Source organism: Carassius auratus, chromosome 2, assembly GCF_003368295.1.
Source record: "Carassius auratus strain Wakin chromosome 2, ASM336829v1, whole genome shotgun sequence".
In the NCBI taxonomy this organism is placed as follows: Eukaryota; Metazoa; Chordata; class Actinopteri; order Cypriniformes; family Cyprinidae; genus Carassius; species Carassius auratus.
Genome location: NC_039244.1, coordinates 15,262,878 through 15,334,966, shown reverse-complemented (window position 1 = coordinate 15,334,966; position 72,089 = coordinate 15,262,878). Strand labels below are relative to the sequence as shown.

General features: G+C 37.0%; 3 protein-coding genes across 4 annotated transcripts in view; 1 reads left to right on the top strand and 2 right to left on the bottom strand.

Annotated features, from left to right (window-relative positions):
* LOC113117310 (glutamate receptor ionotropic, NMDA 3B-like) overlaps nt 1–32,127 on the bottom strand; it is a 34,566-nt gene extending 2,439 nt beyond the window's left edge. Inside the window, exons 1-8 of the mRNA XM_026285914.1 lie at nt 31,483–32,127; nt 15,567–16,204; nt 9,449–10,541; nt 8,598–8,743; nt 6,746–6,861; nt 3,838–3,989; nt 1,028–1,192; nt 635–705 (exon numbers count right to left, since the gene is read on the bottom strand). Of these exons, the coding sequence (XP_026141699.1) occupies nt 635–705; nt 1,028–1,192; nt 3,838–3,989; nt 6,746–6,861; nt 8,598–8,743; nt 9,449–10,541; nt 15,567–16,204; nt 31,483–31,935 (2,834 nt within the window). The 5' untranslated portion in view covers nt 31,936–32,127. The remainder of the gene's footprint in view (nt 1–634; nt 706–1,027; nt 1,193–3,837; nt 3,990–6,745; nt 6,862–8,597; nt 8,744–9,448; nt 10,542–15,566; nt 16,205–31,482) is intronic.
* A 16,797-nt stretch (nt 32,128–48,924) lies between these two features.
* Nucleotides 48,925–53,062, top strand: LOC113117303 (claudin-11-like). The gene is made up of 3 exons (XM_026285901.1): nt 48,925–49,354; nt 49,800–49,964; nt 50,152–53,062. The coding sequence occupies exons 1-3, from the start codon at nt 49,129–49,131 to the stop codon at nt 50,406–50,408; spliced, it is 648 nt and encodes a 215-aa protein (XP_026141686.1). The 5' UTR covers nt 48,925–49,128; the 3' UTR covers nt 50,409–53,062.
* A 3,081-nt stretch (nt 53,063–56,143) lies between these two features.
* Nucleotides 56,144–71,501, bottom strand: LOC113117294 (probable cationic amino acid transporter). 2 transcript variants are annotated; one of them, XM_026285878.1, is made up of 8 exons: nt 71,039–71,501; nt 64,142–64,649; nt 62,687–62,923; nt 60,312–60,529; nt 60,052–60,198; nt 58,659–58,867; nt 57,023–57,900; nt 56,144–56,654 (listed from the first exon to the last, which is right to left on the bottom strand). In XM_026285878.1, the coding sequence occupies exons 2-8, from the start codon at nt 64,443–64,445 to the stop codon at nt 56,278–56,280; spliced, it is 2,370 nt and encodes a 789-aa protein (XP_026141663.1). In that variant the 5' UTR covers nt 64,446–64,649; nt 71,039–71,501; the 3' UTR covers nt 56,144–56,277. The 2 variants fall into 2 exon arrangements, with proteins under 2 accessions (XP_026141663.1, XP_026141673.1); XM_026285888.1 differs by lacking the exon at nt 71,039–71,501 and adding an exon at nt 70,394–70,683.
* Nucleotides 71,502–72,089: the final 588 nt, after the last annotated feature.

Below are 72,089 nucleotides of genomic sequence, written 5' to 3'. Positions count from 1 at the left end.
TTTTTAAGTAAAGAAATTAAAGTATATTTTTAATATCATTTTACAAAAGCCCCTCTTTAGTTTGTACCCATGTCTTTTAGCTGTGAAATATGTCCAGATATTCATAAAATAAATGTAAAAAAATTTTTTTTGTATTATATAGTAGTATATAGCCTGATCAAATGTAATAATAAAACAACAACAACAACAAAACATATGCAAACATATTCAAACTCCAAAACATATTTTGTCTAAAGTTTCAATAAAAATGTATATTTTCTGACTATTACTTCAGGTCTTTACAGGGTTAAATGGCCACTTAGCACATAAATAAATGAAAATAAATGTATCTTAATGAAATTATTTAAGAATGTATTAAGGGTTAATTGAATGATATGAGAGGCACACGACTAGCACAATTACATATTATTGTAGATTGTTTGCCTGTGACAATGAACAATTATATAGATTAGTGTTCATTATACAGAAATATTTGACCAAAGCATGCCGCTAACTAGCCATCAGAATAGACCCATTCCAGAGAACCAAATAATAAACACAACGACATAAGTCTAAACTTCAATGAGGAGAATTACAACATTCCATTGCACTTTTATGATAGTTTGGTAATTATTACACAATAATCCTAACTTACCATCTGTCACTACTCTCAAACTCTGATTTCCTCTCATCATCACAACCCATATTTAATGCACGGTGGATTTTCTGTAGAAATACAAAAATGACTCAGAACAACAGTCATATGCAGTATAATATACATAATCAAATACAGGATACTCCTACCACATTTAGCCTAATGACTTGTGCTTTCAGCTTCCTAACACTAGAGGGAGCAGATGCACCTGTGTTTATGATGGCAACATGCTTTCTTGAATAAGATTTAAAAGAGATAAGAGTGAAAAAGTAATTCATTTAGTTAATAGTCACTACTTTAGTGTTATCAGCCTTTATACACTGATCTGTTTATGAAGATTATTTAACCATGTTAGTCATTTGGAGGCTGTAGCATTTGGAGGCAGGTGCTCACCTGACTGGTGTGGAGCCAGTATTTGAATCTCTGCTGGTGGCGGAGCTGAGGCAGGATGAATCTGAAGAAAGTGTGTTCTCCCAGGAGGGTGAGTAAAGCACCTGCCACCCCCACACATAACAGCACAAACAGCCCCGAAAAATGCTGGATACCCATCTGCAGAGTCTGCACACACATGAACAACAATAAATAAAAACACACAAGAGAAGATCACAGTGTAATACAGCATAATACTGCATAACTATTTTCAACTCCAAATCAACATATTATGATGATTTCTGAGGCATCATGTGACTTTAAAGCCTGCTAAAAATTCAGCGTTGCATTACAGCAATATATTTAATTTCAAAATATATTCATATACAATACAGTTATTTTAAATTGAGTACTATTTCTCAGTATTAATGCTTTTACTGTATTTAAAAAATACAATTTTTTTCCAATGAGATATATATATATATATATATATATATATATATATATATATATATATATATATATATATATCCATTATTTGTTTATTATTTACTATAGATATACAGATTAGAACAAGCAATGTTTTTGGCTATATGTTGAGGGCAGTTTTCTGATTATATATATATATATATATATATATACAGTATATATAGCAACCTAGAAATTGCCAATACGTCATTTCATATTATAACAGATGTTTCAGAAGTGCTTGTTTCTTACGTCTTCTTATGTGAATCTTAACGTTTAGTTCTCTCCAGGTATCATTGACCTTCCAATGCCTGACCCAACTTTATCTTCCCCTCGGGTGTTAGAAGCCCCATCATACACAAAGGAATCCATCATTCCTTGCTATTGCTTTGATCTGGAGGGAGAATGTGTCCTGCTGGCTTGAACTAATCACAATTTTATAAAGTATTGCTGTTATAATTGAAATGAAAGTCATCCTGACTTGAAGTAAAGGGGAAAATATTCCACTTCCTGTCTCTTATATTTGTCTCAATATAAGAGACTCATTGATCATCTAACATTGCAGACAATGGGACTACAGTCCCATGTTCAATCCATCAAAGTCCTGCTACCACTTCTGTGAGTGTGTTTATTCTTAACACATAACAGGATTGGCTGCAGTCCTGCATCATGATGTCAGATTTCAAGATAGCGTTATAGAAGGGGATAGTGGTTAAATGCACTTGCATGCATGCATGCTACTGGCCAGAAGAAATGCTCACTTGTGCAATAGTACAAGTGATTCAACATAGGAGGGCATTGGAATAAACACAAGAAGTGCCAGATACACAAGATTTCCATCATCATTCAAAATAGTAAAAGCTAGGAATAGAGGATAATGAGAGTAAGTATTTTTTTTTTTTTTATATACGTTGATGTAGTTAGATGTTATTTGTTTAGATTAGGATTTATTCATTTTGGTTAATGTTTATTTATATAAACATCAATTCATGTTTAACATTTCAATAATTTTCATGAATTTATTATTTGTGTTGAACACATATGAATTATTATGTATTTGAACACACACGAATTAACAAAGAACAAGAGTCTATTCATAAATGATCATTAATCTAGGTGGACCAACTTTATATTAAGTATCTTACATATTACTAACATACACACTTGTATTAAAAATACCTGCATGTGAATACATTTATAAATAATTTACTTAATTACATTTGTAATGATGCTAATTGTTAGTCTAATGACCCTCGTGAAACAGAAATACACTTTAGCATACTTTACTCATAAAGGAAATAATGGAAACAATTTATAATAAGGTTTTATTTGCTAACATTAGCTAACTATATATATATATATATATATATATATATATATATATATATATATATATATATATATATATATATATGTATATATTAAACACAAAAAGGTTCAAAACTACTCTTTTAGACAAACATGTATTTGTCTTTGGCTTTATACACTGCATAAAATCCAAAGAAGTGCTTTAGCTGTGAACAACAAAGTAATATTAAGGAACAAATTCTGGCATTTGTTTATTCATAATTTATTTATTCATTTATTTTGAGAGCACGCCAAATGCAGCACTTAATGTTGGATCTCTGCTATTCCCCATCACTTTCAACCCTGCATCTTTGTATCTGGCAACAAACCAAGATGCCGTTTGAAGAATTCTGACAAATTTAATTAAGACTGAATTACACTAAGGAGATAAAATGCTTTTGCATTCGAAGCGCCTGCTATAAACGGCTCTAGAATAAACATTCAAAGGGGACGAGTGACTGTGAGGACCTCACGGTCGATCCTGTCTGCTTGTTTGGAGAATTTATTGCACAGCATAGTAGTGGTTTTACAGTGTGGTGTCTGTGCTGACAGGACAGCTTGGCTCTGGAGCAAGAGAGAGGAAGAACGTGAGATGAGTTCCAGCTGGCACACAGGCCGAAAACAAATGTCATTTCTTGTGCTCATGAAGTACCCCACTCATAACCACAGCTAGGTAATGAAGCCAGACTGTCCGAGACAATGTCTTACAGGAGCGCTACAACTCCTGGGAGGTTACTGACTGAGGCTTCATTGATGGAGTGCACTGGCGGCTGCTACTCAGCCTCAGGTGTGCGGGGCGTTACGGCTGACATGAAACCCTCAGGAATGAAAATGGATTGTGGTTGGCCGACGTCGCTCTGAAAGAATGGCTTTTAAACTGCAGGAGACAGTAATTCCATACAAAAGGATTTTTCAGGGGGAAAAGTGCTCAAAGAGGAACAGAAGCCGCTCACTCGCCTGTGAACAAAAACACACACGCACACATATTCTGAAACGCTCTTTCTTTTTTGATGGCTCACCTCTGTCACAGCAAAAACCCTCTTTCCACAGGGAACTACTTTATACCACTTGTCGTGCAGTATGTCCATGTAACCTTCAGACTTGTAACGGCTGACATATTCAGACACGTTGCGAGTGAGAGGGGAGTTCTGGGGCAGCCCGATCCCATAACCTGAAAGCACAAACAATAACAAAACAACAACTTTACACATACAGCTCAGCTAGACCACTGCACACTGTGGGGTTTTGTAAAAAAAAAAAAAAAAAAAACACATTCTAGTGTGAACTGATTCTTCTATTGTTGATATGTCAGAGAACCTTGAGAAGGAACAAACATGTTATTTAGTATGTTAATCAGCACCTGAAAATAAGTGTACTTCTTTAAAGCTTAAAAGATTATTAAAACATGATGATTTCAATTTTCTATAAAGATAATCTTTTAATTTGACATTATTAAGAAATGTACTAAAAGGTTCAACCAACAATTTTAAACGACTGAGGAGTTACCCCCAGGACATCCAAGATGTACATAACTTTGTTTCTTCCTGAGAACAGACTTATTAAAGAAATATACAGTAGCAGTACATCACTTGCTCACCAATGGATCATCTGCAGTGAATGGGTGCCGTCAGAATGAGAGTCCAAATAGCTGATAAAAACAACATCACGATAATCTACAAGTAATCCATGTGACTCCAGTCCATCAATTAACATATTGTGAAATAACATGCTTGTTTGAAATTAATTCATCAAGACACTTTTAACTTCAATCTGGTGCTTTTGGCTAAAATGAGTCTTCTATCCATAATATCGATTTTTGCCACTGAAAAGGTAATCTTGTATGAATCAGGAGAGAAATGTGCACAGATAAAGCACTGTTTTCAAGTGAAAACAGTCCAGAACCATTCTAAACAAATATTTTGGTGGATTTTGATGTTAAAGGACAACATTTGATGTCTGGAGGAACACTGGAGGAAGATTCATTTTAACTGGAGGAGTATTAATATTATGGATTGTTGACTTGTGTTCTGTTCAGAAGCAACAGTTTTAAATTAAAACACCCAAATCATGGATTAGTTTATTACAAACATGCATCGATTTACGTCACAAGGCATTAATTGATGGACTGGAGTTGCAAGGACTATTTGTGATCAGCTGTTTATACTATTATTCTGACGGCACCCATTTACCGCAGAGGATCCATTGGTGAGTGATGTAATGCTAAATCTCTCTAAACCTGCTCTGATAAAGAAACTCATATACTTGGGTGGCCTGTATATTGGATGGAGTGAATTTTCAGCAAATTTGTATTTTGGGGTGCACCATTCCATTATTTGCCAGTACAGTTTTTTTTTTCTAAATGTACTTTAAAGATTTGAAGTGCATTTACATGCATATTTAGCAAAATTAAGTGCACTTTTAAAAAAAAAAACTAATGCATTAAATAATATTAACAAACTGAACTTTACTGTAACCCATTAACTTCAGTACTGCTAATATTAAAAAGTAACAATACGCTGACATAAATGTTTGATCATGTTCTTTTAGACAAACATTTATCTGTCTTTGACTAGAATATCAAAACAGCTTTACACATACAGCTGAGCTGGTTCAATGAATGCTGTGGGATTTTGTTAAAGAGACTATCCACATTCTATTTTGAATTGATACCTCTGTTTTTTGATTTGTCAGAGAGCCTTGAGAAGGAACAATCATGAATCTTTGGCACCCTGTGCCAGTTCTCTGTGGACAGAGCATCTGTCATTACGGCGTCTCTGCAGCCAGGCAGCCAGAGAGATACGAGTGTAACTCTGACATGCACAAATTTCATCAAAGCTCTCCCCTCACCAGCAAACCCACACATCACTCCAGGCAAGCAATCCCTCCCCTCCTTTCAGCACGTGGCACAACATCCCTTGCATCCTGATAAACTTCTGTCCTCCCCTACTGAGTTGTGCCACCATATTTTACTCAGTCCTCTACAACCAATAAATGTGTGCTGTTGAACTCTTTGAAGACGATTCCACCGACGAGCTGCTGGAATATTCTTAATGTAGTGGATCCAGGCAGTCATAAAGTGTGCTGTGTAAACGAATACAATAAGGGATTTTCCAGCAGTGTTAAAAGGACACGGTCCTCTCTGAATAGATGGTTTCTACTGAAGGGTGTTCTTTCAATTTGAGCAAAGCCTGTGAATTGAACTGATGCTTGTGAGGAAAGTCAAAAGTACCAGAATTCAGTACCAAGTCATGAGTAACAAGTTCCCCCAAAATTGGGAAAAATAATAATAATAAAAAAAAGATACCAGTTCCGTAGTAATTCAGTAGTTGATCCCAGTGAAATTTCACAATTCACATGACCAATTCCGTAGCAAAAACTAATATTCTACTGAACACACTTTTTATTTTGACAACCTTAGATGCACGTTTTTCACCTGCATGGTTTGATTATGCACCTAGCCATTCACAGGTTTTATAGACCCTGACAGGGCTGTCCATTTCAGGCCATCAGACATGATAGCGATGGTTTAGCCTTGATCATCTATCTAATAAAAAGCTGTCTCAAAGGCATAAGGGAAGCTTTTGGCAGATAGCAGGGAAAACTCCTATGCATGCAGCAGGAGATAACATCCGGATGAGAGGTGCTGACATGCCTGAGTGACTGCCATGAAACCCATCTACACCCCGTAATAGCTTTCTCATTTGAAATGACATATGTCAAACTTGACTTGCTTCGATTTGGAGGGTAATTACAACAGCCTTAAGGTGAATTCATGGATGGATCTTAATGTGTGGGTGAATTCTAATAGTGTATCTGTAGAAAGTGTTAGAAAAATCCTGTGCCCTTTCAAAGAACAACTTTGGCATGGCCAGAGGTGATAGACTCCTGAAAGACAGCTATATGTCTCGGTGGCACAGGGGTCCTTACCTTCAATAGCAAACGGTTTTCCTACAGTCAGGAGTTTGCAGTCTGCATCTATGGACACCTCGTAATCCAGCAAAGCTTTATCCATGATAAAGGCATCCAGCTGAGGGGGATCTATCCTTCAACATACAGAAGAAGATTGTCAGAGATAAACAAAACAGAAACCACCTGCCAAACTTATGCTAATTTTTATACTGACTTTAAATTACTTTAAAAGTTGATTACAATAAGCCTGAACCAAACCCAAACCCTGTAGCTATAAACTGCTTAAATCTATATTTAGTCAGATTTACTGAATAGAAAGGTTAGTTTGCTCTAGTATTTTGTCTCTTACATTGCAAAGATTGTTTCCATAAAGAGGTTTATAGTCTAAGCTATCAATAAGGACTGCTTTTGGCTAATAACAGTGGCTAATAATAATGTTCAGTGAAGACAATTACAAGAATTCTGCATGTGTTACATCATCCCAAAAAAAAAAAAAAAAAAAAATCAGTAACAAAACGTGGTAAAAAATATTGAACATTTTTCTGCAAACGGGAACTCAAGTTTGGTGAACTGTGACCTGTGATTTATTATTTATAAAAAAAATAAAAGCCATAGAGCGTGACATCATATCCTGTTTGTTGTTTATCTCTGAAGAAATTGAATTCTCAATGTCTAGTGTGAGGCTGACCTCCATTTTACCTTAAGTGTGACAGAAAATAAAGTGAAGGAAAATTGTTGCAGGATTAAACTAAGACTCTTATGCAACTTATTTTGCCGGGGGTGGGGGGGACTGTCCGGATGCGTGTCCTACAAAATCTCACCCCCAGGGATGGCTCCTATCTATGGCTGTAATCACAACTCTAAAAATGCTGACCATGCAAGGTGTCTCCTGTGAATAGAACAGAAGGATTTCTGACATGGAAGAAAACCGCTGTCAATCATCAAAGACAGGAAGTCCAAAGCAAAACACGCACTATGTGGGAGCCTGAATCTGAGGATGAATCGCTGTGTGTGTGTGCTTGCACAAGCCTGTGAGCGAAAGCTTGCCGGGGAGTTATCTGTTGTCTCAGAAGAAAACCTTTGGCCTCATTCAGCAAGTTTAGAAGGCTTGACTTGAGAGTGACTGCCTCTCTTCTCAGCTTGGAGTCTGCAGCAGTCCCTGTTCTTTCAGGGATGAATGGAAATCGAGACAGAAAGCCTGGAGAGCAGACACTTGTTGTTGTCGACTCCGTTTGTTTGAATCGAGTGAGCTGGATGGTGCGCATAATTCCTCATGAAAGAGGAATAATATTGACTGCATCATACAAAACAGATCCACAGTGGTGTCAACAGCTCTTAAGGGTGAAAACTGATTTTTGGCCTCTTATTGTGACCCTGTTTATTGTTGTAGTATGTGCTTGCAGCCTTTGGGCTGCTTGTTGTCTGTGTCTTCAGCAGCACTCTGCAATTACTGAGCTCTAGTTCTCTTCAGGCTTATTTCAAGATGCCTATCTCCTGTTAAAGCTTAATTTGTTTTCTTCATGTCATGCTCATGCTCGAATTGAGGGGGCATGTCATCCCCTTTGTTGAAAAATAAATGACAAAAAGCATCCCCTCAGTAAAACCACAATCCCCCATTCCATCTCCTATTAGATGAACAATGTTTTATAATATGCTAATTATGTAAAATATATGCAAATGAAATATAAACAAGTGCTTTTCATTCAAAATAAAAAAACAGTTTGATCATTTCATTAGATTAACCTACTGTATTTCTCTCTCCGTGTGTTTTTCTTTTTTTTTTTACCGTTATCTTTCCACTGGACTTTCCACCACTTGTATGTTCAAGAGCCTGTTATCTTTTGTTTCTCTCTTGGGTCTAAACACTTACTTGAGTGTAGAGACTCCATCCGGAGTGGTGGGCTTGTTGAAGCGCTTCATGTACTCGTGCATCTCGGGAAAGCTCTTTTTCACATAGTCCTCAGCACTGCTCTCTCGAACTGTGCCGAAGCGAAACCCCAGAGACGAGTGATGGAGCTTGAAAAGAGCAATGAAACATGAACCGATTGTGTGAGAAAAGTTTAAAAACATAATCCCAGCACTTAAAAAATGAAAAAAAAAAAGTTCAGAAAAGTTCCATGGTACTACCATAGTTTTCTAAACCATTCTGTTCTTATGCACTTTCTATTCATCAAAGAATCCTGAAAAAAAAATTACATTTAAAAAGGAAAGTTATTTTAAATTATATTTTACAATATTACAGTTTTTACAGTATTTTCAAAAAAATGTATAATTTTACCTGCAAATCTACAGTAATGTGAAATGTTTTAGGCACTTGTGTAAAAATGCTGTAAAGTGCTGTAAATGCTGCTTCTATTGACTAAATCAAATAAACATTTTGTGTGGCCACCCTTTGTTTTTTTAACAGCTTTTGTCCTTGGTACACTTGCACATAGTTTTTTTAGGTAGCTTTGCAGGAAGGCTTCTAGGAGACATTTCACAGTTCTTCTGGATTTAGTTTGTCTCCGTTTATTTTATTTACTAAATTTTTCATGTCATCCCAGACGGAATGAATGATGGTGAAATTAGATCTTTGTTGTCATACTCCATATATATACAACAATCTCACTTGATAATTAATGGCAAAATATATGCTTGGAAATGTAAACTGATATTTCCTACTGCCACTCTACAGCAAAAGATAAAAATGTCAGTAATTCAGGATGAAATGCAGTGTTTTACCTTGACATCATGAATCCCTGACACCTCCTCAAAGGTCTTCTCCCCCACCATGACAGCTGCTAGATTGGCTGTGTAACTGGACAGAACCAGCAGGCAAAATATGGCCCAAAGGTTCATGAGGAAGCGGCCGGTCCAGCACTTCGGAGTTTTACTGGAAACGGTCCGGCCGAACAGGATGGCATAGCAGAGGTTCAGTGCAGATGAATAAGAAAAGACCCTGATGCGGTTACGTCCATGTGGAGTCATGCCAAACGGACTGTTCCACTCGTAAAGGGTGATGAAAAGAGCAGTGATATGTAGTGCCACAAAGATGCCCACCCACATGGACCAGTGAAGCGGCCACATGAAGGCACCGATGGGTGCAGCCGTGTCCTTGCTGCGCACCAGGATCCCAAGACTGGTGGAGAAGAAGGGGCTGGTAAAGTCTATCACTCGGCTTCGAGCAGAGTTGATGCTAAAGCTGGTGACGGCCATATCCGCCTTGCCACTGAGCAGGTCGCCCACCAACCCAGTCCATCTACCTCCTTTCCATGCCCCGTACTTTCCATCGCCTACGATGTAAAGGTCATACTGGAAGTGCATGTCCTCAGCTAACTTCTCCAGCAGGTCGATGCAGTATCCATAGCAGCATTTCCGCATGTCATTTGGCAATGAACTGCTGTTGGTTTGCTCCAGCTCTCTGAACAGCTGGTTGAGGACTTCTGAGCTGTTGGTTTGAGGGTCAAGGCACAGTTGACCTGCCGGACATTGGCCCTCCTCGTCCACCTCCCGTGTGAACACAAACGGGTGCTCGACCAAGGTCACGACCCGCAATCTGCTACCTGCAACTGGGAGTCCTGCTTGCCAGCGGCCGCCGGGCCTGATCTCTGGGCCGTCCTCCCAGTGGTGTTGGTTCATGCCTGGCCACAAGCCCTGTTCTTCCATTTCCAGATGGCTCGACTGCCAGCTTGCCACGGTCACCCAACTTGGCTGGCCCAGAGGGTCTCGCTGTAGACTCCATATATGGAAGCGCTGGGAGGTAAGGACCCTGGAGAGGGAGCGCTGCACTCGCACCGGGCCTGTCAGCCCCGTGAAAGAAGTGTTCGACAAAAACCTGAGCACAGCAACGACATGGCCATTATGAGGGGAATATATATGCATCCAGCAAAAGCAAAGACAGTGATGAGATGACAGAGCAAAAAATTCTGCTGAATCTCTAGCGAAACGGAATCCTACACCTGAGCCAAGGGAGATAACTAATGAAAACAAGTGAAAGGAATAAAAGCAGTATACAAAAGTGATACTAGACAGGAAATAGAGCAAGGAGTAAAAAATGAAAAGCAATTTTAGTTATTTAAGTTTATATAGTTATTGATTATTGATGGTTTATTTTAAATGGTTTATATGGATTAAGAACAGTAATTCCAGTGATGCTGACTGCGTTAGTATCATATCAAATATGACAAAGCTAGTTTTACCTTTGATAATTAACCCTATAAAGCCTACTCTTTCATATTTGAAATACACATTTCTAAGGCCTTTAAATTGTCAACATGTTTAAAATTGTATGAAAAACTTTATATATGCAATCTATTACTGCACATGCCTTCTGCACTCTGACTGATAGTTCATACTTTTCTAGTAAGGCCTTTTATCATAAATCTAAAGGTTGCGGTATTTTTATTTTTTTATTATTAAATATAATAACCACATTTATAGTTAGTAATATTTCAAGATAAACATTTACTAGACTGAAACAACTTATGTTTACTTGATTATCCATACATCATTTATTGTTATTATTTTTTAATAATGTTAAAATGTGAGAATCAAGCAGCAGGCTTTTGAGGAGCGTTTATTTGGATATCTCTCAATCATCATTGTATTGGGCTCTCATTATATTGGTAGGTGGTTTTCCCCACCACAATACAAATAGCAGAGCTTTGATCTTAAAACTAAGAATTTACAAAAATAAATAAATAAATTACATTTATCAAAACAAGATCAGCAAAGAGTTAAAAATTCCAGCCTTGTGTGAAAATGTTATTTGCTCTGTCAATCGCAGAGCAGCAGAAGCAGCACATGTTTGTTCAATAAACACAGAAAACAGCCTCTGATTCACAATACGTGCTTACAAATGCAGACGTCAGGTGCAGTTTACCATTTTGGTGTAACTGATGTTTTAAATCCCTCACTGTATGAGTGACAGAATATGTAGAACGCTAAATCCATGAAGCAACAATATGGTCATCAATAAAGAAGGATCTTGCTTCATTCTTGCTTAAAAAAATAAAAAAAGATATAAGTCCCCTTGCATATTAAATGAAAATTACACCTCTATACGATCTTGTCTCACTGTCATAGAAAGAAGTGCCACCATTGTCACTTAGTGCCCTCAGAAATAAAAATTTAGTGCACGGTGTGTCTGCCAAGATTTAAATAATAATTTCTTATTCAAGAGCGCCAGCTATGTGTATATTCACAGCAGGAGAAAAGAATAAGAACAGAAGGAAATATAGATCACACTGAAGTTCAAGGCTTTCTTCAAAGGCATATGGACAGAAGAGAAGGATTGTGACCCAAGTAACCTGAATCACACTAAATCCCTTGAACCAATATATGACCTTTGACAGCCCTAGTGTTTAACTGATGAGCTGCCACCATATCAGTTCTGTGAACATCCATCAGAGAGTAGTAAACAAACTAAACAAATAAATAAACAGAGCATGGTTTATAGGTTAATAACCCTCTATGCTACTCTGGATATTATACTCTTATGCTGTTCTGCATAGAACTAATAACTGTGATTTCTTACACAGCCTAGCCACACTGCTTTTATGGCAGAATATATGTCATGAATTAGTTCAATGATCGATTTTTGTCAATAAATCAGTTTGGGATGTAAAGTAGTCAAAGGGCTGCTGGGCAATGTCTGGGTCACAGAGGGAAGGTGAAAATCCCAAGTGAAAGAGGGCTTGTGATGTGTGGCTAAATGAGGCCGTAAATGATACGCACTCTGTGTGACCATAACCGCACACTTCCATTAAAACAGAGCAGAACAGAGAAAATGAAAGCAGAAAAAATTGATTGCCTGGATCATTCATTCCTCCTGATAGCCCTGAGTTTGACCCGTTGAGAACACTTGATCTGGTGTGAAGGCAGAAGTTAAAAGACAGGAGATAATGTGTTAGCAATTGCAACAAAGCTGATTTCCCTACTGAGATTTCTTTCTGTTTGACTATTATTAAATGTTCAGAAAGCATTAGCACAGCAGAGGAACAACAATCAGTGTGTGTTGTGTTGTTTTCAGACACTCACATGGAATGTGTTTAGACCTATTACTCAAGTGCTTCTCATTTCTCAGAGCAAATACATTTGTTAATATGGGGTAGGGGGGGGGGGGGGGGGTGTCTCACGCTCTGTGGTGAATATTAAAGATTATATCACTGCTCTCAATCCAGTGGAAAATCTCAGGGGTCCACTGTCACACTTTTTTTTTTTCTAGTTTACTTATCTGAGCAAGACTCATATAACAGTGGCACTTTAATCTTACATCTGAAAGTGCTTTGCTCTTTTTTTACCACTAAAAAAAAAAAAAAATTATAGTTTGTGGAAGTAAGCAGATAGGTAAGGCTTCTTCCAGCCCTCAGTGATAAGAGTTCTCCAATAGTTTGCAGAGGGACTCCAAGAAAACTTTTTGTTTTCCAGTCATATACATACACCATCATTTTTTTGAGGTGGACCATCAAAACTCTAATTCTTAGTACTAACTTTCAAACATCAATATATATCCAAATAAATGTAATAATAATAATAATAATAATAATAATAATAATAATAATAATAATAATAATAATTCCTTCTGTATTTTTATCCTGAATGAGAAATTGTAAATATTTAGTCCCTCAGGATCTACACAACTATCTCTGTATTCTGTGATACTAATAGACCAGCCTCTCAGCCTCTTTCACAAACACAATGCATCAAGCTGAGAGGCAGTGGACAGCAGGTGCTGTGAGCTCTTGACAATGACCCCGGACACTGGCATTGAAGATGAAGAAAGAGCCTGGCGACCTGAATGCAGAAAGGTTTCAGTCCTGTTTATGGAGGTCAGTCAGTGAAGAGGACGCAGAAGTGACACAAATGGCTTCCACATTAATTCGAATGCATCGTGTAACGGATAACTTGACAGTTCATGTAAATACACACAAGGATATGGTGATGATTAAGGTGGTATAAATGTATGGAAATCACCCCTGAGTCAGTTAATTGCATTTTAAAGTCTCCGCTGGCACCATCAGGAAGATAACTTTAAGATATGAGGGCATACTGTGGCCGAGACAAAATATTCCTATAACTTAGCCGGAATACTAATATAGCCATTAGAGTGTCCTTGGAGAGTATTTACTACCTTATAATTCCCTTAATGTAAAGCATGCTTAATATTTCTGCAAACACTAATGACTAAAAGTGAATTTAAAGCTTGAAATGACTGCACTACGTGATCATATAACAAAATTCTTGATTACAAGATAAGATAACATAACATTTTTTAAATATTGACAGTGTTGGTAAAGTTAATTTAAAACTGTAGCTGAATAAGCAACAAGATACGAATAATCTACAGCAGTTAAGCTACAATAAATCAACACTTAATAAATAGTTAATAAGAATACAACTAAAAAAAAAACACTGAAAATCATTTGAATAATTTACTGTTTGAATAATTTACTGTTTAAAAAAATCAAATTATATACTTTATGTCAAAATCGATAAAGTGAAAGTGAAAGAAGAATCTTTAGAAGATTGTATGAAATTAAAAACCTTTGTACTGGGTTTCACATGACAGTTATAAATAAAAAAAAGAACTCTTTATTAAATGCAAACCATTAGCAGTGACATTTTGCAGCAAAAAATGTCTGCATTATATGTCTGCTCACTGCATCCTTAAATTGATGTATCATGACAGTGCTTTAATTTTGGCTGTGTACACAATAGTGTGACCTATGATATTTGACTCTTTGAGACACATACATTTTACATTTCCAGATGCCCTGTATTTAATTGTGTTTGAAGGCCAGGGATCCATAAGCCACACGTCACATGCAAATTCCACATTAATCAGCAATGTGAAAGATGGTAAATGGAGTGAAAAATGTGTGCTTTAATTTTCAATATGAATAGGCTGCACACATTATGGCATTTGACTCTCTAAGACATTTAAATAAATAAGACCATGCATAGATGTTTCTTTCGCTAATGTCCTATTGTGATACAGTCTCCAGCTTTATTGTAAATAACTGGGCTTGAATACAGTGGATTCACACAAGCCACAAGCTTGTCAAATTTCACACTAATCAGAAATATGAAACATGATAAATGGGTGTTACCTGTGCAATATGTGTGCTTTCATTTTCAGTCTGCATTGACTGCACATATTTCTGTAAACTATGACATTAGGCTCTTAAAGTGGCATAAACTTTAATAAATAAACCATACATTGATATTTTATTTGCTAATGTCCTATTCTGATACAATCGTCAGCTTTATTGTGAATTACTGGGCTAGAATGCAATGGGTTCTCATAAGCCACACGCTTGTCAAAAAATATCACACTAATCAGAAATATGAAACATGATAAATGGGGGGTACCTGTGCAGTATGTGTGCTTTCATTTTAAGTCTGCGTAGACTGCACATATTTCGGTAAACTATGACATTTGACTCTTAAAGTGGCATAAACTTTAATGAACAAACCATGCATAGTTATTTTCTTCGCTAATGTCCTATTCTGCCACAGTCTCTGGCTTTATTGTGAATAACTGGGCTTGAAGGTCATGGGATCATATAACCCGCACATGTGTCACATGAAAATTGCACACTAATCAGAAACGTGAACCAAGGTACCTTGACGGGTATCTGTTCACAATGTAGCTTATTAGTTATAATGTGACATAAACAAAATTGATGTAGCATTGATAAATGCTACATCACTGTTGTTTATGTCTCATTATAACTAAAATGGCTTGTTACTTGAAATTGTACTCTGTTTGTAAATTGCGGCACTGTTATAAAATGTAGTTAAATAATAGCATTGTAATAAGCTACTTAGCTTTAAACTGTCATACTTGTAAGCTTACCTGGCAAGGTATTGTCCAGAGGAGGGCAACTCATGTTTATTGGGCTTGTCGAAGCAGTTCACCATGTTCTGAATCAGAGCCAGGTCTGGTCTCACCATGGTCGCAGCATATACAGCCCTGCCAATGAGCTGCAGGGTATCTCTAATGTAGAAGTTCAGAGGCTTGCGATTCACTTCCCCATAAGCCAGAAGACCCGGGGGAGAGCCAATGGAGTGTAGAGAATCCAGACTAAGTGGATATCCCATGATCCAGTGCATGTGTGGCAACGTAATGCTCAACTGGTGGGCGCTGTGCAGCACTCTGGCTGTACATTCAGGGTCGGAGCCGAAAAGCACCACAGAAGACGCCGGAGCAGAAGGAGTCCTGCTGAGGAGTTGTGAGAGGAGCTTCATCACCTTGTCCTCACTCAAGTTTTCCTCCAGTCTGGACAGGTTGAGGGTCTCCCATAGGTGCCAGTGGGCTCCATTCAAGCCCAGATGGCCCCGCTGTTTAAGCTCTTCCAGCATTCCCGTTTTCCCACCTCCCGGACAAAGAATGGCCGCTCCGCCCTGCCAGCCTCCCTTTAGCAACACTGCCAACAGCAGCTCCGAGAGTCCTGAAGGGGGCGTACGTGTCATCATCTGTAAATGGAAGCGGTTCTGAAAGCAAAAAACATATACAGTTAGGTCTAGGACTGCACGATTAAACGGAATACAACCAAAACCGGGACATGGCTATTATCAAATCGAAAAAAGTGAAATTGAATTAAATAAACATATGCAGGCGGTGTTCCAGTCTAAAGCACAGCACTCTGTTTTGTTACACACGAGCGGCTCATGATCCAGTGTTTTCAGTGTTTCAGAGCTGCTCGGTTCACGGGAAATGCTGCTCCACATGAACTCAGAGTTTCGGTAGAATACAATGTGCACTCATGGATGCAACATGCGCCAACCATCTTTCTACACTTGCAATGAGAAGTGCTTATAAACCAGCTGTTTTTAACAAAAGAGAAGCTTTAAGGCAGGTTTGCTAAATTCCTGGCGTGCTTCTCAACACACTTATAAATTCTCACATCTGTTGTAATCATTTTAATTTGTGTTTTACCTTTGCAGTTCAAATAAACCATACATGTCATATATTTCAAACCGGCCATATTGCTTTATTAATATTTATTATGAATGTCTTAAATAACAAACTTTAACAACATAAGGGAAGATGCTTTTAGCACAGCTGGATGGTTTGAAGTGACACTAAAGGGAGTGAAGATATATCATTTCACTTGATTCAATTCCTCCAACCTCACATCTTTTCCTTGTGTCCTTCCCTCACATCCTGAAGGGGTGGAGCTAAGACCACAGCCCTTCAGAGTTTAACTTCAACCCTATAAACACCCCTCATGCAGTTAATCAGGCTTATTTGAAAACTACATGTGTGTGTTGGAGCAGGATTGGAACTAAATTCTGCAGGGCTGTGGCCATCCAGGAAATTAGTTTTGCACCCCTTCTTTAGAGTCTTCTTAATCAATGGTTTGTAAATAAATTTAAGAGCCATAAATATTTTAAATCGTAAGTTAACTGTAATAAAGTTGGACTGTAAAATATTTTTTATTATAATATTTGTAATACTCATTTTATTTTATAGAGGAATCTTACAATAGTAATATTTCTCATTTTGTTTAATATATTCATTTAGTAATTTTAATAAGAAATAAACAACAACAACATTATTATTGTTATTGTGAATAAAACATTTTGGCCAAAAAATGCAGCCCTACAAACAAGCCCAGAGCATTCTGAACTGCAAATACAATTATTTAAAGTAAAAAATAAATAAATAACAAAAGTGCACCAAACCTGTAGCTTAGACACACATGCACTTTACACTGCAAATCACAATCTACAAGTCTTTACATTGACTCGTCAAAATAAAAAAAACAAACCCTTACGATAAAATACAGATATCTTCTGCAAATGCATATTGTATTCCCTAATGACTATACGTTTGAATAAGTAAGTGGGAAGTCTTGGGAGAGTGTCTCCCGTGACTTACATCTTCCAAAGCTGCCTTACAGGCAAATAGAGGAATATATTACTCGCTCTGAACTTTTGATGACCTCATACTCAAGAACACTGAACACAACTCTTGTTTTGATGCAATCTCGGAAACATTTGAATCACTTGAATAAAAACCCGACACTAAAACAGTGAGGAAGAGCCGTCAGCTCTCATCTGAAATAGCTCCTGGCCATCTTTACACAGACACTGCTGTTTTTGATGTGGACTGACAGAGAGGCGTGCATGAATGCGCTGTGAGAGTGAAAAATCGGATGCTTGGGTGTTCTGAGGGGGATAGCGACTGTTTGAACCTATAGTGGGGTGCTGCGAGTGAACAGCACGGGGCTGCTGCACTGAAGAGGAGTCCCCATGCAAAGTTAAAACCTGTGTGACTAGAATAACATTACCACCAGTGGCTCTGACACGCGTCCCTGTGACTTTCACTGATACTTAAAGCACATGAATTAGCACACACACTGACGACTCCATGCGGTGCCACTGCCAAACCGGATACATTTAAAAGATGAAGATTAAAACACGCCATTCATTTGGTCTCTAAGTTCTGCTCTGCTGAAATAAAAGAATAAGGCTTCAAAAAAATAGAAATGGACCAAGGGGGTCCCAGGGATGTGCTGTGTACATATGGGAGCTGAGATAAGAAGAGAGAACGGGGCAGGCTTATCTTTTATTTACCAGTAAATCCAGGTGATGCCAGGTGAATAGCAAACAACCAAACAAACAAACACCTTCTGTGTGAAGGCAAACTTTCGGCCTTGAGGCCTCTCATTGCTCAATCGATCTGAAAACAGCTGCTCCTCCAAACAATACCGGCACCCAGTAGGACTTTACCCTTCTCACGTCTAAATGGATCCACAAGCTGACAGCATCTGGGCAACATGAGCTGTTTGATTTGTTCGCTCCATCTTGGAAGTTTAGCGGGAAATGTCTATTTCCATTTCCAACTTTTCCCACACCTTGCGGGCAATTATCACAATCTGTCTTAACACCAGGGGGAAATAAATGGTTTTTTTTACCCGACATCTCATAAATGGTCCAAATGCTGTAGAGTTACACTTCATTAATATCTAACACAGCAACATGCAGGTTTTGCAGACTAATACAAACAGTAGTTTGGCCATCAAATTATCGTGCAGGTGTGGAGAACGGACGTGCTGAATCTCAACACTCAAAAAGCGACAGCAGCTGATCCATAAACAACCCATTATTGAGCAGAGAAATTGGAAATTACTATTACTAATTACTATTGGAATATTTACTAAATTGGATTATTGCTAAATAATCTTTCTGAAACAGATGGCTAAATTCTAGCAAAACCCAAAGATTTGTGCTCTGATAGTTGAAGAGTTTGAGGTACGTAACTTTGAAATTATGGTCTGTTTTATACCTTCAGCAATTCGTTTTCTTATTATGAAATGTACTATTTCATCAGAATTAAAGGCTAATTTCGAATGGCTATTAATGGTAAAAGATGTTTTAAAGAACCAGATGGTCTATGACAACTACTGTAGCAATAGGGGCTAACGGGGCTATGCTAGCCAGCCAAATCTCGAGCCCTTGGGTCTTGTTTTCAGAAAAAGCCTGAGGGAGCTTAACACAATGAAACAGAACTCAGGTGTCAAGACGTGTTTCTAAAAGCAAAACTATTTTTAACTTGACATGCCACATCAAAAACACAACATTTGTGGTGCAAAACATGATGCAACCGCCTAAAATTTCTCTCTGCATATACACAGACAAACATTTAACAAACAGCAGGGACTTGCACAGCCCAATGTTAAATGGTACTTACAAGGTCAGATATTCAACAACAAAAAAATAGTCTAAATATCTCTAACCTTTAATTCCACAAAAACATCACAGTCAACACAAAAACAGCGACCTTGAGAGTCTGCTAGATAATGGAACATTGGTCAAATCATGCAATCTGAAGCCTGATAGTAATTGACATTGACATTTATAGGTGGCCAGGTTAACAGAAGCAGTGTTTTGATGCAGTGCTTTAATAAAGATGCATTTAAAGACCAATGCTAAAATCTGCACTAAGAAAAAGTCAAATAAAATGAAATCTAAACCTTGTTGACCTCAATAATTCAACTTTTGGCAATTCTTCATCTTTTTAGTTCCACAATGTTGTGTCAAAGTGCTTTTATGATGTAAAGAAAACTGCTTATCTAGATGTAAAATTCTGCCTTACAGTGTTTTGAGGAAAGAAATATGATGGCAGAGAGAAATGTGAGGGAAAGATACATCAATACTGCTTCTCCTCTGTTAAGAGTGACAGTTACTTAATTAAGAAAGACCAATGTGGGAACCGGTAGAGATTTGCCAACGTGAATGATTTTGAAATACTTACACAGGCTTGCAAAAAACAAATGTTTAATTACAAATGAAAATGAGGCTCTCTTTAGGCCTCTGATTGACATTTGAAGAGGATCATGTGGGATGAAGAAGTGATTTATGCAATATATTATTATACATATAAATAGTTTTGGGTATTATGACCTGAGGAGTGATTTATGCTCATGTATCTACAATATTTATGCAAATTAGTATATCAAAAAAAGTATTTAGCATAATTAGCAGCTTATATATTTGATGTCAAGAGTAGCTATCATGCTTCATAAATTGTTCATGTGGCTTGAAAGCGATGCTTAACTACTTGCACAGTCTGCCATACTGAGTGGCGTCCCCACTGTGTTTAGTTAGACACATCATTAGGCATAAGAGTGTCTTTGCAAATGTGTGACATCCCAAGTATCAAACTGCACCCCCGAAGCTCACTCCAGCATCAGATATGCAGAGAGACGGCAGCTCTTCATAATCACTGCATTATCATCAAAGTGCATCATGTCTTGTTTTACACTTCTGATCTGCTGTGATAATTAAAAACATGAAAGAAAAGAAAATGACCCATCAAAATATGATGCAATATCCAAGTCACCATGCATGATGTTTGGCCCTTACCCATGATTATGTATAACTCTCTTATATTCATTCTAAATATTCATTAAAAAAAAGTAAGCAAAAAGTACCTTGATGACCTTATACTAAAGTCTGCATCTGACGGCACTTTACTGTCCCATAAGGCCACAGGAGAGGATTTGTAAACAGCAGTGAGGCGACACAACTGATACTGTAAGTCACATAACAATAACATCAAGATAAATGTACTACATTTGGATTACCATACATACTACACACATTTATCTAGAACACACATTTTTAACATTCTTGAAGGAAGTACTTATTACAAAGTGCCTACTTTGAAGGAATGCAATTTCACATGAAGACTTACTTAAGTGGTGAAGCACAAAGCATCAATACAATGTCTCCCTTCGCTGGGCATTAATTTGAGAATATCCATTCGGCTCTACTAAGAAAATGTCTTATTTTATATATTATAATAGGATTATTAAATAATATTATGCGAAATTATATAACGTATTGTATTTTGTTTTTAGATTTTGTAAATCTGTTATTAGAAGACAAAAAAAATGATTCAGAATTATTAAAATTTTATGGTAAAGAAATATGAATTATTATTTATTTATTTATATGTGGGCTGTAATAATTTTGCATTGTAAGGTTAATCAATTGCTTTATGGATTTGGTATGATTAGGGATAATCATTTACACTGAGATCAGATTGCAACCAAATGCTATGTGTCAAAAGCTGTGACTAAAACTGCACTTATTTATTTTTTTATTTTTTTATGAACTGTGCATACAGTATGTGGTACAGGAATCAAAACTTTATGGTGTGATGATGAAAAGGAAACTAAAGCCAAGAAACCCAAAGCTCAGCTCTTTTAGCAGCTGCGAGTGTGAGCATTTTGCCCCAAACTGTGATTGGTTTCCTGTCCAAGGGCAGAAAGTGTTTCCGTGTCGTGTTTTGTTTTTTACTGCTGCTGGTAAAAAACTTTTGTGTGTGTGTGTGTGTTTGTGTGTGTGTGAATATCACTAAATCTCTGTCCTGTGTGCACTGCTGCGCCCAGTTTGCATCTGAAGTATAATGGCATTTCTGTGTTATTAAATGTTAGCTGCCTAGACTATGACCTGTTATTAGTCTTGATAACATTTCCAAATCTTGTTTGCTCCACAGTGACCCTAATATGACACTGTGAAAATGTCCCATTCCGTGAGTGAAAGGAAAGCCCATAAATTTCTCCATAGCATAGAAAACAGCACTGTAATGAGGCTTTGAAATCAAAATGTTTTTTTTTTTTTTTTTTTTTACACTTTATAATAGGAGCGATCACTCACATTAGGCCTGGTGAATAGTGCACTCCCACTGGGCGATAAAGTAATATTTGAAAATGAAAGCCATTTGGGGAAATGTGAGTTTATGAATGAGGTGATTTACCAAATGATCCTGTCCAAATTCACCAGAACAGAATCTTAAAAATCTAGCAGCGCACGCCAGAGAAATGAGTCCTCTGTGAAGGAGCTAAAGTTGTCAAAGAGCAAAACATTACGTTCAACCAGTTCTTTGGACATTAGTTTGATGTATTACTCAAGAAATAGATTACTATCATAAAGCTTCATGTATTACTTTTTCTTTAAATGGAAAGTGCTAGAAAGGCTGACAAAATATGAGTGGCTTCCTGCTTGGGAATTAGATACGCTATTTCAGATATTCCAAAAGTGAACTTTGAAATGCCTTAAAAATAAACTTTTGCAGGGGCTTTTCGTGCAAAGAAAAGTTAAAGTTAATTGCAAAGACAGTCCTTGAGGAGTTGTTATTTACAGCTGTGCTTAAGGCCATAATGTTGACAAAGAAGGATTGTGCTCTCATTATCTCTCAAAGGTCTTGGGTCATCCTCACAAGGTTTGGTTACAGGCTTTAAAGTTGTATTTAGTCTGCCTCCATGCACCAAACAGTAAAGACAATATAAAAATAACCAACTCAACTGCCCTGCACCCATCTTCCATTGTTTGGCCAAACAGGTAGCCCCGCCCCAACCTCTTCTCATTGGCTGAATCAGAAACTGACACGTTGGGTACACATTTTTGAACTACTTTTGTTGTGTCTGCAAATTGAATTGGGGTAGGAAATATTTTATCCCCACTTACAAAATATATTTGACATTTTTAGTTCTTATCTTAATTATGTAATGACACTAAAAGCTAACATTCAATATAACAGAACACTGGCAAAAAGGAATTTTATATCATAAAGATACCTTTGGGAAAGTTATCTAAATAATTATCTAAAGACAAAATAAAAGTATAATGAAAATCGAATTATATGTTCCTGCTGCTTATCCGAAAAGTGCCTACTTAATTGACTTTTGTTGAGTCAGCCTGATAAGAAAAGGTTAACGTTAACTTTTCTGTTTAATTGTAACAAGTTTGAATGCTAATAGTGTTCTGATGGCCAGAGGAGATCTTTTCAGCAGATATAAAACGGACACAGATTATCTGCCATCCCATGGACCAAAAGAAGTTCCTCAGATACAGTAAATCTACACATAAAGCATTTTTTTCAAACCAACATGCTCTGAATCCTGAATTCTCACACTCTATGGAACAGTGTTCAAAAATCCTTTAAACTGTGATGTACATAAATGTACAGAGCCGTGTTAAAATTTCAGATCGCTAAGACGTTCATTAGCATTGCTTCCATGAGTCGTGCGCTGCATCTCGCTCAATTAGCAAGCAAAGCACTAGGCAGTGAGAGCTGCCATCCACAGTCATCCTGAAGTGCACTGAAATCCTCTCTCTGTAGCCTGGCATATGCAGCCCGCTCGGCCCAGCCTCATTGAGACGCTTCATATGCAAAGCTGCTCTCAGAATGTTGACTGATAGCATTTGAAATGTGCAAAGGACATCACAAGTAAAGAGTAATCTTTTCAGGCTTTATGCAAAAATATCTTCACTGAAACACGTTATCTGATTCAAAGCCAGGCCGGCGGTAGGCCTGCTCCATGGTGGGCTTCAGAAAAGATCCTAATATATGATGCATGACGCGTAATGTGTTCCAGGATTAATGACATGAATAATTATCCATTAATAATTGATAAAATTTTAATTAACTTGAGGATAAATGTATGATTTAATTAACCCTTTTAATCCTGAAATGTTGCTACAGTTCATGGTACAGTATAATAAACTGTGATATAAAAGATATAAACTGACTTTATTATTGCTAATGGTTGCAAAGCCAATTATGATGATGGCCTGTGATAAAATGAGAGGAATTAACAAAATATTGTTCCTTCTATGAGTGACTTTCAATTTAAAACCACAGCTTTAGGACAGCTGCTTTTAAGCTCATGTTCCAATTCCTCAGTTTTGGAGAAGAGCCGTAGCACCTCTCTCTGTCATCACTGAATTTCCTTAATCCAAAGACTATTGGTGTGTGCTTTGCAGATAATGATGATTTCATGCTTGGATCAGTCATCGACAGGCCTAAATCCTCACAGGAGGCCGGGATGCCAAAAAACTGTCTGTTGGTGGGTTGAAATTTATCAGGCTGAAGCGAAATGAAGGCCTCTGGTTGATGGCTTTGGGAAGAGTATATAACTCTGGAACAGGACATATGAATGTAAAGATGATCTAAAATTCTGCAGAAAAGGATTCGATGGATAGATTGCTCTGAGGCCGAAGGCAATGAATTCTGGATAAGGTGTATCATTTGGGACTGAAGGCAGATAGCAGCAGAGCTAGAGTTATCTTTATAAGTCTTCTGGACAGAAGTATGTTCATTCCATGTGACTCTCTTAAAGTTCAATGGGCTTTCCATCTTTTTTATACCTAGAACCCACAGATATGATTTTTTACTTCCAAATTTAAAAGCTGCTATTTATTCAAATTGGGGCTGTTGATTTAAAGTGTAATTTGTGTGATTCATTCCGGGGAAAATAATGTGTTAAAGTTAATGCCAGGTGTGTTCGTCATCTTGTTTCACACTGAATGCCGTTGCTGACGAACACGATGCAGGACGATGACTGACTGTCTGATGTAGCATATCGAAATACATTTATGTTGTAGCAGATCTGACCCGAATAAAAAAAATAAAGGGTCGATCGGGACTGTGTTTGAAACATGAGCCAAATTCCTCAGGAAGGCAACCGGAGGTCATAAATCAGTTCTAGTGCCACAAGTCAGAAGCAAGATGACCAACCAACCAACTCTTTCACAGAACAGCTTTCAACTTTAACACCATTAGAACAATTATTGACAATTTCAATTCGAAGAGATTATGAAATTTGAAAACTGTAGACGGTAATGTTTTCTCTTGGTTCTAAATAAATGCGACTTATAGTCCAGTGCGATTTATATGTCTTTTTTTCCTCATCATGACGTATTTTTGGACTGATGCAACTTAAACTCAGGTGCGACTTATAGTCCGAAAAATGCGGTATACATTGATACTCCATCTATTTATATGTAAGTGTGAACTTGTGAAATCCTCATAAACTCATGATGAGTGCGTGATTCATTATTAATGATGGCCAATGTTCTAGTGTTTCATAATGCCAGTGGTTTTAAAGGTGAAACTGTAAATAAATGTGGGCAGTTGACGTCTGCTCCCTTTAGTTCTCTGTGTTGTCTATATGGTGGAAAAATAATGTTGGGAATGTCAAGGCAGTGCAGGTCATGTTTTCAGATTCCCTTGAAATGGCAAACGGTAAACGGAAAAAAAAGATGAAAGTTAACAAGAATTCTGATAACCAAGCAATGTGCATTTAGGGCGCTGGACAACCTTGCAAGAAGGTTCAGAGAGGCACAAAAGGTAATTCAGCACAATGCCTGCAATCATCAGCAACATGGAGCCAACAGTAAGTGAGTCTGGCAGAGCTGAATAAACACTTCCATGTGGCTGTCGCTGCGTATCCCCAGTTAACACTGAGATTATCTATGGAGACAAGCTCCATATTGCACTGTAACTGCAAAAACATTAAAAGCTTGAGGTTGACCGAGCTTCAGACACATTACAAGACTAGGAAATTATTATTTTTTTGTTATCTAAAAGAGGGCAGATATTAATGAATCTGTAGGTGAAAATGATGCTGCTTCAGAACAAAACTGTTAATTTCTCCTTTCTCAACTAGCATTTAAAAACAATGCAAAAATCATGCAACTACTCATAACTAAAAGTGCTGTTGAAAGAATATTCCCAGTGCAATACATGTTAAACTCAATCACTAGCACTTGTACTATAATGTTGATTAACAATTAGGTTGCCTTAAAAATAATTGTATCAAAAACTAAAATCTGGGTTACAGAGAGGAATTTACATATCCATAAATTACTGTGGCATTAAATTACAGAAAACTAACCGCTGTGTTTCTAATACCACGGCTGAGGAAGTGACAGCAAATTGACATATTTCTCTCGTATGATCAACATAGTCAGTCTCTCTATATCTATTACTCTTTTGTAAGATCATAGAGATTATGGATTTTTTTCTTTTGCTATTGCAGCACATGGGAATTGCAAAACATTATTTTTGTTGTATAGTTTCCATTCACCTACAATGATGATTTCCACATTTGAGAACCCCAGAATTGTGAAAAAGGTCCATTGTAGCCAAAAGATTTAACCAATATGTGTGTTATCACGAATTTGGTTTTAGAAAAAGATTTGTTTTTGTCACTTAACTGGTTTTAAGTAAAGTCTTAACAGCATAGATAGACATTATAAAATATGTAAATATGCAAATATTGTACATTTATTTTACAAAAGGATTGTAAGGATAGTAAAGCCTCAAAAAAACATGGATGACATCATGCCACAAATGTTGTCAAATGAACTTAACTTGTTCTGTATACCCTTAATATTCCTTTTAGTGCAGGAGTGTATTTTTATGAATCGATGCGAGTTAAATAAGGAAATTGAAAATCCCTCACTTACAGCTTAACTGAGGCAGAGGCATTTTTGTGTGGATGGGAGGGAGTCTTTTCTCTGATCAGAAGTGCATGCGCAGTTATTAATAAGCATGATAGCAGAGCTGCGTTTGTGTGCCTCATGCATGATGGAAACGGTTGTCACATCTTCTTGTTATCCAGCCCAAGTCTTTTTTTTCTATCCCTTCAAAAAAAGTGGAAGATAATTGAAACATACTCAAGAGAGAGTTGGGTGAAAGAGATAAGACAAAACTAATGGAAATAAAATGTAGAGGGAGAAGAGATGGAAAATGACTTACAGAGAGACTTTGACACACAGAAGGGAACTTTGCATCAAAAGTACCCATAGTGCTAAACTGTAATACCCGCTTATGCAAATCCCTCCCCCATTCAGAATAGATGCCGTTATCAGGTTCCCATGCCAAAACGAATGGACGCTGCTGTTTCTCTCTGTGTGTGCTTTCTCCATCAAAGAAATCCGAGAGGCTGTAAGATTGCAGATTGAGATACAGACCTAAGCCAGAGCCAAGCTGAGTGGATCCTTCAAAGGAAACATTTATTTTAAATGTCAGTTAGATGATCTAACTGATAAAAATCAACAGACTGTTCATTATTTTGCTATGAGCTGTGAAATGCACTATGACAAGCACAATAAACAGCTAACTAATATTCATTCTATGACAAAACAAGAATTAGCCACTCTGGAGAGGCATCGTTGGCATGAGTGCAGCTTGGTCAGCGCTGTGCTCCCCATAATGCTGCCAACAGCCAAAATAAAGACAATGAATCATTTCTGTCATGAGATGTGAACGCCAGTGAGATTCCTTCAGCGAGGCACTGTATTCAGAAGCAGAGTGAAAACTCGATCACCTTATATTGAGAGATCAGGCACCATTTCAAAGCACACCTCAGGCAGAAAGAGGGTTGAATTTTCAAAGACACACATGTTAGAGCGGAAATAAGGTATAAGGTCGGGGAAGAGTCATAAGTACCTCAGGGCGCAGTCGTACCACTTATTGGAAATAGACTTTTAGATTCAATTAAACTCTCATATCCTTGCAAAAGCATCAAAATAGAGAACATTTTGTGTGTTTTTTATTTTTTTGAAACATACACCAGCACAGAGACTCCAAAAAACATCCCTCAGCTTACTTGCTCAATTAGTTTTGATGGGTCAGAGCATTCTCGGCTTATAGTATATGGGCATTAACCCAAAATCCAGACAGTATTAAACCACATACGCGGCTGTGTATTAAATCGTATGAATGTGCTGGGGTGCTGTAATGTTAAGCCTGGCAACACTGAGCCATCTCGGCCCCGTAAGCACAGCTTGCAGCATTCTTCCTCACCTGGCTGATGCACCACGCTCTTCCCGCATCCTTACTGTCACAGACCTCAGCGGCCCATCTGTGCTTATCTCAACCCTGCACATGTGGGAGATTACAGACCATCTCCGCCAGGTATTTCTCACGTCATTTACACCCTCGGCCTCCATAATGGAGCGATCCAGGCTGCAGACAACCACAGCAGCAATGCTCCAATGATCAGCATTGTGCCGGCTGGGAATAGGTGAGGACTTGCATGCATGTGTGCATGGCATTGTATCAACAGGAGTGTAGACCACCTCTATGACTAATAAGTGCTTGCTCACCAGCTGCTTTTAGAAATATTTATTTTCTGCAGTACACAGAAATGGGTAATGTGTGGTTTACTTCAGCTATGCATTTTACACACTACACTGCATATGTAAAGAACAGTCATATGTAAAGAACAGTCAAGAAGGTTTTGTGCTAATTTTCCGTAAAATTCAATTTCAATACAATATGATGGCACTCCATTTTACAGTGTGAGTTCTGATAATGTATCTACTGTTGCATATACTGTATATCTTTGACTTAGGGTCCATTTACACTATTATTCTACTGCAATGTTTTTCCTATGTAAAGTTAAAAGAAGTTCAACTGAAAAAAATACACTTACACTTTTTGCATACACTTTTTAAATGCAAAAATACATTCTGAGACTTTCACCATTTGTTTCCCTTAATTTGTATGTGTTTGGGCTTTCCAGACAGGCTCTGTTGATGGTGAAGATTTTTTCAGCAAATCTTGCTGCAGGTTGCGATGGTGTGTCAGTAGGTGGCAACAAGTGACTGCCTTTATGAGTGATTCAGTGAATCATTGAATCACCATTAGATACACACTTTAAAATCATGCCAGAAAAAAATAAGGTATCCGTTTGTTTTTGCCTAGTGTTTTATGAATACAGTGAATTTGGACATAGGCTACTACTCTTTTCACACACTGTTTTTCACCTCCTATATACTAGTGAGGTATGCAAATTTGGATGCACTCACTGTCTTTATCAGTAAATCATTGAATTGTTCAGTCAAGTAATTAGTTTACAACACTGATTCATTCAGTAGTAGAGCTGCTTTACATATGAAACTGAATTCATTTTATAACTGATTAATTTAACAACATTAACACTGATATTTCCCTGTTTATTAATATTAACCCCTTTGAAACAATCTGTATTGTATAAAGCACTTTATGCACTATATATGTTGCTCCGAGGCGCACAACAGTAGATTTTGCTGTGGCTTCGTTTGAAACAATTTGCATTATCAGAGTGAAACACACAACTTAACCACTGCTCACTGGTTTAAATTTTCCAAAGTTTACACCTTTCCATGATTATGGCAAGACTGCAACTGTAAACGGTCTCCCTATAACAAAATGAGGGGGCATCTACAAGATAACGGTAGCTTTTCACAAATGAATGTCTTCAATTTGTGTACATTTGATCATTCTCTGTCCATTCTAAATGTTACAAACTGGAGTTTAACTGAAAATAAACATTTGGAGAGTCTCTACAGCCCTCCTGAATTAAGGATTCATTAAGCTTAATAACCTTCCAGTGGTTGTCCACTGGTGAGCTAACAATGGGGGATAATTGAGAAAGGCCTTTGGATTAGAATGTGATTTCATTCAAAGGGACAAAATGAGTTTCGCATGTGCTAATCTTCCTTTTGTGGTTGGGAATATTTGCTACGGAAGGGAGACAAGTTAATGAGCAGTCAAGCATAGATGAGCAGAAGAATTTCCCTGAACGAAACAGGCCCGGCATATTTGGTCAGCAAACAAAATTAAGGCGCACTAAAAATATGGTAATCTACCCTGTGTTTGATTGGCTCTGGGGCAAATTATAGTCATGGAAAAGAAAAAAAATATTTCATCGGAATCACTCAAATTGCAATTTCAGGCAAGTGCTCGGCAAAAGACACCAGTGGATGGCTATTTCATCTGTGCAGAGAGCCAAAAGGAGACGTTATTCACCAAGGATAGAGAATATTGCTTTTGAAAAGCATTCAGACAGCATAATATCCTGGGGTTGTGTCCTATAATATATGAACATCCTTGTCTTGCTGCCCAGAGAAATTTATAGCATTAAATATATCTTTTAATTTGTTTAAGTAATTTGGAAAGTTAACGACTCCACTGTGATGGCATGAGCCAAGACTCGCTCTGTCAGGAAAAAGATGGGCACTAATGATTTCACACTTCCTGAGGGCTGTCAAAACGAAGCAATCACAAACATTTTGCTAATAATTTTTATTAATCACAGAAATGTCCTTGGTTATGTTTTCGCCCTGGCTAAGAATAACACTATTTATGGAGCAGATTTAACAAGCAACCAGGCCATAAATGTATAAGACACAAAAGCCTTTGACTGACATGTTATAAGATGTAGGATAAATCACGCTGTTATGAATGAGCATCTTAAAAGATGGGTCTCTCTGCTGACCTGCTGCTCACGGCTCTTTATGTAAAATCAGGGGTGCCTTTGTTCCTTTGTGTCCATATGCTGGCAGAGTTTGACGGGAGGAAAATCTTTTGAGGTTTCCCTGCCAGGAGAAACTGCTGCAACTGGCTACACTGCTGGAGACAGAAACAACTGGTGCGACTGGCATCCTCTCTGTTTGCTGCTTCGAATACTAACGAGACCCAGAGCGCTCCAAACCTGAGCCCTAAACAGTGTTAGGATTGTTCCACTGGAATACATCAGGACCTATGTGTCCGGCCCCCGGGCAGAACACCCGAAATACTTGCCACAGCCCTAGGTCTCTCTATATGTTCCACTCAATATATAAAATGCTTGGGAACAGATGGAACCATTTGAATATTATTAGGTTTCTGCCAACCAGCCTCCCGAGGAGGCATCAGAAATTGCAAAACTGTGTAGAATCTAGCTAATAATTTCATGTCTGGCCTATAGTTTTATAAATGACAGAACTGGTATCATCTGGTGTCTGTCAGCAGGTTCTCTTGTTCTCTTGCATCTTCAGTTACTTCCACAAACACTGCACAAAATGACACAATATACACATTTGCCACAGCTATCAGAGTGACTAACACTCATACTGTTTTATATTTTAGAGCTGTTGAGTGTTGACCTTTGTTTTATGCATTTTATGTATTTTTTCATATTCTGTTTGCTTTTTATGTTCACCATTTTAAATCAGAATGTTTAAAAAGGAAATAGGCATTAGAGTTGACTGTGAAAGTAGACATAAAAATAATCAATTAGTTTACATTTGAAAAAATTAGAATGCATGCACAAAACTAGTCCATGTTTTAGATTGGTGGTGGCTACATCACTCCATGTACATGACATTAATTTACAGTTTTAAGGGGAAATTGTAGGTTTCTAACCACTTTATATGTTTAAGACTAATTTGGGAACATTGTATTAAAGTGGGGGAAAAAACTGTAACAAAACACGTCCCGGTTTTCACTCGCTTTATGTTGATTATGCCTCAATAACAAGAGCGACAGATGTAGCGGCCAGTACACGTATAAACGATGTAACAAGTAATAAAAACAACCAGTATAAGGAAAATGTACATCGAGAAACAAGAAACAAGACCGACGCTGGTACAGTTTGACCATATCTTCCTTAAATTGTAAGGAGCGCTTTAAAAGTAAATAAAACGAGTTTGCTTCTCACCTGTGTCTTAAGAGGTTCGCCCTCTTCAATGATGCTGATGAAAGGTATTTCCAAAAACGAGGACATGAACTCCACTTGTATGAGCTCCTCGTGGCTCTGAGGGAACGCAAGCACAGCCGAGACTCCCTGAACAACGATATCCTGACACACGCACCTGAACATGGACTCCGGGTCTCCATTGAGCGGCTCTCGGGACAATACTTCCAAGCTCAGGTTGTACGGCAAGAAGTTGTTCCCACTTTGCCGGAGGTGAACCAGGGCGCGGTTGAGGGCGCCTTGTATCCTGGATTGCTGGCGGGTCGGCAGAAGCGCACCCAAGCGCACTGTGTGTCCAATGCGTGCCAGGATGTGACAGGGCTGGGGATGCAGATGACAAGGGTAAATAAACATCTGGAGAGCGACCTGGAGCCCGACGTGAAGGTATGCCAAGAATCTGGAGAGCACTAAATTCATCCTGCTCCTTTCGCAACTGGATTGAGGTTCCGTCACAAGATGGCATCGCTCTGTTCTTGTCCAGTTGTTCTTGTCCTTAATGGTTTTACGCGCACACGGATGCAGCCTCAGTTACAATGCAAGTAGTGCAACCATTCCGTCTTCTCCAAGTGTTGAAGGCGAGGAGGTGCCGTGCGCGCAACTGAGGGAGGAGAGAAGGTGCTGTGCCGCTTGAGTTCTCCTCAGCATCACCGAGCTCGGAGGGAGGACAGTTGTGGCCACACCAGGTTTGCTAGAAGAATTAAGCTTTCGCAAAGGTCACTTATGAAACATTATTAAATGGTTTCAAAGCCTTACTTATATTAAATAGTAAAGGGGCGCTCATTCATTTTTGTTTATTAAAAAGTTTTAAACATAATTAAATGAACAGAATTTTAGGAAGAAATATCATTAAAATGAGATTAAAACTCCAGGGCACTTTTCCAGAGAAAAATATTTTATTAAGTGGATCTCATCCCACTGCCATGTTGACATCGCATGACCAGTTGTGTTATGCAGTTTAACAAGTTACTGCTATAATAATAATAATAATAATAATAATAATAATAATTTACTTTATATTCCACTTTGTCCATAATTTTCACAATAAGTACAATGGTTATAGCTAGAGCAAAGTACCATCTGTATATCAGCATGAACTTCCAACAACATTCAAAAATATTCAGATTGAATCCAAGAATGTCCAATATATTGATGTTAAAACAACAGATTCTTCTTAGTAAAGTACTTTCCTCCGTCCAGATGTCAGTATAGTAAAGCAAAAGCTCCCAGATTGTAGCTTTAGGTTGAGATATGTGCAAAATCCTCTATGCACAAACACACACACACACGCACACACACACACACACACACACACATATCAGTTAATGATTTCAGTTAAGTCTTAAAAAGAGATGAAGAGGTGTATGAGGAAGAAAATGCCTTCTGAATTCAGACGGTTTGGCATACAGTAGTTCAAGGACAATACCCTATTCATAAGTTATTTAATTAAATTCCATGGGAACATGGATGCTCTGTTCAGTAGAATTAATTTACAGTGGCCTTTGTTTGCTATAGAACAGTAATCCAAATATATTAACTTGTCACTCTGTTTGAGCTCAAGACTGAAACGCAGTGTAATAGATTACAATCCTTTTGATTTAACCAGACCATTAGTTTATTTTAATTAATTTTATTTTCATTTTAGCATCCCCTTTACAGAGCATTTGAATTTGGTACTGGCACCATAGGCATTTTTCACCACTGGGTTGTTAATATGTTGCAATAAATGAGGTTTTATTAACAAAGTTCGTGAGGAGCACGTTCAGATAATTAACACAAGTGGATAGCACTCAGCAATCAACGGTAAGAGGTATATATACAGCAGTATCACCTCAATTCATTGTATTTAGTAATTAAACAGAAGATGTATATCTGCTATGAAATTACACAATGCTTCAATAACAGGATTGGAGTCTGAAGAAAATGATGCACATATGCTTTCAGCTGAGGAGGGAATGTAGAACTGTAGAAATATGAAAAATGTGACATTTCCTGACAAAAAACATATTAGTACCGCAATGCATGAAACTGTTTTTAAGCAATTACTTGTGCATTTCGAAAAACTTCGCACCCTCACATACATTTGCTGGTAATAATAGCTTGGATGTCAAAGATTAATTGAGGATTAGAGACTACTGACTGAGTATAAAGCATATGAACCATTTCAAAACTTCAGGCAGCATGTTCTTTTCGCAGCAGTACTTTTGACAGTTTATACTGTACAGTATATGCTACAGACATCTCATAAAAATGACAGTTGACTCTATACAGCCCATACTGCAGTATGCAGTTTATTTCAGAAACAAATCTATCATTTAATCTCTTTTCCGGTTCTTAACCACACCTCAGTCATTTTGCCTGAGCAACGTCAACCAAAAACCATTTGTGTTTCCGCTTAATGGTCGTGTACTATGATGTCTGTCTGATGTCTGACACTAACATGTAACCATTGATGCTTGCTTGATTGTTTTTTCAGCTCCACCGCATGCAAACCCACATTTCGGAATATTTCAGAGATGCACGTGATTTTAAGGGTAAATCAAACTTTTAACAAGACACCTACGGAATTGTCCTGTCCTGACACATGGCTCTCTCCACACGGTTTTCAGCATTGTCTTTTACTCACCTTCAAGCTGACTCAAGCGGTCTGAATAAATATTTATATATGTCCTTTTGATTTTCTTCCAGATGGTTCGTATCACTGGACCCTCCCAGTGGTCAATTGTAGTCAGTTTGATTTAATATATAAATGAATGGATTACAATTTAATCAGAAAACCAATTAAAACAAACGTTTATCTTGGAGGGATTACACCCACATTATTTAACACATGTGAGCACCCATATAGATAATCCTCCTTAGTCTCTCCCTATGACTTCACTTGTTATTGTGACATACGCATACATTAGACATTCCTGCATTTATGCTTTTTGAGATGCAACGGTTGAGTCAATGAATTATGACATTGAATTTAGAGAGGTACCTCAGAAAAAAGCCTCTGAGCAGAAGCTCTGCAATTACGGCATAGATAAATGTAGCATCAGTGCTGTTTCTGTCTAACCGCATGTCGCAGCTCTCCATAATCTGCCATAGTGCTCTAGAAGGACTTGTACAGGAGAGCGATGCTTTTAAATATCATCGTGCGACATCTACATTCTCAGCACATCCCACATGACTAATTTCAGCACAGTCTTTTTAGTCCACCATACAGTTCAACAGCACACTGAATGGCTTGAACCATCAGTACATGCTGCTTGAGAGGAAGGGAGCTAATTCTGGATAATTCTATTAAAATCTGAAGTGCCATATAATTGTATATCATAAGAGAATTCGCTGGAGGCAAAGCCGTTGATTTTCCTTACTGTGCTAAAAAGATGACTTTCTTGTCTTTCTATTCAAACCCATGACTTTGTGAAAACGTGAACATTGTAAACCTTCTCCCTCCACTGACTTGTGTTCGAGATGAAGAGTAATTCGGAGTTCAAATTAGAGTCAGGATGCATGAATAATGAGCGCAGGCCAGTTCACAGTGGGAGGGTATCTCTATGAAACCTCATTTCGTTTTGGCCAACACTCCATAACCCCTCTCTGTTTTATCAGACTGAGCAAACATGGTTCTGATAAAAACTAATGAGTTTCATGTGGTTAATTAACATCATATTATTAAGGTGTAAAAGTATTGTGACCGCACATTTGCTAGCCCCCTAAAAAGTTGAAAGAGTTTGTGAAAAACTTAACATACCATTTAGTAGTGCACTTTTTGAAAATACTGAATATAATATGAACAGAGAAGCACTGCAGATCTAATTTAGTTTGAAATGTAAAATGTCTCATCCCTGGCCTTTTTATTCCAAAACACAAGCTGTTCTTTGCGTTAAAATTTAATGAGTGCCAAGATTTTATATTTCAGGAAATGTTTCCCTACATGCACTATGTAAATACATACATCTCAGCCTGCTGCTGAGCTAGGTTTATTTTTACCACAGTTCAGACATACTGTACTTATCAGATCAACACAAAAGAACCCTCACTGCTTTTGTATATTTATGTATGTGTGTGTAGGCTATGTCCATGTCACAGTTTATAGCCACCATCATTTGAAATAACCTGCTCACTTCACCTCTTTTTTCACTGTAAGGGTGCTGAATCTAGGAATTTTTCTGAACCTTCTCAGTTTTATCATCCTTGTTCCCTCTAATAGGGCATTCCTCAATGATCTCATCAAACTGAGAAGCAGAGTACATGTAGCTTTTGAGATGATTAGCCTGTCAAGCATTTCATTAACCCGACCTAAGTGATTAAAAGGGGCAGATCCATTGATCCCCTTTGTGGTTCATGCATTATTACTTGGAGACCGTCTTCATGCAACAACATCAGCTTCCCCTGCCTTTCAAATGATGATTTGCAGTGGTGACCTTTCCAAATTTGGAGGTGTTGAGAATGGCCAGAGCATTCATGCAGAAGACTGGCACGAGACGATAGACACGAGTGTCTAGTCATGCCTGCTGCTCTTCTTACCTGACCTTTCCTACCCCCATCTCACGTCCTTGGCTCTTGTGAGATCACAGAGAGGTGAGGTGCTTCCTTCTAATAAATTGCTCAGAGGGAAAAAAGAATCTGCTCCGTGCTGCATTATACAGCCTTATGCAAGTATAAACTAAAAGCAGAACAATACTATGCTTTGACAGAGCTTGACATAACCCTTTTCATAGAGTACTGAAAAGGTAATGAGTGGTATAAGAGGACTGAAAGTGCCCATAATAACGGATGCTGTCTGCTTTAATGATTTTCAGGTGCGTTCAGTGTCTAGCTTTCACAGAGAGGCTGGAGTCTTGCTGGCAATATAAAGAAAACCTGAGAGCTATAGATTTTGTGACAAGCATCAGTCTTCCAGTCCTGAATAATAGTGGAACTGGAAAGGTTCAGTTCTTTGGAGATATTTTCAAATGTTTACCTTATGTATGCTCTCTTACTGATGCTAAGAACCTACTGAATCGCAGGAGAAAGTGTTGATTCTTTCCATACATGACTGTAAAAAAAAAAAAAAAAAAAAAAACTTAACATGTTAAAACAGAAAACATAAATACTTGTGCTCTGTCAATATCTTTATAAATAAATGTCAATTATTTATTGTCATTTTTAAATATGTAAATGTCAGGGTTATTACAGTAGACTGAATCTGAATCCATTAAAAAAAAAATTTCTTTACTTGAAATAAAATAATCTTGATCTGAAATAAAATAAATTATTTAAAAATCTTATTTGATATCATCTAATTGGAAATGAATTATTAAACATAAAAATAAAATTAAAAAGTATTCAAAACTATATAGGTATGCATTTTTCTAAAAAAACACAAACTGAGGAGACAAGTTGCTCAAGTTTAGGAATAGGAATGTTGTCCCATTCTTGTCTAATACAGGCTTCTAGCTGCTCAACTGTCTTAGATCTCCTTTGTCGCATCTTCCTCTTTATGATGCGCCAAATGTTTTCTATGGGTGAAAGATCTGGACTACAGGCCGGCCATTTCAGTACTCAGATCCTTCTTTCATTCAGCCATGATGTTGTAATTGATGGAGTATGTGTTGGAAAATGCAAGGACTTCCCTGAAAGAGACGATGTCTGGATGGGAGCATATGTTGTTCTAGAACTTGGAAATACCTTTCAGCATTGATGGTGCCTTTCCAGATATGTAAGCTGCCCATGCCACATGCACTCATGCAACCCCACACCATCAGAGATGCAGGCTTCTGAACTGAACGCTGATAAAAACAAGTCCCAGTCTTCCAAAAAGAACTTCAAATTTTGATCCGTCTGACCACAAAACAGTTTTCCACTTTGCCACAGTCCATTTTAAAAGAGCCTTGGCCCAGAGAATACGCCTGTGCTTCTGGATCATGTTTAGATATGGCTTCTTTTTTGACTTATAGAGTTTTAGCCGGCAGCGGCGAATGGAACGGTGGATTGTGTTCACTGACAATGTTTTCTGGAAGTATTCCTGAGCCCATGTTGTGATTTCCATTACAGTAGCATTCCTGTATGTGATGCAGTGCTCTCTAAGGGCCCGAAGATCACAGATTGTAAATTGGTCCTCCAGCTGTTCCTTATATGTACATTTAACCCTCTTATTGCTACCTGTCCCAACTTTTTTGGAATGTGTAGCTCTCATGAAATCCAAAATGAGCCAATAATTGGCATGACATTTCAAAATGTCTTATTTTCAACATTTGATATGTTATCTATACTCTTTTGTGAATAAAATATACGTTTATGAGATTTGTAAAATGTTCCATTCTTTTTTTACTCACAATTTGTACAGTGTCCCAACTTATTTGGAATCGGGTTTGTAATTTGAAATGATGGGCCTGTGTTTAAATATATTTAATATATTATATTCAAATGGATACCTATCTTTTTAATTAATACTAATTATTATTAAATTATTATCATAATTATAATTATTATTGTAAACTATCCCATTTGAAATGGTTCCTGTGAAACTGAATGGACTACTTCACAATATTTATTTTACAAAATACGAATCAAACATTGCCATCTCATCCATTTAGGTCAACAAATGTTATAAACTTGGACTGCTACAGCTGATTACATTTTTTCATTAATGATGTTTAAACACCAGATACATCACAAGGCTGGTATATCTGCCTCCGTAATGCCCCATTTTGATTTTTTCTCCCCCACCCCAACCATTATTTCTGTTTCATAATTTCATGCACTTGGAACAAAAATTACAAATACTGGAGCTGTCCCAAGAATCCATGCTGCTTTGTTAATGAAAGTACAAATATGTAAAAAATAGTTAAGGTAAAGTATTTCACGATTCAGGACAATAATTAAATGAGTATAATGCGGTCACTGAGCCAAGCTGAATGAATGAATACAACCTGAACCTCAAAAATCTTCCAAATGAAAAGATTCACCAAATTACCAAAATAGTTTTAATAATGGATTCTGTTCCAAAAAAGGAAGCAACTGTGCATTTTGCAGAAACTACTTTTATGACGGCACTAGACTGGAAATAGGGCTCATAAAGATTGTGTTTTATAATAGTTATTTTTTAACACATAAACATCTTAAGCGCTAATCACTCCTCTATAGAGAGCATTTGGCTGTTTAAACTCTGCTCCCCAGTGCCTAAGTTCAAGTAGCACAATAATCAACTCCTTCGAAAGTCAAAAGTTTTTGCATACCTCAATGGTCCAAGGTGTTCCATTTGTCCTTTAAATCCTAAAATATCATCACTCGCTGTACTGGATCACTAAATCTTGCCTATTCATCCAAAGGGGAAACTCAAACGACTTGAACCAGGATGGTGAATCACTTCTCCATCAGTCATAGCCAAGCTTAACTGATGGCATGGGATCAGACACATCATGAACCTGGCAAAAAAAAAAAAAAAAATCGGGTCTCTGTGATCTTGCAGAGTAAAGTCATTCTGACCTTTCAGCAGCAAGATCAACAGAACGGAAATGTGTTAGAAGGATGGAATCTGGACTTACACCTTGTATTAAAGGAACAGCTCACAGATAAATCATTTTGTCATCGTGTTTTCACCCTCATATTGTTCCAAACCTGGCTTTCAGCATTCATAAAGAATGCAAGAACCCCCCAGTTCATTGTACAGTAATTGCATGGAAAGAGCAACCACAATGTTCTTCAAAATCCTTTAATCTTCGTATGTGCTACACTGAAGGGTCCCACTTTATATAAGGTGGCCTTAACTACTATGTACTTACATAAAAAATAAGTACAATGTACTTATTGTGTTCATATAGTATTGTAAAACACGGTAGCATTTTATTTTACAGTCCTGTTCCTCATGTACATACTATGTACTTATTATAGTAATTACAATAACTATGTAATAACTAGGCACTAACCCTGAACCTACCCCTAAACCTAACCCTACCCCACGTAGTAACCTTGTATTACCAGAACTTTCTTAGATAAATACACTGTAAGTACACTGTAAGTACATGTTAGTACACGTACTGTAAAATAAAGTGCAACCTAAAACAGCTGCTATTGAGGTGGGATAGGGGTAAGGTTAGGGAGAGGGTTGGAGGTATGGGTAAGTTTAAGGGTGGGTTAAGGTGTAAAGTATGGGTCAACATTGTAATCATAAATGTAATTACAGAAATTAAATACAGATGTAATTACATGTAGTTTTTTTTAAATATAAGTAGAATGTAAAAACATGTATGTACACAATAAGTACATTGTACTAAATTATTAATTAAAATGTAAGTACATAGTAGTTAAGGCCACTTTATATAAAGTGGGTCCCACTGAAGAAAGTCAAATATATTAGTTTTATCAAAAATGCACTACTGTTCACAAATTTGGGTTGATAATTTTTTACAAATGTTTTTCAAAGAAGTCTTATATGCTCACCAAGACTACATTTGTTTGATCAAAAATACAGTAAAAACGGTAGTACTGTGAAATATAACTCTTTTATATTTTAATATATTTTAAAATGTTATTTATTCCTGTGTCGGCAAAGCTGATATTTTTTAATGGCCATTACTCCAGATTTCAGTGTCGTATGTTTCTACAGAAATCATTTTAATATATTGATTTGGTGTTTGAGTAATACAGTATTTCTTCTTCATAGCCCTTGTACCTTCTGGTCATTCAGTTTTCTACTTAAAAGAAATAAAGAGAAATGAGAAATGGTTCGATTTTTATTTTATTTTATAGTTTTAAGTAATAACCCCCCCCCCCCCCCCAAAAGATAAAAAGATTGATTTTTAATATTGCTCATGGGTAAAAAGAAATACATTATGCTTTAATATTTTGTCCCCATCTTCGGTCCCCCTGGGTTGAAATTGGGTCCTGGGGCACCTAGATTGGATTGGAAGGACACTTTTGGTCATATGAGTAAAATGTTACATTTATGTTGACAGTGTCAGTCTCTGCACCCCATTGATGAGTTCTGTCTCTTCATGGTCCATCTTTCAGTCGGTCTTCCACAGGGGGATCTGCAAATAATTTTTCCCCCCATTTCAGCTCCAACAGGTGAACATACTCGATGGACCCAACTAACTAAAGTGCTTGTTATTGGTTCGTGGTTATCCACTGTAAAAAAAAAAGAGTGAAGTTTCTTTTGTTTTCATGATATTCATGGGATGTCTTTTCAATGTGTGGCAAAGACACTGTAAAGACTTCTTTTGGATGTACCTTTGCTCGGTGGGATCAGTTACTGGAAGCCACGTCAGTATAGAGGACACTTTAAGTGTGTGTATAGAGACGCTAAAATGCCAGAAATTTAATTTAGCATTATATACTATTAATCATCAGTGTCAGAACCTTTAAAGAAGAAACAGCATTTTCTGTATTTAATTTCTAGATAAAAAAAAAATAAAAAAAAAACAATGTACAAAAAGTACATGGACCAACGGACCAAACAAATTAAAATCATTTTAAGATTCGAAATTAAAAAAAAAAAGTACAGGAATGTACTTCTTTTTTTTTTTTAAGAAGGAATGACAGAACGTTAAACTTTAAGTAAAGTATTCTTGTATTTAAAGACTGTACTGTAGAGGTACAATACTGTGAGTCAAGAAGGACAGTAGAGGAAATTTGTTGGAACAGAATTCACGCGCAGTATCAAGTGCATAGGTTACAAGCATGCACACACTTCCAAAGATAAGCATCTTAAAGTACATGAATAGATTTTCAACGTTCCCTTTGATGTCACTGTATCTTTGGGGTAAACATGGTTTGCATGCCTCAGCAGGATTGTTTCAGTAAGGATTCTTAACATGCAGCAGATTTTTTCCAAGCATCTTATTTGTTATGCTTGATATTGCCCACACCACAGTCTCCCAATCCTTTGGTGATTAGGCAGTTGATATCGGCTGCTCAACGACTTTCTGCATTTGTTTGGGACCTTAGCGGTGCCGATTTATGCTTCTGACAGAGGTGAGGGATGGATGAAGAGATCTACAATAGCAATTCTTCAGCAGAGTGCTGCAACAAGGGATTGCACTGCCAAGGACGGTCAAATGCTCAATAACAATACCAAGGCCTTGATTTATAATGTCAAACTTACAATGTAAATCCAGAGGCTTGGTAACCTTTTTAATGGGTTTGGCTCATTAATGTCTTTATAAAGATGATTCACTTCATAGAAAATGAATCTCAGGAGATAAATAGAAATACTTTACAGTCCCAGAGGAGAAATTCATTGAAACTTTTTCGAGCAAGGTTAATTCCATCCTACAATGTACTTAAGCAATCAATACACATAGCAACCCTACTAACATTTATGACAAAATCTTACTGACCAAAAAATATTGAGAAATATAAATACTGACACAATTATGTTCTGTATAAGTCTGTTTATTTGTCATTGTGTCTTATTTTCCCTTTGCTCATTAGTTGCTGTTTTCTGATTAGCGAGAACCTGTTTCAGTTCCTATTACGGTAATTATATAGTCTGTGTATTTAAGCCCAGTTTCTTCTGTCCATGGTTCGGTCTCTTTTATGGTAATGTGTTGTTTTATTTCCCGTGTTTATTAAAACTCCTTGTGAACCTTCTTCTTTGTGTGCTTTATTTGGATTGTATTACAACACAAATGTTACAAACATATGACACAAAAGGATATATATATATATATATATATATATATATATATATATATATATATATATATATATATATATATATATATATATATATATATATATATATATATATATATATACACACACACACACACACACACACATACTATATGTTTGCTGCTCAATAAACATTTCTAATCATTATCAATGATAAAAAAGAACAGCATTTATTCAAAATATGATTTTGTAACAAAGTCAATTTTGATCAATTTAATGTATCCTGGATAAATTAATGTTTATACATAGTATTTTTAATACCTTAATACTTTTTTAAATGGTTATATTAATTCTCATTAAATTAAAACTCATTCCTGTAGTCTCACTAAAACTGACACAGAAAACAAATATTTCTAATTTGTTTTATATTTCCAGAATGTGTATATTGACCCAAGTTTGAATATTATGTTTTTCACAATGTATAGTTATCTCAGTACATTCTTAATAAACTCTAGGAGTTAGAAGATAGAATATTCTATTTCAAAGTGCATTCTGAATAGATTTTCATTTCAAGAACATTGTGTCCTTTTGTGTACTTATTACAGTATACAGTACATTTGCATTACAAGTGAAACAATTGTTATCAGTAGAGAAAAATACACATGTTGTGGAGTTTTCAGGCAACACAAGTTAATTAATAATACAGAACAGCAGCGGAAGGAGGCAGACAGAGTAATTTGAGTTTAATCCCTAATGTGAGGAAATGACATTCAAGAGTTATTCTTACCTCAGTATTTCCATCCGCCTTCAACAGGAAGCTCAGAACTTACTGATATCAAGTTTTTCTTTTCTAGATGGCTGGCGTTATAATGAGCATATATTGATAGATCCCATTTAAACAGTAATATTACTAAAATAATAAATCTGTTAACAACCCTTCGGTTACAGGAACCAAGAGGAACTCTTTAAGAGCAACACAGATGTCAGAGCGGTTTGATATTCTTGAGGAAAGATGTAACTTTTTTTTTTTCTTTGATCCGAGAATAACTTTATGTGTTGACAAGCGGGTAATGGTTTTAGGTTTGACTATGACAAAATTAAATCACATCATGCTTTCATATTGTGCCAGAGGCTTTGGTTTTTGCCTTTTTACCAAAGCAAGGATTACTGTCTCAGTTGTTGACAGTAAAATATTTCAACCAGACTTACTGTATTGTCAACTATGGATATAAACCTGATACTAGGAAGCTATCGCTAAGAACCTGATGCTATTGTTTTGCGCCTGTCAGAGTGAACAGAGAACTCAACCTGCGCTGTAAATGCCTATAGGATCTTCTCAGATTACTGTGTCACAGCAAAAGATGAGAGAACAATGAATTGCAAATAAAAGATTTTCCTATAAATAAAAAAAAGATGTGCCAATTTGCTTATCCACTCCCTGCTGGCAGAGATGTATAAACAGACATGTGGATGTTAAGCAGAAGAGGATATAGGCCTGGGAATAACTGTGTAGTTATCCATGGCATATCCACAGCGGTTTGTTGTCTCGTGCGCTGAGTGGAACAAATCACTGTGTAATATTATGCAGTGGAGGATGGCAGCGGTAAATCTGAGGCTTTGAGAGAATGATGATCACACAAATGAGTGCACACAGACTCAACAGAGGAGCTGCGTCCTGGGGTTCTGTCTCTAAACGCCCACTGTGCCCCCCATTAGCAATGAATTATAGTCAGTGTTCATTAGGGTACAGATACCTCTCTGTGGGTTGGTGGGAGCCAGTAGTCTTGCACACTGATCATGATGTGTTTGGGAAATGCTACCTCCAGCCCTCTGCGAGCTGTAAATGTGACTCTGGTAAAAATCAATTGTCTGAATTATTTCTTACTAATCCTGAGCAGGTTTCCAAGTAAAGGAAACAAGAAGATGATCTAGTTATTGTGTGCCTGATGAAGACCTGACTGGTCGACCTGACTTGCACTGTTTGGTATAAACATTTTTGGAGCTGTAATATTATTTATTAATTTGTTTATTATTAGTTTCAATGTCTAACATTTTTACCCCTTTGTCTACAAACAACTGTACAAGTCCTACAAGCTACTTAACCTAACTTGTTTACCTAGCGATACACAAATATGAATACACTGTGTTTACAGATCACAGCCATTTATTCATATCTCTGCACAGCTCTCAACTCTTAAATAAAGACAAACTATTAGTAGTAGTAGTAGTAGTAGTAGTATTTTACTTAAATACAGTCATTTAAATACGCTTGGAATGTAGTGAAGTAAAAGTTTCCCAAAATTAAAATATTGTAAATAATGTATTTTTCGGACTATAAGTCGCACCTAAATAGAAGTCGCATCAGTCCAAAAATACATCATGATGAGGAAAAAAACATATAGAAGTCTCACTGGACTATAAATCGCATTTATTTAGACCCAAGAACCAAGAGAAAACATTACCGTCTAAAACCGCGAGAGGGCGCTCTACGCTCCTCAGGGAGAGGCTACAGGAGCACTGAGCAGCATAGAGCGCCCTCTGGCGGGTGTAGACTGTAATGTTTTCTCTTGGTTCATTTCTCTTCGTTCATGTCAAATTAATTTTGATAAGTCGCACCTGACTATAAGTCGCAGGACCAGCCAAACTATGAAAAAAAGTGCAACTTATAGTCCGGAAACTCCAGTACAGATAAGTTGTAAAAAAAAAAAAATATGTCCATCACTATTGCTTATCCTTTAAAATATATATAGCAAACTCACATTTTGTGTAAAAGAGTCAGATAACCTGCAGCTAAAGGGAAGAGAGGTCAGACGGGATAAGCAAATGCTAGTGTCCCATCACGAGAGAATATATTTGAATATAATGAGAGACAGTGCATGAAATTAGACATTTATTTATAGGAGGACTCCTAGTGTCTAAATGTCATTTCATTTGAATATAGCCTAAACTAATGTGCTCTACCCATAATATAAGATGAACTGCAGTAGTGTAAAATAGATCGAAGTTATGTGCGATGCTGATTGTTTAATAAATCTCCTCAATGACTTGTTATGCTGCTTTTGATATTGACACTTTAAAGCAGACATTTCCTAGTGCACTCAAAATCAGGCTTAGATACTGCTGATGAAGATGGTGAAGTCTATCATTGAACACTGCATCAGCGGTAAAATCCACATCAGTGTCAAGTCAATAACAGCAGTTTTGATGGTCCCAAAATCAATCACTGCAGTGCCAGTGAAGACTGGTGTCTGTATCTGCCTGAGGAATATTCACAAACTGTTACTGATGTCTCTCATCTGCTCACGACAGTGCTGCACATATATAAGGATTGATATGAATGATGTAATTCAGTGATAGAGATAAAAGGCTCAATGATTCGATCACATGTCTCCTCCTCAGGTGATATAAAGATGTTCAGGTCCACCCAGCAAGGTGCTTACACGGCACAACTCAGTTATGCAATACATTTTGATCATCTTGCACTGTCAGACCAATGTCAGGGCATATACCATTAGCTTAATTTTCATATTCCATTGCTGCCATGTTCCTGAAGCAAATGATGAATTGCCTGAGATCTTACTGAGGTGATTTCTATACACCCCCTTGAGGATCAACTGAATGACAGATATAGAGGAACAAGGGTGTTTCTGACAGCTTATTACATTTACAAGCAGGGGTCTAATAAGGTAAACAATAGAAGACCTGCATATTCAGTGTACAGCCATGAATGTAGGGAACACCAGATGTTATCCACTTAACTCATTCCTGATTAGATTTTTGAGCTTGTTTTGGAATCTTGAGACACTGATATGCTAGGGGATAAATGTAAATAGTTTGTCTTTTTTTATCCTATTGCTTATTTTACAGTATATTTGCTTGGTCAGTGTGGTTTTGGGCTTTGATTCTTTTGCTGTTGTAGACTTTTATGACCTTTGACATAACTGAAATAATTTGGAACTGTAATGCAGTCAAGACCTATGGAAATGCCTTAATGTTTCAACCAATCAGAATCAAGCACTCAGCCCTGTAATATATACACTGTATATATAGTTATATAAGTTATTTAGTTAACTTTTCATTCATAATTAACTAGCCAACCTAGTAAATTTCAATCAGATGAACAGAAATAAAGGATAGTTGTTTCCAGGTATTATCCTTGATGTTTGAAGTCAAACGAGTCCCCCTAGTGGATGAACGAAGGAGTCTCATTTCTCACTTTTATACAGATATATAATTTGATGTTGGATTTTTTTATGTGGACTTTGTAATTGATTAGCAATTCGTGTAACATATAAAGAAGAAGCCAAAGGAGAATGTACTGCACGTCAACAAATGTCACATATGAAAGATGCATATGCAGATGCATCCAAGTCAGCTCTTTCTGTTCTTTTTTTTTGTAGTAGTCTTGGAAAACAGGTCTTACCAAGTCATCTGGATAACTTGCCCTCAAACATCTCAAAAAGCTGCATTCAGGTATACAGCACTTCAAGGATAAATCCCCCCTATTTTTTTGACCATCTATACCAGATCACAGAGAAAACTCATCCAATTCCCAATTGAATGCTGATATCTCTAGATCCAATTCCCTCCTGTTTTTTCATCTGCAATCTCAGACATGATCGCTGCATGACTCTCTGATATATCAGCCTGTGTGATTAACTGAAGACTCAGCTCTGATTCCCTCTAGCAAGGATGTCCTCTATAGCATTCAGAGGTCATACAGTCAATGCATACATGCAACAACCTTTGTTTAATTATAGTAGCATCGATGGTTTTGCATGTACAATTTTACCATTACCTTTTTTTTTTTTTTGGACAGCCTATCATTTGTGTTACCCCACAAATACCATGGTTAAACTATGGTTAGTGTAATTTGTGATTACCATGCAGGTTTAACTATTGTAGCCATGTTTATTATTATTTTATTCTCTACACTGTAAAAAATGTCGAGTATGATGTACTTGAAAAAAGCTTGCTAAGTTTTTTTCACTCAGAAAATTTTAGTAAATTTACAAACATTTGCTAAGTAAAAGCCTACACATAATTATTAGTAGGTTTAATTAGACATTTTTTAAGTTAAGTTTACTTGAAAATTCCCAGTTAATTTTGTTGACTCTTTGTTTGTAAATTTTACATTGTGTAGCCTAATGCTTATAACTGAAAAATGTACAAATGTATTTTTCTTTGGCAAATTTTGCACTCATATATTTTAAGTTAAACTTACCCGTTGAATTTAATAAAATCTGTAAGTTCATGCAGTTTACTTTAACAAGGTAACACCGTCCTATTAAAGCATTTGGTTCAAATGAATAGCCCAATTAACTCAGAGACCTCAATACTTGGTACACCACACACAATGACGGTGACAATCAGTGAATAGTGTTTGAGTATCAATGGGTCATTTTGAATAGAAAATAAACTCCAGGTGTCACAAAACAGTATGTTACTAAAACAAACAACAACTAACAACTAAAATAAACAACTAACAACAAAAACAACCATAAAACAGTGTACATTTTTAATTATTCATGCCCCATTGCTTGATGGGAAATATGGGATCATAACTTTGGTATTTACTTAAAGAATCCTTGTAAACATAACAAACAGTTCCAAGTAAAATATACTTATGAGTTTTAACTTTCATTTCTACCTAGGCAGTTCCATTTGAATTTACTTCTGTATTTAAGTAAAATAAATAAAAATGAAACCTCAAGTAGCTTATTGAATTAAACGTCACATTTTGAAGTAAAAAGAAAAAATAGTATTTGTTTGTAAAATTTACTTAACTGATGCTATCTTTATTTACAAGTTCAAAAAATATTTTTTTACAGTGTAGTTTCAGACAATACTATTTTTAATTGATATTTTTTCAATTATATTATAACCAGAGACAATGATATTTTGTTAAAAACATCTTAATGATTCATTTGTTTCTTACAAACACGCAGCTTTTATCTTTACAAGATGTTAATTCATGGACTGGAGCTGAGTGGATTACTTGTGATGTTTTTTTCAGCCGTTTAAACTCTCATTCTGACGGCACCAATTCACTGCAGAGGATCCATCAGTGATCCATTAGAGTTGCAATGATACATTTCTGCAAACCTTTTTGGGTGAACTATTCCTTTAAGTCACTAACATTAATTACCAAGTTCAAACTTAAAGCCTCTTTGATCTTTTAAATTTTAATAATTCAATATAGCCTACATTTTAGATACTCATCCACCTTTCAAAGTAGCTACTGTATATTTTAGATGCATAACCTATTGTAAAGTGTACCAGAAAAACAGTAAAAACAAAAGGAAAAGAGCATAACTTTTATGAGATATATTTAATATTGGATAAAAATTGATTATGACTTTAAATATAATATAATATAACATCGGATAAGATTTTCTCAAGTATTAGTTAATGCGATTTTTGCAATTTATCACTGTCACTCTGGATAGAGAAGGTCTGCTAAAACATTTTGGATTTGTTCTCAAATAAATAAATGTTCCGCACATCTGAGAAATCAGCCGCCAGAGGGCAACATACATCACAAATCCAGCAATGCCATGAAGGCTTAGGTGCACTGTTACCAAATCCACTTGAGCAAATATAACTCTAGTTGCAGTTCTTGATGTATTGAGGAATAATTTGTAAAGAGTTATTCGTCAGTTTTATAAATTCGATACTCGTCCCATAGTATAACATCACAGACTATGAACATGCAAAGAGAATTGAGGAGAGTGAAAAACATGAGATAAGTAGTAACGTTGGGAAGTGTGTGATTGGCTGACAGTTCTTTTGTCTGTGTAGTTCCACTATAAAAGCTCCTCTAACGGTACTCTCTTGTTGTACTAGCTTGGAATACTGCGCGACATAAGGATCTACAAAACCATCTTTATTTTTACGCAATGGATTAACATATCTGGATATTACCATCTATAAATTCCGCCAAGTAGCCTGCATTATCTGATTATCTACTTCAAAGAGAACTTTTTCAACTTATTGGACACATTTTTGCGCACATTGTACACCATGGCAAATACTTGTTTGCAGTTCACGGGTTTTGCAATGAGCTTTCTTGGTTGGATCGGCCTCATCATCGCCACTGCCACTAATGAATGGGTAGTCACTTGTAAATACAACATGAACACCTGTAAGAAGATGGATGAACTGGAGGCCAAAGGTTTATGGGCAGACTGTGTGATCTCAACTGCGCTGTATCACTGCATCACACTCACGCAGATTCTCGAGCTACCAGGTACGTGTGAAATAGCTAATAGTTTTTATTTCACATAATAAAATAAAAGTATAAAATATTTTTTTTTTTTTTGGAATGAAGATGAAAACCGTTACTAAAATAATGCATTTTCATTATTTAATACATAAGCATAAAGATAAAATGACATACGAGAGTTTATTTAATCAAATATAAATATGAAATAAAATTTGAACATGCCAATACATATAAAATGTATTTTTAAATAATTCATATAGTATGTTATATAAAACAATAAAGCATTTTTACAAAGTACATAAGCATTGTTTTATATATGCAAAATAACTTTTTTTTTTACCATTATTTGTGTGTGTATATATAGGCTATATATACTATCACTTATCTAAATAGTTTAATCTGTTGAACTGAATTGTATTATTACTATATAATAAAAACGAGAGTAAAATGACTCTATTCTTTGTTGAAGCGTACATCCAGACGTCTCGAGCGCTAATGGTCACAGCATCGATCCTCGGATTGCCTGCTGTCGTGCTCGTGCTCATGTCCATGTCCTGTATTAACCTCGGAAGTGAACCAGAAAGCGCTAAGAACAAGCGATCAGTGCTCGGAGGAACCATAATACTGCTGACTGGTAAGCCTGTATTTATATTTGTTAAGCTCATATTACATTTAGAAAAATGACACTAACATGTCCTTATGCCACCTGGTATTCTGTAAACTGAAGATGAATATATCTCTCTCACTTACATTAAGGGTATGATGCAACATATAACAAAAAAGGCTATAATTTAATGTTAAGCGTGTCTTTTCCTTCTCAGCTTCTTGCGGCATCATCTCCACAGTGTGGTTTCCCATCGGGGCCCATCACGAGAGGGGCTTGATGTCCTTTGGCTTCTCCCTGTATTCGGGTTGGGTGGGCACTGCACTTTGTTTGCTGGGAGGCTGTATGATCACCTGCTGTTCAGGGGACACCCCTGCTACATACACTGACAACAATCGGTTCTACTACTCCAAACAGGGCCCCGTTCATTCTGGCCCCGCCTCCACTAACCACGCCAAAAGTGCTCATGTGTGAGCTTCGGGATTACTGCTCAGATCTGATTTCTACTCTATTTTTACTCTCTCTTTCTCTCTTTCTTTCCACTTGTTTCAACAATGTTTCTATCTACAGTGGTGACTCTTTGGATAGTTATCTAGCAGCTGAACTCTGACCTTTTGACACGGCAGCGGGGTTTGTCACCCAGATGTTACATATACTGTAGGACAGTCGCTGGTGACCTCCGATGAAGGATTCAGTGTTTAAAAGGGCTTCTACTGATTCTTCTCAGTACAATGTGCCATTTCAAGGCCTATTTTTGTAGTGAGAAATGAATTTGTGCATTTTTATATGAATACTAACAGTATTGCCATTGTTGTTTTTATTCTAAATCTTTCAGTTAATTTCAGTCTGTTTGTGCAGCTGTATTTTCATTTTGTTTAATTTCAGTCCATTTCATAGCCACCCAAACAAAACTACACAGTAATTACTTAGTAATATTATTTATTGTAATACTTTATATGAAGTTTTTTTTGTTTTGTTATGTTTGTTGTAATAAACAATGTTGTCCATGTGAAATAGTTTTTATATTATAGGCAATATGTCATTTTTTTATATAAAAAACCCTCTGTCCTCTCTGCAAACTGAAGTGAACTTCTCTCAGCAGGACTGTATACTGATGAGAACGTGGTGTTTGCTGTCAGATGGCCAGGCAGGTGTAGTGCATCATCATTAAACCTCTTAATCATTCTCACTTAAAGCACTTGAGACACACATACAATTTAGGCATCTGAGACATCTATGTGTATCGATTTCTTTTACTCCAGTGAGAAATTTGTCCCATTACGACCAATGGGAATCTCAATGGCTGGCAGACAGCACTGATTAAGGTTAACGGTCACATTCAGCCATAAAGGCAGATTTATGCTCCGGGTGCGACGAGGCTCCGTCTTTGTTCTCTAGCCGGGATCCATGCGCTGAATGCTTCTTGTTTCACATGGAGTTTCAGTGGACATAGAGTCAAAAATAGCTGAATACTGAGGATATAAACAACATGTGAATGTTTCTGTACATCGTGTGAAAAAGAAAACATTAATTTTAACCCCTACAGTATGATTTATCCTGTGTAGCGTGATGTTTAGATCTCATTGTGCAATGATATTGCTTTTTTGTAGATCTTATACCTTCAGTCTTTGGTTAGAGGTAGTTTGGGGTGAAGTAAATTCGATGAACAATTGCATTGGAATCTACAGTATTTTTCTTTTCCAGATATGGCTGCAAATAACAGCATACAAGCAGGAGAGATAGTCAAAGCTGAGGTTGACCTGAACTAGAAGGAATCAGGAAGATGAAAAGTTTTTGTTAATACAGCCTTCATTCCTGTATGTTCATAGCTTGTAGCACTTTTCTTTAAAGGGTCATGAAACACAAACACACATTGTTGAGATGTTAACAAATATTGTATGTTGGAGATAATACCTGTATAAAGGATATTTTTTCTGAAGGGTAAACTTGATCGTTTAGGAATTTTTGGTCCATTTTAGTTTTCTGGTGTCATGAACAAATTAGTCCATTGGCATGAAAAGTCATTTTAATGTAAGCTTACATGTCTTAATTATTATTTTAATTATGTTAATATGACTCTAATTACATTAAAAAAAAATTGAGTTTAAAAAACATATAGTTATTCCTCGTTCTTTAACTGCTCAGCATACTAGATTAGCATACCACTAGCCTGTTAGCTTGCTAGCTTATTAAATCTATCATCTTTAATCGTTTAAGATCATGCAAATAATTAAATGCAAAACAATACAATTTTATATGTTTCATAGATTTAATTTAAAATATATTTAATAAAATCACCTGCTTTACCATACAACAGGCTAGTGCTAATGTGCTAACTGATAACATGTGAGGTACAATTACAAAAGACTGTTTCCAAGTGTGAAACCAGGGGGAACCCCGACTATTCATGGCACCAATATTTGAAATCAATATTGAGTCAGAATCAACAGGATGTAACATTATTGTTAACTAAAGTATGTCAAGTGTCTCTTTAACACACTTCTAACAAACTTTCTAAATTTATGAGAACTAATTCATGGTGGGTTTCATGACCCTTTAATGTTCTTTGCATAATTTGAGAAAGGATATATCTGCATTTGTACAAACATGAGACAACTCCAATAGTCAAAGTGCTGCAGGGGTCAATTTCTTACAAGATAATAATCATATTCTAATTTGGAAATACAGCAACAGTGACTTACTAATTTTAGCTCGACTGAGTTTCCCTTGGAAAACTGATAGTACTGAGCTTAAAATTTTCCAAATTATGTACTGATACATAATACTGATTAAAATCTCACAGTATGAGACTAACCTGGAGCTGACCAGAAAAATATGCAGTTCCCAGAATGTTCTGAAAACACCAAAAGGTTCTTACAGGAAATGACTGATACTTTGAGCAGTGAGACAATATTACCTTTTGCATAAGGATTTTTGATAAGGATCTTCAACGCAAGTATTAGGATATATTAGTATAAAAGCAACTAATATGTTTGCATAAGCATAAAGGTGCATATTTACATGATTTAACCATCTACCCCACACTATCAAAGCATTTAACATCTTCCTCAAATCCAGGATTAGCACCAGGATATTTTGCATCAGAAAAAGGGGAGCCCCCCCCCCCCCCCCCCCCAAACAAATGACGTACACTATAAGGACATCACATTTAAATCTGATTCAGGCTGATGACAGATGACACAAATGACGTCCTATGAGTGCCTCATAGGAATAACACTTATGAAGACCATCCCACAAAAGGAGTGTGCTTCAGGTTGTGTCGATGTCTGCGCCATACAGACAGACGGGTCTGAACTGTATGAATTGACCTTAACAACATGCTTTGAGATCTCCAAACCATATTGTACTACATCGACCACCATTGCAGCAATGATAATGGAACAGTACATCTCGATCTGTTCATCTCATTCCTCTGCATAGCCAGCGGCGCCCCTCCCAGTATGACCATGTCTGTTTTGTGCTCAGGTACGACCCTCGGATCGCTGTTATTCTAGGCTCAGCGCTTCACCCCACGGGAAACAGAGCAGGCCTGCACCGCTTACACATGCCACCCATGTGAGGATATTTATTACCTCTGATTTCAGGTTGTGTGAGACCGCCTCAAAGCGAAAGGAAAACCAAGAGTCTCACTGATCTGATCTGCAATAAATGACTTTCATTGTTGCATGAAGCAATATTAACATATCATTACACAGTGCAACGGGAGAGCAAAACCACAAGTAGAAGGAACAATAAATAGATTCTTTAAAAAAAAGAAAAGAAATCATTGAAACCAGAATACATCCACTTCATACCAAAATATACAGCAGAAACAAAGATCAGATTTGCAAGGGAAGCCAATCTCCACATTTCCTGGACAAATACCGAACAAACTATGATAGCAGTAAAGATAGTTCACAAAGAACAAACACTGTACCTTTTCTCAGAGACAAATAACAAATAGTAGCTGACTTTAAAAGCAATAGTGGAAACCATAAGAATTTTTTTTTTTACAGACAGATTTTAATAAAATATTTATGTACGTAGATTAAAATTTTACTTAATAATTCACCCACAAAAAGAAAATTGTCATTATTTACTCACCCTCATTTCACTCAAAACCTCTGTGACTTTTGCTGAGCACAAAATAACTGTTTTTGCCCATACAATGAAAGTCAATGGGGTCCAAAACATCATCAATGGACCCCATTTAATTCAATTGTATGGACAAAAATAAATAAATAAAAAAGATTGAAAGTTATATGAGGTTGAGTATATATATGACAGTAAATGTATTTTTGGGGTGAAGTATCCCTTTAAAACCTTGCCTTCTTTGAGCCTATTCTTACGTGCTAACCTTTATTTAAATCAAAACTACTAAATCAAAACCCAAATATCTCTAGTTATGTTTTTAGAAAGAAGTCATTAAAAATACATGCTTTCACCACTATTCTTTAGAAGTTCTTCTGCACCCACAAAACACCACCGGTGGTGACTAGGCTACCCTAACAGAGAACCTGAAGGTATGAAATGCCTTTAAAAAAATACTTCTCTTCGACATCTCACATCTCCACACTGTTATATGGTGTTCTGCTCTACAGAAGTAAAATGGTGTCTTTTGTCGGATATAGTAAACAAAGGTTGCAGACTTTGGCTTGCTTTGTAAACAGAGGCCACTCAGGAATAGGAGGGTTTGGGGGTGTACGGTCGGCAGTCTGCTACCCTCGTCTCTCAGAATGCTACATTTGAGATTTACATCAAGTCTTTCATCGGTCACCACACATGCAGATACTCACAGTTTTACTCTGGGCCCATTTGTTGTGAACATGCTATACATTCAGCAGAATGGCACAGTGACAAAGAATCACATCATAGACCAGATGCATGGAACAAAACCAACCCAGGCCCCAAAATGAAGCTCTATGCACTGTGAGAACTAATGGGACTCAAAGGACACAGCCAGCAAATCATTTATGGCAACTCAATCTTTTGTTTTTTAACATTTCAACCTATTTGTCACAAACACAATTCGGGGGAGACAGATTTAAAGTAATATGGCATGACATACTCAGTGCATTTTAAAAACATGTGGCCTTCTAAATGTTGGATTTGAGGCCTGGTTGGTTGCTTAGTTTTTTTTTTTTTCTCCGGCTGCCAGAGCTCTAACACAGATAGAGTTAGATTGGACAGATCAATTGAAAACCATGTGAATTATAAGGGAAGAGCACAGCCAGATAAAAAATTCACAACACGCTTCACACCACATGCAAATTTCACTCCCACTCTTTTCCCGATTTTTTTTGTTGTTGTTTTTTTTGTCAACGGACACAATGACCAGCTGAGAGACACAAATCGTACTGTGGTCACACTGTCAGTATTTACACAGAGCTGCCTGCTTGCAAGGATGAAGCGGAGTCACTGGCACATAGGATGAATGGATGGTCGGTGGTGACACGTGACGGCTGACAGGCACCTTCACAAGCAAAACAAGGCCCATGGATATGTCGGCATCAACAGAAATGACAAACAAACAAGCATGGCCATGTTGATGGTCATATTTAAAGCACACACTGACAGATGAAGGCACTATTGCAAGCAAAGTCCAATTACTATTTGTGACAACCTACAATCCAAACCTCACTTGGGCTAGATGCTAGCGGAGAAGAGAACGAGGCCTTTGATTCAGTGGGGTCATTCTCAGTCGCATTTTATGGCTATCATCTATCTTTGCTTCTCAAAATGAACCTTTTTGTATGCAATATTAAAATTGAGTAAGAAAAAACAGCTGCTTACTGAATTGCAAAAGTGTGCAAATCGCTTTAAGTGTTTTAAGGGCTTCACATTGCAATGTTTCCTGGTTTTATTTCGACCCCACATAACGTTGGGGACATCTTCCTGGCAGATGAAACTCGCTCATATTGGGAAAGGCTGTGGGACTGTGATAACTAACAGGGCAGTAATAAACTACTCACTGGATAATACATTTCATGCTAGTTACTGTACTTTGGGTTGGGGGGGGTGAAACAGTAGATTATACATATTTAAGTGCTGAAGAGTTCGGTAACATGATTACATTGGGAATTAGGGATCAAACGGTTAAAACTGATCTTAAAAAGAAGGAATATTTGGGCTCTTTAGGATCTGTGTGGTAACAAAAAAAGAAAGAAAAAAAGAGCAAAAGCCTTCTAAAAGTTAAATTCCATCCTATGTGTTCTCATTATCCTATCAGTGAAAAGGGGCTGCAAATGAAGGAATAGGAATCAAATAAAAACTCATTGCAGAGACATAACCTAGCCCAAGGGTTCTGCAGTTGTTGGCAGATGAGTACATTCAGATTACATTCTCATTCCAAAGGATCGTCCAAATCGTCGTCAACTACCAGTGCCTCAAAGCCCGGACTGGGTTTGCCAGCTTTGCTTTTGGCCCTGCTGTGTGAGGAGGAAGAGGAGGTCCTGTGGTTGTCCACCCTCTGCGGGCCGTCAGGTTGAGGCTCGCTCTGCTCCTGGTGTTGCTGTTTCTGGTGCCCACCTTTGCCCCCATGGGAGTCCCAGGATTGGTACGGCTCTCCGTCTCCAGAAGGGTGCAGATCATCATCTACTGCAAAGCTGTCATCCACCCCAATGTCGTAGCGCTGGTATGTGCTAGCATGAGCCTCCTCCTCACGTGCCGTGATCTCCAGGGTGCTGTTCCACATGCCGTAGCCAAAGTAGATCAAAATACCTGCAGAAACGATCACACAGAGACAACACAAACACTGCACATATGCATAAGCTACCAAGTGGAGGTATTAGTCTGCTCATATAAGTGAGAGGAACATGGGTCATTCCTTTTTTGCCAGAGTTTTAAACTCTGTATCTTTTAAATACTATGGAAGTTAATAGGAACCAGCAACTGTTTGATTACCAGCATTATTCAAAATATCATAATCTATGTTCTGCATAAGAAAGCAACTCAGACAGGTTTGGATCGACATGAGGGTGAGTAAATGATGACAGAATTTTCCTTTTCAGGTGAACTATCCCTTTAACTACAACTTGATTATTTACAAAATGGCAAAAATAAATTCATAAATAAAAATAATTACTCACCCACAAAGCACCATACGCCAAAACGGATCCATGTGATGGTGGACAGCTTGAGCATGAGGTAAACATTTACCAGCATGGCAGAGGCTGGGACGAAGGGAACGCAGGGAGCCATGTAGGGCAGGCGCTTGGGGTTCTCCGGCTGCTGAATGATGATGAAGACCAAGAGCATAATGACCAGAAGCAGCAGTACCAGCAGCAGCACTGCCCACCACTGGCCATCAGCGATCTGACCCGAGCCGAAGATGATGAGGGAGCAGAAGCAGAAGATGAGGATGAAGAGCAGAATGACGCAGCGGGTGACGATGCGGCCAGTGGCCATGGTGGGTCGGTCCATCTTGCCCGGCAAGCCAAGCCGAATGCGCATGGTATAATAGCGAGGCCCCAGCAACTTCTTCAACTTCAGCAGATACACACTATCTGTCTCATCTGACTCGATGCCTGAGGACATGTCCACTGTGCCGTAGTTGGGGTGACTGGCAGTGTAGGTGGACTTGTCGGGTTTACCGATCAGCATCTCATTGTCTCCTAGAGATGGTAAGTTCTTGGCTCCACAGGCGTTTGTTGGAGCTCCTCCAAAATCATCGCCCTCGCTGATTGGCGAACAGGCTTCCTTCTCACACTCGGCTAGAACTCCCTCCTTACGCTTTGCGTTCTGCTCGGAGAGGAAGTTGACGAATCCGTGAATGTCTCCCTCGGGCTGGTAACGTAGCAGCAGCACACACACGGATACTAGCGTGTAGGCTAGCAGAGTGCCAATGGACATCATCTCAATCAGGTCCCTCAGACTGACGAGCAAAGCCAAGAGAGCAGAGAGGAAGCCCGACACCACACAGGCCACTGCAGGAGTCTCTGTGTATGTGTTCACATGGGCCAGGAACCTAAAATATACAGATTGTACTCAACACCTTCAATCCTCCATTCACAAGAGGGCAGTGCGTATCATTTCTATATATATATATATATATATATATATATATATATATATATATTAAATGAAAAAACAGTTATTTGAAATTATAATGTTTCTGATCAAAAACATGTAGCCACGGTAAACATAAGAAACTTTCAAAATCATTAAAAAGTCTTACTGACCCCAAACTTAGTATAGTGCATGTAGTGATAGATTATGTGAAACACAGGCGAAATTCGTTTATTACAGGTGCTCCACTAAAATATATATATTTTTTTTACTCAAAATGTCATTTTTGCAGTGAGATTTAAATTTAGAAGTATTATTAGTCTTTTTTAACATTTTTAAAGACCCTCACCTTTGAATCTGATCACAAATGGTCATATAAGATGCGTTTGAGCTATTTGGAGAGATACTACTACCAAATGCACCACAATGCATCTTATCTGACCACTTTTGATAACCAATGACTAGTGTACTGATTTTAACACCATATGTAAACGGGGCTAATCATACCAACATTAATTTTATCAAAGAAGTCTTACCACATACCCATTCTGGCTTTGATTTAAAATGTCATGGCTCTAAGTAGCATTTCTTTTGAGGAGCTTACTTCTCCAGCAGAGAATGATATTTAAATGGCATTTTTACAACATTTAATGGAAACAGATGCATTATAGAGCATCACAGATCATTGCTTAATCCTGTGATTTCATTTTATTTTACCTGAAGAGCAAACCATCTCCGGCCATGGCATAGATGACTCTCGGCATTGGGAAGAGAGAGCCCAACAAACTAACTGTCAGTCCTGCAATGGAGCCGATGGCCACTATGTATTTGGCAGTTTGGAAGCCATGCAGAGAAAACATTTCCATCAGCGGAGCATCTGTGTCAATTTCAGTGTAGGGGACCATCAGGGTGAGGATCACACTCACCTGTGAGAGAAACAGAGAGGCAGAGGGTGTGATTCATTGACCTTACAAACTGACCTTAAGAAATGCTCCCATCATGAATGTTAGGATCAGACGGAAATGATCAGGAACATTGTTAAAATAGCAAGTATCTTCTAATGTTGAGAATCTTTGGAAGACAATGCAAAGTAGAATTAAACAGTACATGGTTCATTTATTTTCTCTTTGGTGTTTAGCACTACAAGAATTTATTTTGACATTTCTGAACACCAAAAAGGCATCACACTGATGTTTTCATATGTCCAAATATCAAGTTTTTTGGTTATTTTTTTAATTTTTGTTTTTCTGGGTAGGAAGCACTGGGTTCTGAAAGTTATCGTCTGTTTTCATTGTACTGTACAATGGACATTTTTACATTAAAAGATCAAGAAAACTTTGATTGCTTGTGATATGACTCATATAATGAATCTCAGAAATGCTATCTTTATCTGTAACACAAACACACACATATGCACACAAACATACACACACATACAGAGAGGGAAATTAAATGCCTGGCTAAAATTAGCCACTACGACAACAAAATGAGATCTGGAGTGGTGAACACTGCTAATTAACAAGTTTGCTCCTCATCAGACAGTCCTGTAGGTGTGAAAATGAAGAGCCATTTTAGTAAAGGCAGTTTCATTCCATCTGAAACCGAAAGAGATATCAGAAAAATTGGAGAGAGATAAAAGAATAAAAAGATAAAGTAGAAGAAAAAAAAGACATATATAGAATGTATTGTTCTAAGATGCAGACAAGAGGTCTGTTGGTGAATTAACACCCATTGCGTTCCTATGACAACCTCCTAAAGACAGGCAGCATTGCACACTGATAAAGACGTAGAGCTTTAATAAATTCAGACATGATACATGAATAGAATAATCAATGACTGTGTGTGAACACAAAGAAAGGAACGAAGAAAAGCTATGCCACAGTAAGTAGATGATCTTTTTAAATAAAAACTCAGGCATGCATAATTTATATTCTTACACGGAGTAGTTGAAGTATCAACAGACTGTCAATTAAATAATCTAAACTTTACCATCTGACTCAAGTCACTTGTATCATCAGTAGTTTTAACAGAAAAGCAAAACAGCCAAAATATAGTAACATATATGGAGAAAATAGCCCAAAATTAGTGATGGTTAATGCCATATACTCACAGAGACATAGGCAGTGAGACAGGTGACCAGAGAGGCAGTGATGGCATAGGGGATGGATGTGTTGGGACTCTTGGCTTCCTCTCCGGTGGTGGCTATAATGTCAAACCCAATAAAAGCATAGAAGCAAGTGGCTGCACCCTGCATGACCTGTAGAGCAGAGCGGTTTATTATAGTTACAAGACAATGCAATTTCCTCCTCTGTGTTTATACTGAGAGTCTTACGGATTGAACTTCAATAATTAATTTGAAATGTACCATACCCCTGACCAGCCATAAGGCAGGAATCGTCCCTCATCCCAGTTGCTCCCACTGACGAAGAACAGTCCTGCAATCATTATGAATACCCACACCACCAGATTGATGACATTCAGCACGTTGTTGAACCCGACGGAATTCTTCACACCCAGAGCAACGATCACTGTGACCAGGCTGACTATGACCAGGGCCAGGATGTCCGGATACGCCTGCTCCCCTTTACCTGAGGGGTGAGGAAGGGAAGCTGGTATTAATGCTGGCATTATAAATATTGTCTGAATGTTTAAATAAACTCAAAAAGCATTACATTTTTAAATTTATTTAGGCCTCATGTTGTCTTGAATACTTGACTAACATTTACAGTGGATAAACTAGCAGATAGATGGAAAGATAAAATAATAGATAGATAGATAGATAGATAGATAGATAGATAGATAGATAGATAGATAGATAGATAGATAGATAGATAGATAGAAAGATAGATAGATAGATAGAATTAAAAACAGTGAGGACTTCAGTGAGGCCTCTTCATTTCAGAACAGCACTGCACACCATTGATATATACAAATACAGATAAACAAACAAATAGATATCAGATGACAGTAGTGAGTTTGGACAGCTGGTTTCACAACTTGACAACAGACAGTCCTCATCTGACCCCTCAATGCCGTCATGAAAAAAACATTCATTTCTAAAAATACTCTAGCATTCTAGCCAGGCCTTAAGCAGAAATGACTATGAACCATAATGTGGCTGTTACGTGTGTGCAGAGAGACACACAGATGGAGGGATATTAGATTTTTGGAGGAAAGGGATTGGTAAAAATAAGAGAATTTTCCACAGCTGGTTAAGTAAGATTGTGTATTTTGGCATGATATGCCATGTTTTGTCAGACAAAATAGTCTATATGTGATATCTGTCTGCAAACCAAACATGCCATGCAGGAAACAAATATTGTCCTTTTTAGAGTGCCCGATATCAATATTTCAATCCTGCATCTGAAGCGTGAGGATCTACAGTAGATATATGGCGTGCCTTTTTGAGAACTCAACAAAGTTGTTGAAGGTCAAGGGTTTTTAAAGACAGCTATACTTTGATGTCAGACAAAAGTGTGTGATATTCTAAAACAACAATAAATAATTCATTTTTATTACTGTAACGGAACCAGACAATTAAACCATATTAAAACATTATCTGTAAAATATATTTTTAACAATACTATTAATTTATTCATGTGCAAAACATTTGAAAAGATGACTATATAATCAAATAATTGCATAATCTGCATTCAAGAAACATGGAAGCATTTTTCACATAAAATTTTTTCTCAAGATCTAGAATTTGCTTCAGAGCATATCTGTTTTAAAAATATTTCTGTCCTAATTTTAATAGCAAATGCCCAGCCTAAGAAAGCACTATTATCTTTCCTCTTCAGTAATGTAAGTGGAGCAGCTGTTTCACAGTACAACAAAGCTGTGAAAAAGGTTGCTCGGTTTTTTTAACAAGCTTTCCTCACATTGCATTGTCACCAGACTATTGACTGCTAAAGTTAAAGGTGCCTTTCCTTTTCTCCAGCACCATTAACTGCAGTCTATTGATAAATTAAGCCTACTGTAACTTGTGCTGTGTGTGTATGTGTCAAGATTATTAGTGTGCCATTTTCTTTCTCTGTAAACTGCAACATTCAGTGACACGAAATCAATAATTTAACTCAATTGGAAAATAGGATGGCTTCAAGAAATACATTCTTGCGAAATAAAATAAGTTTTCTTTTTGCAGTATTAAAAGGATAGTTAATCTAAAAATGACATTTGCTGAAAACGTACTAACTTTCAGATCATCCAAGAGGTAGATGAGTTTGTTTGTTGGAAAAGAAAATATTTATTAGAGAGATTTAATTTTTCTTAGTTGTATATTTACATAAAAACACTTGCTCACCAATGGATCCTCTGCAGTGAAAGGGTGCCGTCAGAAAGAGAGTTCAAACAGCTGATAAAAATACAACAATAATCCACAAGTAATACACACAACTACAGTCCATCAATTAATGTTTCGTAGAGTGAAAAGCTGTGTAATTATAATAAAGAAATCCACCAAGATACTTTTTAACTGTAGCTTCCTGGCTAAAATACAAGTCCTCTATGCATAATAACATATGGTTGTGTCGTGTGCATTACTTGTAATGTTTTTATCAGCTGTTTGGACTCTCATTCTAGCAGCACCCATTCACTGCAGAGGATCCATTGGAGACATAATCCAAAATTTCTCCAAATCCATTACGATGAAGAAACAAACTCATCTACATCTTGGATGGCCTGAGACTCAGACTTAGTTGATTATATTCTAAACACAAATTTATAATAATGTTAATGCCACTCACCCAAACCGTTGAGCGTTCCTAGGTGGTTGATCATGAAGCCGCTGATGCTGTGATTGGCCAGGGAGTCGAACATGCTGCTGAGTGCACTGGCTCCTGCTGCTGTACCAATCAGATACTCCAAAATCAGGTTCCATCCAATAAAAAAAGCCACAAATTCTCCTACTGTCACATAGCTGTAAGTATAGGCTGATCCTGTGGTTTTAGGCACTCGCACACCAAATTCAGCATAGCACACCCCTGTGGAGAGATGTGGAGAGTAATGATTACTGTAACACCTGTACTCCAGGAGGTTATCAATAATAGCATGCAAGTCTCTAACCGGTTGCTGAGATGAAATCAGTGATTTTTTTTGGCTGGAGTGTCAGATCAATTCTCAAATGTCAAACTCACAGAATCCCAGTGGGCCAGATAACAGGGGGGAAATCCCTCTTTACAGGCTGAATCCCTGTAAACTCCACTACAGTGGAAAAGATAAGGATTATCTGTTTCTACATTCACTCCAATATGTACTGTCTGACATCAGTGCTTTAAAGCACATATCCCTTCAAGCTGATGCAATACTTGATCAAATATATGATGGCACTTGAATTTATTCATTGAGAATTGACTGAATGGTGAAAAGAATGGAATCAGATTAAATTAAATTTCGCAAAAAAAAAAAAAAAAATTAAAAAAAATGCCATGATAGCTTTTCCATGATAGCTTTTCAATTTTTGGAATTTGGCTATTGGTTAACATTATCCAATGAAAATCATCAGAAAAAGAAAAGTTATTGAAATCTTATTAAATTTCTATTAAATATTATGAAGAAGAAGTGTTTTCCCCCTTTGGAACAGATTAATCAATATTTCTTTCTTGGAATTATTTTACTTTAATTGAAGGTTAGATTTTTGTGAACCTTTTGAAAGAAAGCATAAAAAGCAAAAACTTTTTCCATGGCCTGTTTTGCAAATATTTACCAAGAGTGCCAATATTAGTGGAGGGCACTGTATATCTAATGGCTACATGGAATGATAAAGACAAATGCTATCTAAACTTTGATTCTGTTTCCATGAGTGGAAACATCAGCTGCATTCAGGAAAAAATATCCCTTTCATTTTTCCCTCCCTTTCATTTTTGGGTTCTTTAAGTTTGTATCCACATGGGAAACTAAATGGATTTTTTCTCCAACACTATTTTGGGTGCAGCATGCTGTGCACAGCTTCAACCTGTAAACCTAATGAGCCAGTTCAGTGTGCGTCATCACTACACGTCAGGAGGCATGAAGATATACATGTGTTCACAGCCTGACTCGGGATCAGTGAATAAAAAAACGATGCTATCCACAGTACAATAACACTACCTAGGCTGCGCTTCACTGAGGGCAGGTTTACAGGAAGATGACAGACCTCTTTTCTCTGTGTTTTTCTCTTTTGTGTCGGACTGACTGGAACAGGAAGTGGGGGCTGCACTCACCTGACAGGATGGAGGCCACAGCAGCGATGATGAAAGACACAATGACCCCAGGACCTGCCATTTCCTTAGCCACCAGTCCAGACACCACATACATGCCAGTGCCGACACAGCTTCCCACTCCCAGAGACACGAGGTCCACGGTGGAGAGAACGCGGGCGAGTTTAGTGCCGTGAGCCCCAGTGCCTCCCGTGCTCTCCAGCATGGACTCCACCGGCTTCGTGCGCAGGACACGGGATTGGAAGGTAAACCAGGTGGCCCCCCACTGAATCCGCCGTGGGTCCAGTTTGGCGAAGAGCCTACTCATCTTAGAGCCTGGTTATGGATCAAAGGCCTGTAAGAAATGGGGCTGATACTCTGAGGAGAATGGAGGGACCGAAAAAGATTTGGGATTTTGGTTTTGTAGTATAGGGGGGTCACAAAGAAAGCAGCTGAGATGTTCACTGTCCTTCAGAGGAGCATCATTGCCAGATATTTCCACATTATCAGTGAAGGAGAAGGTGAAGCAACGCTGTGAACAAAATGAGATGACAACAGTGTGATCAATCATTATTCTTGGCAGTCATGCATGCATTCATACATACATACATAAACACACACATATATATGTTTGATTTTGTTTTAATTAACTTTTTTTTTTTAATTAATGTTACTATATATAATGTAATATATAATATTTTATTAATAATAACATTACTATCATTTTATAATAAAACAGATAAATAATAATATAATCCTTTTCACAGTAGCAATGAAATATTGCTACATTTAAAATCTTTATGCACAAGTCATATATCTACAACTATCTACAATATTATGTATTTTACACCTGCCTAATTCATTGAATATATTCTGTTACTTTTTGTTTCCAATGAAACCATTCAAAAAAGATGCATTTGCTATTGTTCAATTCACTTTCTGAGGCAAATCAAAGGTTGTTGACTACTAAAACATTCGTGTTGTAGTAAAAGCCTCTTCATGCTATTCTAAAGGAAATGTGTTGCTGTATTCACCTAATTTATATTTACCTGCCTGATTAAATACCAATGCAAGAAGCAAGAAGCCCTTTTATCCATCACTGATCTTTGTGAAAGAAAGGCCCATTATCTAAGATTAATAGATGAATGAATTCTTTGTACAATGTAAAAATGTAAACACAATATTTTGCTGCCATTGTGGTTCACCAAAAAAAAAAAAAAAAAAAATCAATAAAATTTATGAATTTAGTCATGGATGTATCTGCCAGCAAAATGAGCCTGTCAGAGAAATCATCAAACAAATCCTCTTAATTCTAACAATATGAGACTAATTCAAGACAACTTTTAGATTTTAAACAGAACAGAAAATTAACATATTAGTATCAGGTTTTGAACAGCCAAATGGTTAATAGCATCCGTGTTCATCATTCAAACAAGAGAGCTTCTTTAAAAATGCACTTTCATGAGTGCCTTGCTACAGTGATGTTACATTAGTCATTCATTTCTAGTCCATCTGATAAAGCAGTTCAGAGAGATTATAAAATACATATGAAAAATAAGCCTCAGTAGGTGGTACTAAAAGCAATGGCTTTTTGTAAGATTTTGTGGATTTGATATCTTGAGGACCTCTTGATAGGAAAGAGCCGAAGATAACATCAAGGTCCACGCTGAACACCAATAAAAGGTGCTGATGAGTCCTGGTGTGCAGCCAAATAGGAACAGACAAAGAACAAACCCCAGCCTGTTCATTCCTGCTCTCATCTACTTCATTTCCTATCTAACATCCTCTCTCCTCTGATCTTTTCTCTCTCAAACCTATTTTGTTCTACCAACTCATTTTTTACACCTCATTTTATAGTCCTTTCCTCTTCTCTTACACCACAAGCCCAGTTCCTTCCCTTTTAACTCATCAATCCTGTCACTTTGAAAGATTTTGATGGCTTCTCCCAGTTGTAATGATACTCTCCCTCCTTCATTCCATGTCTATCTGTCTGCAGAATGAAAGTAGCAGATCGCAATGATGTCTGTCCATCAGAGTGTCTAAAGCACATGGCTGCTGACCAAGATAATGATTTGTCGAAAGGTTTTAACCCCACAGGCCACATGGACTAGAAAAACAATAAACTTAGGTGACGTCCTCCCTGTTGGTCTGCAAATGTAAAAGTAAATGTTATTCAAAGATGATATGCGATTTCATAGCAATGTGCAGTATAAGATAAACTCCAACCTCACATAAAAAACGCAAACCAAACAGGTGGAGCCCCAGGTGGATGTCAAGTTCGCCTAAATCAGTCTTGGCTATCATTTAGGAATCATGGTAATTGCAATGTGATTGCTAAGGGAGGAGGTGATAGAAGTGGTTTGGCCATCAGCAGGCAATGTGAAAAGAATTGATTTCCATTGTGAGATCATTGTGTGGGAAAAGAGAGTGGGTGTTTCTACATCTTTTGTCAAGGAGGTCTGATTGACTCCATACAAACCTGATATTGCTAATCTTAGGAATACATAAAAACAACACAGAATTGTTTGTCTTCACTAATCAAGCTGTATAACCTAGCATATGATAAATGTTTCCTTTTTGTTCGGTTTACAATTGATGTTGATTCATCTGATAATTTTATTCAAAAATTCATATGCCATCACTACACCCTAAATAAAACTTTGGGGCCTGGTCTATCCACATCGATAAAAAAATTCAGGACATTTTTATGTAGCTCTAATGCTATTTTTATTCTGCTTACAAAGCTAATGCTTAAATTCTGGTCTATCTGTTGTTGTTTTTACTTTCATCTATTAAACCTTCAACTCAATCAACATAACTCAAATAAAACCTTTACTTTAAAACTTGTTTTACAATTTCAGAAAGTCCTGACAAGCTTTCTTTCCTCCAATTAGTTTTAAATATCTGCCACACTAGATAGCGACAGTGAGATTTCAACCCGTAGTTCCAGATGAGAACATGCCACCCTAACTACTCCCCTTCTATTCACACAACATAATTCTGCACTTTAATCACTCTTGCTAATAAGAGGGTGAATTTACAAGTCAATTAAAATCTTCTCACCGGCATCATTTCACCTTGTGTGACACTGCAGTTTCCACCTTACTATTCAAGATACAGCGAAACACAGCAGAGCTACGGCTGCAGCAGATGGTGTAGAAACTGCACTGCTTAAATTATGTAGAGGGATTCAGACTGCATGCATTTTTTTTATTGTACAGCCCTGCCAATATACTGTACACCTTGGCAGAAGGAAAGACGGAGAAACTGTTCAACAGGTTGTCCTTCAGACACAGCTTATTTATTGTTTAAAATACCAGGATTAGAATACCAGTCCTTGTTAGGGAATTACAGACGTATCTTAAATGTAACTGAAAAACGCATTATGTATATATGTTTGAATATTATGTAAATCTAACACTTCTGAAAGCCTAACTAAAAATCATTTACTGCAGCTCTGTTTGGAGTTTAGAATGGGGATCCGCATTCAATTTGAGAATATAAATAATAATAGAAATTCAAAAATCTGGTGTTGGCAAGATATAATTTTTATTTTTTTTATTTTTTTTGTAAAGAAGTCTCATGCTCACACAGGCTGCATTTGAGCAAAAAATACAGTAAATCTATATTTTAATATTTTAAAATATTATCAGACTTAAAAAGTCATTTCTTATAAGCATCTTTATATGTTTTTTTTTTAATTGTAATAAAAAAATTGTAGGAATTCTTTGATTAATAGAAATAGAGCATTTATTTAAACATTTGTAACATTCTTAATGTTTTTAGTCCCTTTTGATAAGTTTAATGTATCCTTGAATAAAAGTATCAATGTGAAAAAAAAAAAAAAAGTTGGAATACTGTTCTATACAACACAGTAAAATATAAACCCACTTATGTTAAAGTAATGCTTTCTATAATTCCTTTCATTTTGGTACAAATAAACATATAATACAAATATGTTGAAGGTCCTGAAAGCATCATCTCTCACCTCACCTAAAAAATAAAAAAACAGTGTGCCAACAGAAGACATGTTTAAATGCAGAAACCTCAAAGTTTGATCATACTTGTCTTCACCCACACAGTCAGATCTTTCCTCGGGGCAGTATAGTGCAACTCCTCCATTCTTCTTACCTTCCCTTCTCTACTCTCCCCTCCTCCTCCAGGCCGCTGTACTGTTACATAAACTGGCTGCTGAGCAGAGTGAATCTCCTGGCACGCACACTAACACCATTTCTGGCCATCAGATTTATTGCTCCCCTTTCTCCCTCGGTACAACTCCCATCTCTAAGTATCAGGGCACAGTCAGAGCCAAACTCAACCAAATATTTGACTACAGTTCTAAAACTACTGTTTTTGCCGCATGGTGTTGCTAACTGTTTGACAGAGCAACAATATGGTATTAAAAGGAATAGTTCACCCAAAAATGAATATTTGCTGAAAAAGTACTCAGGCCATCCAAGATGTAGATGAGTCTGTTTCTTCATCGGAACGGATCCATGGTTAAGGTGTTTTAACTTTAAACTGTCGCTTCTGGACAAAATTTTAATCCTTAATCCATAATAATGCTTCCTCCAGTGAAAGACCCAATGTTGTCCCCTCACACCAAAATCCACCCACATATATATTTTTTTTTTTACAATTTTTTGAATATAAAGCCTGTTGATCTGCATATTTCTCTTTTAATTCAGCCAACGTTTTCACTGAAGAAAGTAACAGAGGTCTTGTATTTTTAGCCGGAAGCAACAGTTTAAAATTATTAACACCTTAATGATAGATTTATTTCTTACAAAAGTGCAGCATAACACTTCATGAGACACTCATTCCGATGGCACCCATTCACCGCATAGGTGAGCAAGTGACATAAACCTGAATTTCTTCAAATCTGTTCTGATGGAGAAATAGAGTAACTCATTTTGAGTAATTTATTGGGTGAACTATTCCTGTAATCTGTCAGAGGTCATTAATTAACAACAAACAGTGCAATGGGTTATTTCTACCATTATAAAATCAATCCTAAAATGTTTCCAGGCACTTAACACTCCAAATACTCTACTTTAAAGATTAAATTTTGGTCTTTATAATGAAACTGTGGGTTTTATTTATGTATAGTGTCTTCTCAGCTGTTCACTGCATTATGTCTCATGCTCACTATTATTTGCCATGCAGTGCAACATGCGTGGTGGTCCTAATTGACAGAAAGCCTTTAATTGTATTACAGCATGTGCACAAACAATACGAGTGACATTACAATAGTGGAGGGAGTATTAATGGGAGTATGAACTAGTGTGGCTCATTGAGGAAAAAAGCAAGTCATAACCATGAGTCAGAGTTGAAAAAGCAAATGACAAGCATGCAGCTTTTCAAAAGACAAAGCACAAAAAAATGCTTTCAAAAAAGCAACAATAAACAGCTCTTGGTTAATTAAGAGGTGTTTTATTTATTTATTTGGAAGAATTGTCCACTCATTTGGAAATTTGCCAAAGCTATACTGTAAAATGTTCACAAGTAAAAAGGTACCAAAAAAATAAATAAAAATAATAAACTGCAAGTTAACTTACCATATACTGAATGGGGAGAAATTACATTAAAACAAATAAACATTGAAATAAAAAGGACGTGTAATTTTGCTGTAAAACACAGTACAAATTATTGTTTTTAGAAGTAACTTTCAGAATACCTTATTCAATAGGTAAGTTACATGTTGTGTAATTAAAAGAAATAAAGAAAAGTTACCTAGAAGTCCCCGAATGATGTATAACATTTGATTATCTTTTACTGAGATAAGAAATTATTCTTATTATTTATATTATCGGTTATGTACATTACTGTATTTCATGTTGCACTTTATGCTAGTTGAAGTGCATTATATCAGTAGGCTACTTGTAGACGCAAACATTAACATTCTCATATGCCTTTTGCAGAAGAATAAAATGTCTATGATTCAGTATAATACAGTACATAAAAAATTCAGTGGGGTGCAGTGTAATAAAAACATAAGCGCACAGCACAACTCAATAAATCAGAATAAATAAGCCCAACAAATACATAAAGATTGATTATCCACTAAAGCAGCAGAGACCTAATAATCTAATATAATGAACAACAGGAATGGCAATAATTTCCAATTCTATTTAACTGTTTAAAGACCACTCACATGCAAAATGGCCAATCATCAAACCACTTCTAAGGAGGAGGCAAACATCAATCCCTTTACAACTAATTCCTAAGAAGAAAGAGATAACACCTCTTTCGAACAAGCGAATAAAGTCTCATTACCAACTATTGTTGTAAGTAGTAGTCTAATATTCGAAAAAACAACTTGCTGTTGTAAAAAACAGGATGTGTGTGCTTCAGCACCATGGTCAGCGCCGCTGTATTTTACACGCCCGTTTATAAACAAAGCCGCATCCACGAGTAACCATCATGTCATTGGAGATTAACCTCGTTTCACTGCCTAGAGCTCCGCTGCAGACATATTCACAGGCGGTGTAATCAAAAGAAACAAATGCTGATCTAAAACCCTTCCGTCATTAATAATGTAGATACGCCTTCGCCTCTCTATTGCATAAAAAGCATGTTATTGAAATGTAGACATACAGTTGATAGCGATCTCACACCGCCCCTCCCGTGAAACACAACTAGCTGATACTAAAACAAAATGTTTCCTTTCTTCTCGTTCTTCGTTTCTTTTCTTTTTTAAACACCAATGCAGTGGTTTGAATATAATCACTGACGAGTCAACATCTGTTTAAAATAAAGTTAACTGCGATAGCATATTATCCCAAGAGAGTTGCTTTAAAAAGACGGATTCGTTTAATAATAACTGTAATTAGTTCATATGTGATTCTGATTTGGGCTGAAATGGTCTAATGAGGTCTAAGGCACATCCTGACCTAGTGTCCGGGTTCAGTCAACACTTACCTTCCAGGCTGCCGCTGTCCAGCTGTGCCGACGCTGATGTGCGGTGCTGCGGCTTACAGCAGCGCGACACGGTGGCGTAGTCCAAAGCCAGGTGGATCACAAGTAGGATGCATTTCCGTTTGCGTATCATATAATTCTCATCATAACATTAGCAATGATTTATCATAACTTAACGCAGCACTGAATGCAAAAAAAATAAATAAAAAATCATTGCAGGGATTAAGGTCGTCGTAGGGAGGGATACTTCACTGATGCTACAAAAAGGGACGTACGCTCTTGTAGTAACGAAGGGGTTAAATTATTCAGTCACTGCCTCCACGTGATAAGCGAGCAAATTCATTATTTATCATCGCCGTCTACGTCAATGACGTTATGATATCATTGCGTGAGAACATCGAGCCCCTTTTGTGACAGGCAAAATGTATGATCCGTCATCATTCCGCCATCAAAACCATGATGGAAAGGGAACAGGAAGTACGCTCGCCGCATCAAATGAAAAGTTGCAAAAACCGGGAGATGAAAAGTGACGTAGCTGTTGACTACTGCGTGTGTATCAAATCTGCCTAAGGACATAATGATGTAACATTTGAACTCCTGTCAGTGTTTTTCGAGGAATGCATTTCAAACTTAAAAATATTTCCATATTTTTCTACTACAAATTAGTTTTGAAATCTATACCTTGTCCCTAAATCGAGTATATTGAATGCAAAGAGTGATGTCTGCCACAAACTATCACTGTAATTTTAAATGTTGTAAATAAAACCTTTAGATAAACCTTAGCCCAATAATTAAAAGAATGACATACTGTATGACATACAAATGCAGCCAGAAAAAAATTATATATATATATATAAATATATATATATATATATATATATATATATATATATATATATATATATATATATTCTTGCTTGTTGAAATATGAGTGTGTCTACTGTCCACATTACCTGTGTGCATTGTTCATTAGGTTCAGTCTGTTTTAAATACAATGAGTTCAATTTTCATGCATGAGTCATAACATTACACCCAGAGTAATATTCAGTGGTTA

Bases quoted from the DNA above. Each gene is read 5' to 3' on its own strand.
- LOC113117303 (XM_026285901.1), top strand. From the start codon at position 49,129: ATGGCAAATACTTGTTTGCAGTTCACGGGTTTTGCAATGAGCTTTCTT. The intron at 49,355-49,799 runs GTACGTGTGAAA...TCTTTGTTGAAG, and splicing joins GCAGATTCTCGAGCTACCAG to CGTACATCCAGACGTCTCGA. The intron at 49,965-50,151 runs GTAAGCCTGTAT...TTTCCTTCTCAG, and splicing joins AACCATAATACTGCTGACTG to CTTCTTGCGGCATCATCTCC.
- LOC113117294 (XM_026285878.1), bottom strand. From the start codon at position 64,445: ATGAGTAGGCTCTTCGCCAAACTGGACCCACGGCGGATTCAGTGGGGG. The intron at 58,868-60,051 runs GTGAGTATATGG...TTTCTCTCACAG, and splicing joins GTCTCACTGCCTATGTCTCT to GTGAGTGTGATCCTCACCCT. The intron at 56,655-57,022 runs GTGAGTAATTAT...TCGTTTCTGCAG, and splicing joins TGGCGTATGGTGCTTTGTGG to GTATTTTGATCTACTTTGGC.